We start from the raw sequence: 57032 nt of genomic DNA on the forward strand, positions 1-57032 counted from the left end.
TTATTTATTTATTTATTTAATCCTCACCCAAGGGGTGAGGATATTTTTCCCATGGCTTTTTAGAGAGAGTGGAAGGGAGGGGGGAGAGGGAGAGAGAGAAACATCTACGTGAGAGACACATCACTTGGCTGCCTCCCGCATGGGCCCCTACCTACCAGGGCGGGGACTGAACCCGCAACCGAAGGACTTGCCCTTGACTGGGAATCGGACCTGCGACCCTTCGGTCCATGGGCTGACGCTGTAACCACTGAGCAAACCCGGCCAGGGCAAGAAATCGCTTCTTCCCAGGAACCAGGCAGCACCGGACAGGAGTCCAGGCTGCAGGCATTGTCACCGAGCGGACAGTGTTTCAGGGAAAGCATCTCTGTGTTCGTTCACCTGTGACATGAGGAGCCGGCTGTGGGGCGTAAGGAGAGGAGAGATAAGAGGTTTTAAGGATTAGCTTCGGTGACTAGACAAAGGAGGACACTCATCCGGGGACAGCCGGTGCTTACAACACAGCGCGACCCTGCCCTGCGCAGGGGGAGGCCCCGCCTGGTGGCAGCACCTCTTTAGAAGAGCTTCTGGGCCCTTACAGCCAAAGGCTTCAGGTTTGATTCCCACTTGGGCGTGGGGGAGACAACCCATCAATGTTTCTCTCTCTCTCTCCCTCCTCCTCTCTTTCTAAAATCAATAAGAACGTATTCTCCGAAGAGGATTAAAAAAAAAAAAAAAAGAGTTCGGGGGTGAGAAACAGCGCCCCCCAAAGGCAGGGTTATTTTAGAGCAGTGGTTCTCAACCTTGGCTGCACATGAGAATCACCTGGGAATCTTTTTAAAATCCTGATTTCTGGGCCTCATCCTCCGGAAATTCCGTTTCTTTGTTACTAATGTTGCGGCCCCCACCCATTAACAAAGAAACAGAATTTCCGGAGGATGAGGCCCAGAAATCAGGATTTTAAAAAGATTCCCAGGTGACTCTCATGCGCAGCCAAGGTTGAGAGCCACTGTTTCAGAGGCTCAGTTTCTGGAGTCCGAGGACCTGGACTGCTTCCGAGTCCGGTGGCTTTGAACAAGTGACTTCCCTCTCCGAGCCTCCCTTTCCGCATTTACAAACTGGAGATCACCGTTAACAACACATCACCTCTAAATGCAACAGACAATAAGCCCTGACCGGTTTGGCTCAGTGGATAAAGCTTCAGCCTGCGGACTGAAGGGTACGGGGTTTGATTCTGGTCAAGGGCATGTACCTTGGTTGCGGGCACATCCCTAGTGGGGGGGGGGGGTGTGCAGGAGGCAGCTGATGGATGTTTCTCTCTCATCGATGTTTCTGACTCTCTATCCCTCTCCCTTCCTCTCTGTAAAAAATCAATCAAATATATTTTTAAAAAAAGTTTAAATGCAACAGATAATAAGACGGACCTTCCAGGGCCATTGAAAGCTTCGGTTTCCTGGAGACAATTAGCTTAAGGCACTACAACTAATATAACATTGTATGTCAGCTATCACTGAATTCCTTTTTAAATTTTAAATGTTGACAGCTCGTTAGCTGCTTTCTGACGAGCAGGGCCACGATCAGCTCACACGATGCCATACTCACCACACAGCAGTTCCCAGCTAGCGTCTGGCGCAAACCGTAAATGAGTAACGTTTTCTCGAAGGTACAGGAAGCGAGGCACATGCGTTAAGTCACGTGCACAGTGACAGGTAAGTGACGCTCCAAGGTGCTATCAGTACTGTGTGCGGATCACAGTCTCAGAAGTCAGACTTCTTGAGTCCGACCTAGTTCCCGCCCGTCAGGGGTCACATACATTCCAGGGGCTCTCCGTGGCCTGTGTCCTCTCCTCCCACCTGGCAACCTTGGGGGATGGGAGGAGAAGAGAGCTCTGTTATGATTTCTCCTTCCAAGGGCTGTGGCGAGGGAAACCAAGGACAATGACTGGAACACAGGAACGGCCAATTAAAGGTCGGCTGATGTTACTGGATAAAACAGCTTCATATTTCCGGGCTGGTCTTGAACCCGGTCTAACCTTTTTTTTTTCCTCTTTCAGAATTGAATGTCCATTTACATCCTCCAGCTCCAGGTGGGAATACATTCCTTTAATTGTTAGTACCGCTCTGTGCCTGTGAAACAGGATCATCTTCCTGAAAGTTCCTTGCATTTCCCGGCTGTTTAACTCTTTCCTTTGCTTTTCTTCTGGCACAAAAGGCCCTCCCTGGTCATGGCAGCCAAATCCTGTATTTCGAGATCCATTTCAGCCAGCCCTCCCAGATGACCTCCCCCACCCTTTTTCTATGTTGCTACCATCAGCATTTGTGGGTCTTGTTGTTTGTTTGGTTGTTACTTTTAACAACCTATTCTATGTAGAGGTATAACCCACACACCATACTATTCACCCATTTTAATATACCATTTACTGATTTTTAATAAATGCTCAGAGTGGTGTAAACATCACCTCGATTCAACTCTAGAATATCCTCCCCCCCAACCCAGAAGATCCCTGTGTTCATTTGCTGTCACCCCTATTCCCATTCCCACCAACCACGAATCTGTTTTCTCTTTAGCTTGGTCTTTCCTGGACATTTCAGATGCATGTGACCTTTAGTATCTGGTTGTTTTTTTTTAAGTTAAAAAGTTAACCATGGAGCTCATATGGATCCACTGTAGATAACTATGCCTCAGTGTCTCCATTCTTGGAAGAGAGGAGCCATATGCACATGTGGACAGCTGGTGCTCAGTTGTAACCTGTAGCTCTCATGAAGCTGAGAGTTTTAGGAGAGAAATGCAGATGTGGGAACACTTTATGGGGGTAGTCAAGCCAGTGAAAGGGTTACAGATATGTTGGTTGGTTTCTAAAACTATTTCAATCAGCAATTACTTGTTTGGGGGTTTGGCCAACATGGCTTAGAGCCGTGGTCAGCAAACTTCAGCTCGAGAGCCACATGCGGCTCTTTGGCTGCTTGAGTGTGGCCCTTCCTAAGCCTTTGGAGTACCCTAATTAAGTTAATATCAATGTACCTACCTATATAGTTTAAATTTAAAAAATTTGGCTCTCAAAAGAAATTTCAGTCGTTGTACTGTTGATATTTGGCTCTGTGGACTAATGAGTTTACCGACCACGGGCCTAGAGTATAAGGTGGGGGACCGTAGCCCTTCAGCTCTCTTGCTTTTTGTGTCAGAAGGAAGCTCTTTCCAGAGCAGCGGACAGCAGAGTTGCTCTGTGTGCAGGGAGCACAGGCTGAGGACCAAAGTGGGCCTGGGGAGGAGGCAATGACAGGACCCAAGTCATTGGACTGAAGTAAGGAAATCGTTGAACGCTCGCGTCTGTAAATCATGCACAACACTATGTCCCACAGCACAGGGCAAGCTATAACATAGCTTCTTATACGAATAATAGTCCATTAATCATGAGCATGGTAGTAACTAATGCTAATAAAATTGGTATAATTATATAATAAAAGCCTAAGTGACCATTAGGGTGCAACGACTGGTCGCTATGATGCGCACTAACCAACAGAGGCAGATGCTCAACGCAGGAGCTGCCCCCTGGTGGTCAGTGCGCTCCCACAGGGGGAGCAACTGCTCAGCCAGAAGCGGGGCTCATGGCTGGTGAGTGCAGCAGCAGTGGCAGGAGCCTCTCCCGCCTCCATGGTAGCACTAAGGAGCAGCAAGCCAAGTGGTAAGGAGGGAGGGATCCCAGATTGTGAGAGGGATGGCCGACTGCCGGCTTAGGCCTGATCCCCAGGGGTATTGAGCCTAAGCTGGCAGGCAGCCATCCCCCGAGGACTCCTGGACTGTGAGAGGGTGCAGGCTGGGCTGAGGGACTCCCTCCACCCCCCAGTGCCTGAATTTGGTGCCCTGGGCCTCTGGTTTTAAATATTAAATGATAAACATAACAATATAGTTAAATAGTAAAATAATAAAAGTTCTGACTTTTATTCATTTTAAAAATGAATCTTGCATCAAAATTATTTCAGGCTTATTATGGAAGACCAACCAACATTTATTAACTTTCTGTTTTGTGCCAGCTCCTATCAGTTGATAATATGGGTCTAGCGTTGAACAGGAAACCTGTGGTCATTCCTGACAAATGAGAAAGACTCTGAACAGGTCACTACACGTCAAATAAATGGAAAAAAAGGGGCACCAATACACAAGTTCAGTACAAGTGGATCTAGCATAGTGTGGACGGTCAAGGAGGTTTCATGGAGATTCACCTACAGGCTGAATGGGAGCAGGAAGGGGCGTGGCCTTGCCCGCTCCCAGAGAGGGTCACAGGTGGTCAAGGTGAGGCTGGAGGTGTTTGGGGAGCCTGATCAAGAGGGAATCATAGCCACTTCAATGCCAATTCTTGTCTTTAGAGCAATAAGGCGGTGGCAAGGTCAGGTCAGTGTTGAAGAAAGAACATTCTCGCTAACAATGAGGGGAGGAAAGGTTGGGAGTATCCAGGAATAACTTGTTGCCGTGCGTGGTCAAGGCAAAGGCACAATGCTCGCTGGTGACCAATGGCGCGCAGGGAAGCGAATCACCCTGAGCGAAGCGTAGGGGCAGCCGCCTTCTGGAGGCGGAGAGATTTCTTTTCCTAGGAGAGGGGGCAAGGGGACCATAAGAAAGACCAGCATTTCAGGTTCGCAGATGGGTGTCCAGTCTCCGGGGGACTTGCCTGCGACGGAAGCCACCTGCTCCAGGCGGCTCCCCTCTGCGGGGAGAGGTCAGGCCTCCTCTGACCCATGAACGTTCTGTGGCGCACAAGGGAGGGCGCCAGGGACTGGCCACGTGGATGGGGGGCAGCGGAACGGCCACTCCTCTCGTAAGCGGGACCCCGTTGACCATGTTCCCCTTTGTCCCAGAATATTTCAATGCTCCCTGCATCTTCCCATTTACTTACGATGACCTGACGTACTACAGCTGCGTCTCGGTGCACAGCGATTATGCCTGGTGCTCCCTGGACGACAGGTTCCAGGGCAGGTGGCGCTACTGCACGGCCAAAGGTGAGTGTCCCTCCCGTCGGCTGTCGCCCGATGCCTCGGGTCCAAGAGGCGATGGAAGGCAGCGGGCTTTGCGATCTGGGGTGTTGGACACAATGATGTCGGATTCTGGCTTCTCTACTTGCTCTCACCACTTGGAAAGCAGTGGGTGCGGGAGAGAAAGCTGGTGCTGTTAGTCTCGCAATGGTCAGCTATACGGCTTCCTTTTATTATTATTACTAGAGGCCCGGTGCACAAAAATTTGTGCACTGGGGGGGGGGGGGGAGGAGAGGTCCCTCAGCCCAGCCTGTCCCTCTTGCAGTCTGGGACCCCTCAGGGGAGGACCACCTGCTGGCTTAGGCCTGCTCCCCGGGGGGATTGGGCCTAAGGTGGCAATCAGACATCCCTCTGGCAGCCCGGCAGCCCTCGGGGGATGTCCACTTGCCAGCAGGGAGCAGGCCTAAGCTGCAGTCGGATATCCTTAGCGCTGCTGAGGAGGCAGGAGAGGCTCCCACCACCACCGCTGTACTGGCAGTCATCAGCCTGGCTTGTGGCTGAGCAGAGCTCCTCCCATGTGAGAGCGCCCTGACCACCAGGGGGCAGCTCCTGCATTGAGCATCTTCCCCCTGGTGGTCAGTGTGTGTCATAGTGACCAGTCATTCCCAGTCCTTCTGCTGTTAGGGTCAGTTTGCATATTACCCTGTTACTATATCTGATAGAGGCTTGGTGCATGGGTGGGGGCCGGCTGATTTGCCCTGAAGGGTGTCCTGGATCAGGGTGGGGATCCCGCTTGGGTGCCTAGCCAGCCTGGATGAGGGACTGATGGCTGTTTGCAGCTGGTCACACCCCCTTCAGGGTGGGGGTCCCCACTGGGGTGCCTGGCCAGTCTGGGTGATGGGCTGATGGCTGTTTGCAGCTGGTCAAACCCCCTTCAAGGTGGGGGTCCCCACTGGGGTGCCTGGCCAGTCTGGGTGAGGGGATGAGGGCCATTTTCAGGCTGGTGGGTGACTGAAGCTCCCAGCCTCTCCTTTTTTTCTTTTCTTTTTTTAATTCTGGGATTTATTTACCTTCTATGGCTTTAGCTCTGAGGCTCGGCTTTAGCCCTGAGACCTTGGCTGCTGAAAGCAGGTATCTGGTTTGTTTGGGTTCTATAATTGTAACACTGTTGTGGTCCTGCTTGCTCCAGCTCTGAGCAGGTTTCTGGGGATTGTTTAGCTTCTATAATTGCAACATTGTTTCTTAGAGTGCAAGCTCAGAGGCTGGCAGCGGCAGGCAGGGAACCTTGGCTTCCTCCATCACTGGAGCAAGCAAGCCTCCTGTTCGCTTCAGCTGCCTGGCTGCCAGCCGCCACCTTGGCTGGCAGTTAATTTGCATATCTCACCAATTAGCCAATGGGAAGGGTAGCGAAGTTACGGTTCATTACCATGTTTCTCTATTATTAGATAGGATTTCTTAATCCGCACCTGAGGATATTTTTTTCCATCGATTTGTTAAAAAGAGAAACACGTGTTTTTTTTTTGAAAAAAATTTTTTTATTGATTTCAGGGAGAGGGAGAGAGAGATAGTAACATCAATGATGAGAGAGACTAATTGATTGGCTGCCTCCTGCATGCCCCCTACTGGGGATCGATTCTGCAACCCGGGCATGCACCCTTGACTGGAATCAAACCCTGGACCCTTCAGTCCACAGGCTGATGCTCTATCCTCTGAACCAAACCAGCTAGGGCTTTCCATTGATTTTTTTTTTTTTTTTTGAGAAAGTGGAGGGGAGAGAGAGAGAAACACTGATGTGAGAGACACACATCCATGGGTTGCCTCCCGCACACAGCCTGGAACCGAGGCCTGTGCCCTTGATCAGGAATTGAACCCGTGAGCCTTTGGTCTGCAGGCTCTAACCCCTGAACACTGGTCCAGGCAACCTTGAGACTCTCTATGTTCATGTTTCTCCTCCTGCTTCTCCCTCTCTCTGCAGACCCCCCCACGTGCGCCTTCCCCTTCCGCTTCAGGAGTAGGCTCTTTCAGACGTGCACCAAGATAGGCTATATTTTTAATCGGACGTGGTGCTCGCTGACCAGTAATTACGATGCAGATGGAAAATGGAAGCAGTGTTCTCCTTACAAGTACGTTGGCTGGGGAAGGATGGAGTGGGGGGGGGGGAGAGTGTCTTAGACACCTCTTAAAGTGGGGAACGCTCTGGATTGATGGAGAGGGAAGTTGAGGTCTAGATGATCTGCTGATGGCTCAGGCCAGGGGTCAGCAAACGTTTCTGTAAGGGCCCAATAGTAAGTCATTCCAGCTTCGAAGGCCGTATGGTCTCTCACATACTCAACTCTGCCTTGTGGCACAAAAGCAGCCATAGCGTTAAAAACAAACAAACAAACAAACAAACAAACAAAAAGAACAGCAACAAAAAACCCTGGCCAGAGGGCTCAGTGGTTAGAGTGTTGGCCAAAGGGTCTTGGGTTCAAGTCTGGTCAAGGGCACGTACCTGGGTTGCAGGTTCCCTGCAGGAGGCAACCAATCAATATGCGTCTCTCCTTCAGTGTTTCTCTCTCTCCTCTTTCCCTTTCCCCACTCCCTTCTACGCCCTAAAATCAATGGAAAAAAAAATAGCCTCCAGTGAGGATTCACCAAAAAAAACTGAAAGAAAACAAATAAACATGACTGTGTGCCAATAAAACTATCAACAGACCCTGACATTTAAATCTCATGTCATTTTCAGGTATCACAAAATATTTCTTGTCTTTTGATTTCTGTTTTTGTCCACCATTTGAAAATGAGAAAACCATTATTTCATGGGCCATATAAAAACGGATGGGGTGTGGGTTGCATTTGGCCTCTGGGCTCCAGTTGGCTGGCCCCTGACTTGAATGATCTGTCCTTGACCCCACACATTGCCCCTCCCCCTTGCATTTTCCCTTTTCTCTCTCCCTTTCCCCCCCTCCCCCTTACTTCCCCAATTTTTTTAAAAATAAAAAGAGATTTAAGAATATATTTTCTTATTGACTTCAAAGAGGAAGGGAGAGGGAGAGAGAGATAGAAACATCAATGATGAGAGAGAATCATGGATCGGCTGCCTCCTGCACATCCCACACTGGGGACTGAGCTTGCAACCTGGGCGTGTGCTCTGACCAGGAATCGAACCGTGACCTTCTGGTTCATAGGTCAACACTCAACCACTGAGCCATGCTGGCTGGGCAATAGAAAGAGATTTAAGATGGAGTGCATGGCCATATAAAATTAAACTTAGTATTAATTAGAAGAAGGTGATATATGGGACAATGCTCATAGTCGGGGCTTGGAAGGGATGAGTGGACGCAGGACGGAGCCTTCCCTGAAACTAACGCACTAGAACAGAACACAGAGCCTCTGTACCTGCTGCAGGTGAGCAGGATTTGGGTGACCTTGACTCTCTTTGTCCATAAACAGCCCTTCCCTCCACCCAGCAATTTCCGTTCTATGATATATATCATAGAAAACCTTGGACAACTGCACAAATATGTATGTAAGACGATGGCCATCACAGTGACCAAAAAAGTTAGTACAGCCATCTATACTAATAAAAGAATAATATGCTAATTAGACCAGGTCTACCGGACATCTTCTGGTCGTCCTCCCTTTCTTCCAGACAAAGCCACGGTGACTGTGGCCCGAGGCAGAGGCAGTTAGGGGCGATCAGGCCAGCAGGGGAGGGCAGTTACGGGTGATCACGCAGGCAGGCAGGTGAGCAGTTAGGAGCCAGCGGTCCCGGATGGGATTGCGAGAGGGATGTCCAACTGCCAGTTTAGGCCCAATCCCCTTTGCCCTGTGGCTTGATTTTCATGATGGAGAATTTTCCACGTGAAGACATAAATCTACACCACCTTTCAGCATGCTTTCCTAAAACTTCAAACTATGGATCTACTCTTCCCCAAGTAAAGCATAATTGGATGGCTTTTAGTATTTTGCTATGACCTTGACCAAATGGGTACCTTCTACATTGATTTTTGAGTAAGTGTGTGAGGGTGTTTTTGTGGTATTATCAGATTATCTGAGTGAAGTCACTGGGTCAGTGGATGCTTACATGTTAAGTGTGTGTGTGTTAAACGTTTTTATTCTAAATTATCCTCAGTAAACATATGAATCTGCCCATTTTTAAAAACTTCCTTAACACTGAAAATCATCAATTTAATAAATTTGCTCCAAGTATAGACTACATAGCTTATGTTAAAGTAATCAATTAAAATAATCAAGTAGCCTGGCCAACGTGGCTCAGTGGTTGAGCATTGACCTATGAACCAGGAGGTCACGGTTTAATTACCAGTCAGGGTTACGGGCTCGATCCCCAGTAGGGGGCATGCAGGAGGCAGCCGATCAATGAGTCTTTCTCATTATTGATGTTTCTATCTCTCTCTCCAGCTCCCATCCTCTCAGAAATCAGTAAAAATATATTTTAAAAAATAACTAAGGACTGAAATAATCAATAATGGCATACTGTGCTTGAGAGTGAGAGAGAAATACTTCCACCTATCCTTGGGCCACTGACCTTTAACGCCCTTCCACCCTCCCCCATTCCACGTGCCCATGTTAGTTCTTGGGGGTAGACCAGATCTCCCATTGGGGAGAGGTTATCCTGGAAGATGGAGACGGATCCTGACCCTCACCTCTGCTTTTCTTCCACAGTTTATAGTAAGTCTTGGTGTTCACGAACGGACAGAAGTTATAGGATTCATCAGCTGCCTCTCAAAATGGATCTTTTCCCGGATCATTCTGACCAATAAAGATTTGATCCCTCTCCCACGTGGATGACTCCCTCTCTGAAACCAGGCACAGCTGAAGCTCGGTGGTAACCAGTGCCTCCCTGGCCCTGGGGGAGGGGGACCAGCAGGGCATCAGTGGGGAAGAACTTGCATTCAAATCAAGGTCCTGAGGAATCGCTGACAGTATTGTCTTTGGCAAGTTAACTTCTCAGAGAAACTCCAGCTTCCCCTCACACAATTCTTGAAATGTTTAATTAAGTACAATGTACCCTTTTAATTGTTGGAGGTAAAATTCATGACGTTCAATGAACTACTTTAAAGATAGCAATACAGTGGCACTGAGGACAGTTGCAAAGTTGTGCGAACATCACCTTTACTTCCAAAAGGTTCTCATCACGCCCTGGCTGGGTAGAGCAGTTGGTTAGAGCATCGTCCTGATATGCCAAGGTTGTGGGTTTGATTCCCAGTCAGGGCACATAGCTAGGTTGCGGGTTCAATGTCGGGTCAATAGGGGCACATATGGGAGGCAACCAATCGATGTCTCTCTCTCTCTCTCTCTCTCCTCCTTCCCCTCCCTCCCTCTCTCTAAAAAACCAATACCCTTGGGTGAGGATTAAAAAAAGACTCTATACTAATAAAAAGAGTAATATGCAAATTGACCAAATGACCAAACAGCAGGACGACCATCCTGACGGCCTTCCGGTCAACCATGCTATGACACCCACTGGTGCCAAGCCAGCCAAGGCAGCTGCAATGCGATTGGTTGGGGGCCTGGCCATCACCCCATGATCACCCTGCAGAGGGAGGCTCAGGCCACAGGCCATCTGGGCGATTGATCAGTTGAGGGGCTCCACGATCGCCCCAAAGAGGGAGGCCCAGGCTATCCTGTGGTGGTGCTGCAGCAGTTGGGCGGAGCTTCCCTCTTGGAAGCAATCGATTGTGGGGCTCCTGTACTGTGAGAGGGCACAGGCCAGGTTGAGGGACTCCCCCGTGCCCCGAGTGCATGGATTTCATGCACCGGGCCTCTAGTAAATAAATAAAATGATAACACTAGAATAAACTCTGTTTCATGGACTCACAACTGTAAACCTACTTTTGCCCACCCTGTAGATAACATACACACAACACACACGTTACAGACACTCAAGATTTTCACATACAACACAGAAAACACCACATGTTGTCCATACACAACTAACACACAAGAAGACACACATCCAGTGTGTCCACAGACTACACACACGGCCATATGCATAACACATACAATACCACAGACAACATACACTCATGTACAGAAAAAATATATGACAGTACACACCCACACACATGCGTATGTACAACACCCATACCTCACAGTTGCAGGACATATACGCACAACACACACATATACAACAGACACACCTCCCACACACAAAACACATCCACACACTCTATACGCACAAAATCCATAATATGTTCACGTCATCATCACACAGCTCACGCTCATGCACAAAAGACTTGCACGTACCACCCACACAATGCAGCCATATGCAAAGCACACACACACACACACATACACACCCCACAACACGACACTTACATCCTTGGAAAGCCCTGAGGGCCCCGCCTGGGCAGGAGCCTGGGAAGGGCCCCTGCACCTTCCCCTCCCCTGTTGCGCTCTCCTCTTTCCCCGGCTGTGGGTGATGAAAAAGGGTTAAATACATGTGATTTAGTCAGCCGAGGGGCCGACCAAGCCCTGGCCCTGACCTACCAGCCAACCAGGAGGGGGCTGGAGTCCAGTGGTTACGGAGCCGCAGCCCCTCCTGCCCAGCAAGTACCTGTGCGGTCACTAACAACAGATCCCTGGTCATCTGCGACCTCTGGAGGTCAACACGGGGCCCTCAGAGTGTGCGGTCTGAACCTGGGGCACCTGGGCCCGAAGTGACCCCCTCAGGCTGGCCATCAGCTGTGAGTGACCCCGAGCCTGGACCTTCTCCCCTCCTCCCTCCCTCACTTTTCGTCCTTCCTCTCTCCATTCACTCACAGTGATGGACACCTGCTCTGTGCCAGGCACATCCGGGCTCTGGCAAGACCAAGCGCCTGTCCTCATGGAGCTTACACTTGGGTGGGGGAGACAGACTTAGCAGCTAAGCAAGGGAGACACACGGTGTGACAATGGGGCCCAGGCGAAGGGGAACCGTGAGGCAGTGAGAGGGACAGGGAGGCGGGAGGGGAAGGTGTGCAGCCTTAGCTGGGGTGGTCAGGGGAGGCCTTCCTGAGGAGGTGGCATTTGTGTGTAGACAGAGGGAGGCAGGGCATGAGCCATGCAGGCGGCAAAGGGAAGAGTCCCAGGGCAGGGAGCAGGCTGAGCTTGGCATGTCAGAGGCCCGAGGAGGCCAAGTGCCCAGGGAGGTTCATCAGGGGGGAGTGGAACACAAGGGTTGGAGGTGACAGGCTTGGGCAGGGCGCAGAGCCCTGGGGGCCATGGTGAGGTGCCGGGAGCCACAGAGGCTCTGGGCAGAGGAGCGATAGGACTAGACAAGTTTCAGGGTCCCCTGGCCCTTGTCTACAGAGTGGAAGCAGGGGAGAGGGAGGAGGCTGTAGAGAGAGTGCTTGTCCGGGTCCTTGGAGAGGCAGACGCCGAGGTGGGGTTAAATGGGATTATACACCAAGGACTTCATTAGGGGAGATGCTCCTGTGAGAACAAGTAGAGAAGGAACCGGGAAGGCTGGGAGAGCCAGGGGCTGAGACCCTGAGGGAGAGAGAGGGAGGAGGCTGGGTGGAAGCGTGTGGACCACCACGTGGTCTCAGGGACATTGCCGAGGCTGTCAGAAGTCCCGCGTCTCCCAGAAAGGAGCCTGCCTCAGTTTCCCCAACGCACTCAGGCATTGGCAGGGCGCAGCCCACAGGAGGGCTGGGAGTGGATTTCGGGGGACAGCTGCTGGGCTTGTGGCTAAGTAAACTCCAGCCATTGGAGGTTGCAGGGCGCCCTCTGGTGGTGACCGAGCACAATGACCCATCAAGAGATGATGGGGTGGCCAGGATGGCAGCGGTGGGTGAGGAGAAGTGAGGGGACCACGGAGATGTTCTGAGTATCAAACTCACAGGATTTGCTGCTGGTGGACATGAAGCAACAGAGAACGAGAGGAGTCAAGAACAAGCCCAAGGGTTTTAGCCTGAGCTACTCAAAGGCTACAGAATCCATGAACTGAGGTGAGAAGATTCGGGGAAGGGGTCTGTGCAGGGGCGGGAAGCAGGCCCACTTTTACATGATCACGTAGCAGGGAGATAGAGACAAAGGGTTACATGCATCGATTTTTCTCCTCTTTCCCCTCCTCTTTCCTTCCTATTTCAGTCATTAAACCAAAAAGATCTATTTTGTTCTCTCTCTGCTGATCCACGTGTGGGAAGCGTGGTGGCAGACAGCCATGGCTCTCAGAGCTCACAGCTACTCGGGGCGAGGAGAGCGAGCCTCAGGCAGGGAAACACCGTGTCCTAAGTGCTGCTGGGGCAGGAGAGGATTTGGGGAGCCCAAAGGCAGCCCCCCTCACCAGTCAGCGGGATGTGGGAAGGCTCATGGTGAGAGGTGGTGTCTACCATGAGGTCTGAAGGCCCAGTAAGTTCGTGAGGGAGAGCAGTCTCGGGGAGGAGCCTTCCAGAGAAGGAAGAGGATAGGGGGTGGTTTTGAGGCAAGAGGGAACATGAATTGAAGTAGGATTTTGCTCCTGGATTGAGAGTAGGTGGTGTGGAGGGGTGAGTGGTGGGGCTGGAGGAGTCTGCAAGGGTGAGTGAGGGCAGCTGAGCCTGAGTTAAGAACCAGTGAGATCTTCCCCTGGGACTCCCCTGTGCCCTCCTTTGAGCACACCCTCACTTTCCCTTCTCCTCTCCTTCCCCCACAGGCACGCATCTCCTCAACTGCAAGGGACCCCACGAGCCTTGCAACCAGGAGAACAACGGGCAGCAGCAGCGCATCCTGGGTTAATCCCCTGAACCTGTCCCCAAAGCTCCCTTTTCTCTGACTCTCCGAGCTGACAGCCGCCCCACCGTGGCTCACTTCTTTCCCGTGAAGTTTCTAGAGCCAAAGCAGTCCCCTCTAGTCTCTCCTGTTGCTCCCACCCTTGGCCCTTCCTTGTGTCACAGTCCCGGATTTATTTAGGAAACGTACCCTCACAACCACCTGGACTCCTGTCGTGAAATCTTTCCCGCACGAAGTCAGGAGCCCACACACTACAGCTCCAACCAATTGAGCTCAACACATTTGTAATTCACCCGCGTTTCTACATCCCCTGAGCTCATTGTTGAATTCCTGGTTCTCTCCCAAGAATTCAAACTCGGATTACCCAATAGTGTGCTCCGAATGACTTCACGGTTGCTCAATATCCTCAACCGTGTGGTCATCTATTTGTTACGATATTTACTTCTCTCTGGCAGCAGGCAGCTCCTCCACACACGGGAGCGGTTAATGATTGCCCTGTCTTTACTATAAAAGGCGATCTGGCCACAGCTGCCACCGCCTCTCCCCGCGGGTGGCTACGGCTGGAGCTCTCACAGCAGGTACAGAGAGCTCGCGGTGATGTCAGACGGGTATGTGTGGTTTGAAGGGATCCCTTTCCCTGTGGTGGACTGCACCCCTGAACACCTGAGAGCAATGCAGGATTTCGTGTTTAAGGATGAAGATGTCTTAACAGTGTCTTTCCCCAAATCAGGTAAGGAAGCCGGACCAGACACCGAGGCTGGCTGGGCCTATGTCCCTCCGCCGTTCACTAAGGGCATGGAGAGCTTCTCTTTGCCAGACAATGACAAGGCTGTGGGGGCATAGGGCTGTGCCCGGATGCCAGCGATATCCAGAGACGAGGAGGTGGCCAGGCTGTTACACAGGAAGATGAGTGTTTGGAGGGGGTCATGGAAGGCCTTAGGGGAACCCATAGGAACACATCCTAGAGCAGATTTGGGTGCTTGTATGGAGAAGTGGAGGCGATGAACAGTGACGTCCTTACAGGAAAAAATAGAAGGAAAGGGGCCCTGGCTGGTGTTGCTCAGTGGTGAGAGCATCAGCTCCAGCACCGAAGGGTCTCAGGTTTGATTCCTGGTCAAGGGCACATATCTTGGTTGCAGGTTTGATCCTGGCCCCAGTTGGAGCAAGTGCCAGAGGCAACTCTCTCACATCAATGTTTCTCTCTGTCTCTCTCTCTCTCTCTCTCTCTCTCTCTCTCTCTCTCTCTCTCTTCTCCTTCTCCTCCTCTTTCTTCCTCCTCTTCTTCTTCTTCCCTTCTTCTTCTTCTTCTTCTTCCTCTTCTTCTTCTTCTTCTTCTTCTTCTTCTTCTTCTTCTTCTTCTTCTTCTTCTTCTTCTTCTTCTTCTCCTCGTCCCCCCCCTCCTCCTCCTCCTCCTCCTCCTCCTCCTCCTCGTCCCCCTCCTCCTCCTCCTCCTCCTCCTTCTCCTTCTCCTTCTCCTTTTTCTTCTTCTCTCTAAATTCAATCAATAAATAAAATTTTAAAACAGAAAGTGGTTAAGAGGGTGCAGTTTATCACACTGTTTTTAAAAGTCAGATTGTAAGAATGGGTAACCATCCTTTTTCCTTCTTTATCCAGGAACGAACTGGTTGGTTGAAATCCTCTGCCTGATATACTCCAAGGGAGACCCCACGTGGGTCCAATCTGTGCCTATCTGGGAACGCTCTCCCTGGGTAGAGAACACGCATGGGTATCAAATCCTAAAGGATAAGGAAGGCCCACGCCTCATCACCTCCCATGTCCCCATCCACCTCTTCCCCAAGTCTATCTTCCAGTCCAAGACCAAGGTCAGTGCACAATGGTCCAGCTATGTTTGATTCCTGCTTTTCCACCTCCCACGTGCCTGGGAACCACCTGGAGACCTGGCGGAGTGGCCATGCCACCCAGTAGGTCTGGGGTGGGGCCGAGAGTGCACATTTGGCGAGGCCACGGTCCGTACTTGCGCCAGAGGTAAACCAGAGGCAAAGCGAAATGGTGATGCCAGGATCTCAGAGAACCACGTTTTAAACCCAAGCGGAATTTATAACTGCGTTCCATACTAGACGACTCCCCCTTTTGTTGCTCTAAAAAGTAATTAGCTGATCTTAATTAAATAACTGCCTCCTGCCACTCAGGTAGAAGCAGCAGACACTGAGTTCGGCTGCTAGAGAGGCAGGAAATTCATAATTCAAGGCTAAGTCTGGGTTGAATGCTCGGGCATCATGATGGTTTTACTAACCGCTGTGTCTTCCTATGTCTAGCTGTCTATTGGGTGTAGCAGCCACACGACTCTCTCATGGGCTAACCGATGATCCCCAGAAGGGATGTGGAAATCCAGGACCTGGCATAGCTCAGATGACTTTTAGAAACACCCCTTCCTGGAAGGTGCTCATTGGTTTGTGACCTAAAAATATGTTTTATGCTGAAATTCGATGGCGAAGCTTAGCATAATGTTCTCTTCTCTCGGAGAGTTCACAATGTGTGACAGCACCATGAAGCTTTTTAAAAAAAATTTTATTTTTCAATTACAGTTGCTAGTCAATAGTTTCAGGTGCACAGCATAATGGTTAGACATTTGTGTAACTTATGCAGTGGTCCCCACTAAGTCTAGTACCCACCTGGCACCAGACACATTACCACAATATCACTGACAATATTCCCTTTGCTCTACTTTACATGCTCAAAGAAAGCTAAAACACTAATTTGAAAAGGCATATGTATCCCTGTGTTCATTGCAGCATTATTTACAACTAGAGACCCAGTGCATGAAATCGTGCACTCAGGGGCAGGATCCTTCAGCCTGGCCTGCACCCTCTTGCAGTCCGGAAGCCCTCGGGGGATGTCTGACTACCAGCTTAGGACATCCTTAGCACTGCCATGGAGGCAGGAGAGGCTCTTGCCACCGCCGCTGCACTCGCCAGCAGTGAACCTGGCTTCTGGCTGAGAGGCACTCCCCCTGTGGGAGCACACTGATCACCAGGGGGCAGCTCCTGCGTTGAGTGTCTGCCACCTGGTGGTCAGTGCACATCATAGCAACCGGTCGTTCCGCTGTTCGCTTGATTTGCATATTAGCCTTTTATTATATAGGATAGCCAAGACATGGAGCAACCCAAGCGTCCTTCAATAGGCAATTGGAGAAGGAAAATAAAGTGTTTTTTTTCTTTTTAACTTGTCACTTCTCAAGCTTGTTTATGACACACCTATTATTATAAATGGTGTTAAGCATATTCATATTGTGATTTCTCGGTGTTTGTTAAATCCCCGTGTGGGGAAGCTGAGGCCTAGAGAGTGCTGGGGCCTGGAATCACGTCACAAAGAAAGTTGGTGCTGAATCCGGATTCTTGCACCTGTGTGCCTGTCTGTGTGCCAACCTGGAGTATCAGCTTGTTGAATCCTTGCCTATGCACACAGCTGCGTAACTGCCTCTCAGATCCAGATGTGGCATATTTTTACTCCCCCCCCAAATTCCCTCACGCGCTTCCCAGTCAATGCTCACCCACAGCGGCGACCACCTGCTGACTCTAACTCTATAGATTCGTTCGCTCATCCTCCAACGTCACTTACATACACTTAGACCATACAAACATCTGCTGAGTATTGGTGAATGTAGCACGATTTCTTAGTCCTTCCTCCTGTTAGTAATCTTTAAACTATAGAAAGTAAATATAATCCTGCTCACCTTCCAAAGCCACTGGTTGCTTCCCAATGTGCGTAGACATAATGTCCCAGAAGGAAGGGACGATGCTTTCTTTTTCCATTGTTATATTCTTGATATTATCCCGGGAACTTTAAAATATGTATTTGACTAACGAATGCAATAGCTAACTTATTAAAAGAATCCATTGAGCCTTAGCCAGTGTGGCTCAGTGATTGAGCATCAGTCAACCTATGAACCAGGAGGTCACAGTTTGATTCCTGGGCAGGGCACGTGCCCAGGTTGCAGGCTCGATCCCCAGTAGGGGGCGTGCAGGAGGCAGCTGATCAATGATTCTCTCTCATCATTAATGTTTCTATTTCTCCCTCTCCCTTCCTATCTGGAAACAATAAAAATATATTTTTTTAAAAGAACCCATTGAGCCTTAGCTAGTTGCTCAGTGGTTAGAGCCAATCACTGAAGGTGTGCAGATTCAATTCCAGTCAAGGGCATGTACCTCCGTTGCAGGCTTGATCCCTGTCCATGGTCGGGGCATGTGTGGGAGGCAACCAATCGACGTGACTCTCACACATCAACATTTCTCTCTGTCTCTCCCCTTCCCTCCCACTCTCTCTAAAAATCAATGGAAAAACAACCTCAAGTGAGGATTAGCAAAAAAATAAAATAAAGAACCCATTGACATTTAATAGGCATTTCCTAGGAACTGGCTTTTTGTTCTCTGTTTTTGTGAAGATGAGGAAGGATGGGAAACTTCCATCATCCCACCTTTCTCTTCCAGGTGATTTATCTCATCCGAAATCCCAGAGATATTCTCGTGTCTGGTTACTTTTTCTGGATTATTTCCAAGTTCGTGAAGAGACCAGAGTCCCTGGAACAGTATTTCGAGTGGTTCACCCAAGGACACGGTGAGTGAAAATATGTAAAATATGGCAGCTGGGGGTTTGTCAGGATCCTTTGTCAGACCCTATCACATAGCCCACCTGCTGCTCCACATCCCACTCCCCCGGGGGACAGGGCCCATCACCATTGGAACCCAAGGCTTCTAAATCCACGCCTCTCTCCGATCAGAGCCCCAGCCGGCCTTTCAGCTTGCCCCTCACCACACCCCAGCTGCCTGATACTAACACGGAGCACTTAGCTTCTCCTCTCCCTTCCCACGTGTGGCTTTCGAAGAGTCAGCTTTTCATTGGGCTGCTGAACAACACAAGCCTGACTTGCCGCCGTTTTCCCAGATGCATCCTTATCAAGCTCCCTTTATCTTCTTGTCCTTTTGGTCGCAAAGGTGTATGTGTCACCGTCGGATCTCCATCCTTTTCATTTCGCAGAGTCTCTAGACTTTCTCAGATCATTGAAATTTTTCACTTTCCCCCAAAACTGTATGATGAGCCCCATAGTCCAGCAGTGACATGTCTCCCTGGCTTCAGACCTGTTTCTCTAAAGCCTACAGACATCTACCTGGAGAACCACAGGAACCTCGAATTCAATATGCCCAAGATGGAACGCATTGCCCCCAGTGGCTCCTACTGCGTATTTATCTCATTAAATAAACTAGAGGCCCACTGCACGAAATTCGTGCACTTGGGGACAGGTCCCTCAGCCAGGCCTTTGCCCTCTTGCAATCTGGAAGCCCTTGGAGGATGTCCTAAGCCATCAGTTGGACATTGGACATCCTTATTGCTGCAGAGGCAGGAGAGGCTCCCGCCACCACCGCTGCACTCACCAGCCTTGAGCCTGGCTCAGGGCTTCTGGCTGAGCGGCGCTCTCTCTGCGGGAGCACACTGACCACCAGGGGGCAGCTCCTGCTTTGAGTGCCTGCCTCCTGGTGGTCAGTGTGCTTCATAGCGACCGGTTATTCTGCTGTTTGGTCGATTTGCATATTAGCCTTTTATTATATAGGATAGAACCATCCCTCATCCAAGGGCATGAGTCTGAGGTCCCCAAGTCTCATCTTTTTTCCGCTCCACTTCCCCAGGCCCCCCACCTCTTTCCTTTACCCAAATCCCACAACCTTGAGTAATATCTTCATCCTGGTCTCTGCTAAAATGCCTCTGTATTTAGAGAAATCTCCCTTTTCAACAAAATATAAAATAGCCCCCCTCCTCATCTCTATAGTAGTATTCCACCCCACCCCCCCTTAGCACTCATCACTGATGACTAGGTATTCTGACTCTTTGTTTGTTCCGCCTGTCTCCCCGACTGAAATGTGAGCTCTTGGGGTTGTTCGTTCTTGACCCCAGGTCCTCCAGTGGTGCTTGCTACACAGCAAGCAGCTGATACGCCTTCCTAAATAACGAGTATTTATTTGCGATCCCTTTCACTATTACTCCCCACCTAGATTAACGTAACAGACGTGGCGGTGCCCTCGTCTACATGCCCTTTCGTCTTTCTAGGCTATGTTGCAATCACCTGTTACGTGTGGACCAGTACACAGTCCCTGAAGTGTTTGCCCTCAGCATAAAGGTCACTTTTCAAAGCCCACAGTCGTATTTCTTTCTTTGTTTTGTCTAAAGTTTTACATATGTCTCCTTTCCCCCCAATTGACCACCCCCGCCCCCTCCCCCAGCCATTCCCACCCCAGGCAAGCCCCCACCGCCCCAGTGTCTATGCCCATTGGTTATGCCAGTATGCATGCATACAAGTCCTTTGGCTGCTCTCTAACTGCCCCCCCCCCCAACATTTGTCTCTGGATCTATTCTTGTTCATCAAATGATGTTGATCATTATATCCCACATATGAGTGAGATCATGTGCTATTGATCTTTCTCCGACTGGCTTATTTCACTTAGCATCATGCTCTCCAGTTCCCTCCATGCTGTTGCAAATTCACAGTCCTATTTCTTGTTGAGCTGATCCTGGCTGAACTCTTCAGCCCCATCTCCTGCTTTGCTTCAGGCCACTCTTTCAGACAAAAAGGCCAAGTGAAGCCCAATGGGGCAAGCCAGAGAAAACGGGGTCTTGGAGACAGGTTCAGGGGGTTAGCCTGGGAGGAGCCCATTGCTGCCCTGGGTGCAAGTCTCCTGGGGACCCTTAGAACTGATGCAGGCCTGTGGGGGAAGAAGAAGGGGAGAGGGGAAGGGAAAGGCACAGGCATGCTCCTGGGTGGGGGAGAGTGAGCCTCAATTCTTTTTTGGATGCATTTCATTTCTTCTTAGATCATGACATCTTTATATTACACTAGAGGCCTGCTGCACTCAGGTGTGTGTGTGTGTGTATAGGGGGGTCCCTCAGCCCAGCCTGCACCCTCTCGCAGTCTGGGAGCCCACAGGGAGCAGGCCTAAGCCCTCAGTCTAACATCCTTAGCACTGTTGCAGAGGGGGAAGAGGCTCCCACCACTGCCACTGCACTCGCCACCCATGAGCCTGGCTTCTGGCTGAGAGGTGCTTCCCCTGTGGGAGCGCACCGACCACCAGGGGGCAGCTCCTGCACTGAGGGTCTGCCCCCTGGTGGTCAGTGCGCATCATAGCGAGTGGTCGATTTACATTTATTTTTTTCCCTCCAGCTGGGGCCAAGGAAGTGCCCGATTGCGGCCCTCAAGGCTCCGAGGCAGGGCGTCCAGCCTTTTATTATATAGGATTTTCCAGTTGTTTGTACCTGATTTGGGGGGGATGTAACTGATTTTAAATGTTGATTGGGGATTCACCAATCTGAATGAACTCTATTCTTAATTCTAACTTTGGTTCTCTAGGAAGCATAAATGTAACCTTTAAGCAATGACTATTATCTTAATTTCTAATACCTATATATTGTCTTTACTTTTTTTCTTTTACCTCATTGGCCCGGGCTCTGGGACAATATTGAATCGCAGTGCATCCCATAGTGTATAATTCTCTCAATATACTCTTACATGCAGGTTGATAATATTTTGTTGAAGATTTTAAAAAATGTTTTTATTATTGATTTTATAGAGAGGGAGGAAGGGAAAGGGAGAGAGAGGTAGAGAAACATCGATGTGAGAGAGTAACATTGATCAGCTTCCTCTTGCATACCCCCAACCAGTCAGTGATCAAGCCCACAACCTGGGGAACTGAACCGGTGCCCTCTCAGTGCATGGGATGACACTCAACTAACTGAGCCACACCGGCCAGAGCTACACTCATTTTTAAGTGATAGATTAACTGAGTAGAATTCTCAGCTGATAATTCCCCAGTACACTTTGGGGTCAAGAAGGGGTTAGGTATGGTAGGCAGCCATTAAAAAGCATAACATAGTTAAGATATAGAGGGTGGAGTGAGAAGATTTACTTCCTGGGAAGATAATATAAAATACAGGGAAAGGCAGTTTTCAAGGAGATGTGCCTGAGAATTTCCTGCATCGGTGAAGTCTCAGGTTGAAGAACCACACCAAGCCGCACAAAGAATTATGACAAATTATTCTTCACCTGGTCTCTAGGAAAGCTGCAGTGGGAAAAAAAGGAAAGATAATCTTAAACCAGAGAAAAGGCAGATAATTTCCAAAGGAACAGTAATTACAACAGCAACAATGATAGCAAGAAGACAACCCAAAATTCTAAATGGTGAACAGATTTGGGGCAGCAAGAATGCCATTCTTGTTAGGCCACATGGCTCTGACAAGGTCTTCTTAGAGACCCTTGGAAATTGGGTACAGCCTTGGTTGGTAACTCGGTCGGTTGGAGCATCCCCCCGATACACCAAAGTTGTGGCTTCAATCCCCAGACTGGGCGCATACAAAAAGCAATGAATGAAAGCATAAATAAATGGAACAACACCTCTCTCTCCCTCCCAAACCCACTACCACTCTAAAAATCAATTCTCAGGTGATGATTAGTGAAAAAGAAAACTCAGTACAGTCCTGGCCAGGTAGCTCAGTTGGTTGGAGCATTATCCCGATTCACCAAAGTTGTGGGTTCTATCCCTGGTCCAGGCACATACAAGAATCAACCAATGAGTCCTGGCCAGTGTGGCTCAGTTGGCTGAGTGTTGTCTGTGCACCAAGAGGTTGCTGGTTCAATTCCAGGTCAAGGCACATGCCATGGTTGCAGGCCTGATGCCCAGTAGGGGGCGTGCAGGAGGCAGCCAATCAATGTTCTCTCTCCCTCTCTCTCTCAAATCAATAAAAACACACATTATATAAAAAAAGAATCAACCAATGAGTACACGAATAAGTGAAGCGACAGATCTCTCTCTCCCTCCTTTCCTCTCTCTCTCTGTCTAAAATCAATTCCAAAACATTTTTAAAATAGGAAAACTGGGTACAGAGTCTGTTCTCAATGACCCAGGCTCATACAAGGTACATGCCTGAGGTTGGATAATAATTTCCCATCTCTACACTCATTCATTCAGCAAATAGTTATGTGCCGGACATGGTGTGAGCAAGTGTGCCCACAAGACTGAACATGATAGGTGGGTCCCTGCTGTCACAGTCTGTAACCCACAGCTCTCTCTGCCTCCCCCGCACAGTGGCGTTTGGATCGTGGTTCGACCACACCCGTGGCTGGATGTCCTTGAGAGGGCAGGAGAATGTTTTGATAGTGAGTTATGAAGAGCTAAAACAGGTAACTATTGCTCCTGTGGTTAGCACACAGTCTCATCACCATCATCACTCCCTCTAGCTTCCATCGACTCCTCTGTGTCTCCAGTCCACCTTCTCAGTCAAAGTTCAGCCTTGTGAAGGGTCATTAGGAGTGAAAGAAGCTCCCTGGTCTCCATCGCCCCACTTCTGGTTGGCACCCCCAAGCGCCATGCTCTACTTCTTCATGTGTTCTTTGTTCCCTCTGATACCTTTTTATTTAATGTTTGCATTGGTTTTAGAGAAAAAGGAAGGGGGAGAAAGAGAAACATGGATTGGTTGCCTCCCACATGCACCCCAACTGGGGACTGAACCCACAACCTTGACATTTGCTCTTTCTTTTCACCTCCTCCCCTTTCTTCATCCTGGTCACATTCAACTCACCACTTCTCATTTCTGTGCTCCTCCTCACTTCCTCTCCCTCCTCCTTCTCCTTCTGCTCCTCATTATACCATTCATTCCCTCCTTCTCATCTCCTGTCTATGCCCTTTGTTTTTCATACCCTCTCTTTTGCTCTTCCTTCTTCTAGGACACAAGAAGTGTTGTACAGAAGATCTGCCGCTTCCTGGGCAAGAAATTAGAACCAGAAGAACTGAACTCACTCCTCAAGCATAGCTCCTTCCAGGTCATGAAAGAAAACAAGATGTCCAATTACACTCTCCTGCGTGGTTGGCTTATAGAGGATAAGAATGGGTCACTTATGAGAAAAGGTAAAAGCAAATGGTCCGACTTCAGAAGGTATCAGAACATGTAGAGGGCATTCTTGTGCTTCCAGCAGGACACCAGCAGCTGGGACTAAGGGAGTTTTGAACTTATCAACCTTAACTGTTCATCACCCAGAGAACTTCTCACATGCTCTTATCAGGGAGTCTCTTTTCAGAGCACTGATGTGGGCTGCAGACACCTGGAGGAAGTTGGTTAGACCCGGAATGGTCATCTGAGTTAGGCAGGTCACTCAGATTCTCCCTTCTATGAATTTGGTGTGAGGGATATCCACTCTGCTAGTGGTGCCCAGGTGAATTCTCCACACCTGCCAACCTGCCAGCTGTGATGGTCCTGGGAAGTGAGGACAGGAGTGGGGTTGGTCATGGTGCCACCCCATGGCTGAGTTAGCATGGAGAACGATTCTGAACAACGAAATGTATAAACAATGACTCAACTGGAGAGAAGAAAGACAAGTGAGGAGAGGCTTTTCTCTTCGCTGAGAGCCTGTCTTGCGATCAGACCCTGTGGGGAATGATTAATCATGTTCATATCTTTGGGCTAAAGATGAGTGAAGTATTCCACTGCATGGAAGAGGAGGAGCTCATTTCCCCAGAGCCCTATAGTTCAAGTATATCCAGGATGATCCATGGAAGAAAGAAATTAAATGCTTCAAAAGACCTCGAATAGGTGGGGCCACCACCCAGGGCAGAGGGGATGGGGGCCACCACCCCAGTGGGCCAGGAGGTCAGAACATCAAGACAAAGAGGCTGATTCTCCATCCTTACAATGGTTCTCAACCTTCCTAATGCTGTGACCCTTTAATATAGTTCCTCATGTTGTGGTGACCCCCAACCATAAAATTATTTTCATTACTACTTCATAACTGTAATTTTGCTACTGCAGGATGTATTTTCATTGTTACAAATTGAACATAATTAAAGCATAGTGATTAATCACAAAAACAATATATAATTATATATGTGTTTTCCGATGGTCTTAGGCGACCCCTGTGAAAGGGTCGTTCGATCCCCAAAGGGGTCGCGACCCACAGGTTGAGAACCGCTGTTTTAGAGAGAGGAGAAGGGAGAGAGAAACAATGATATGAGAGAGAATACTGATTGGTTGCCTTTGGTGTGTGCCCCAACTGGGGAATTGGACCCAAAACCTACGTATGTGTCTTGACTGGGAATAGAGTCCAAAACCTTTTGGTGTTTGGGTCAACACTCCAACCGACTGAGCCACACCTCTCAGAGCCCATTGTAATTTTTAAAATGTTTATTTATTGCTTTTGGAGAGAGTGGAAGGGAGAGGGAGAAACATTGATTTGTTTTTCCACTTATTTATGCATTCATTGGTTGATGTTTTTAAAAAGATTTTAAAATTGATTTTTAGAGAGAGAGGACAGGTGAGGGGGAGAGAGAGAGAGAGAGACATTGATTGGCTGCCTCCCGCATGTACCCACTGGGGACCACGCCTCCAACCCAGCTTATAAAGGGGACATGTGCCCTGACCAGAAATCAAACTGGCAACCTTTTGGTGCACAGGACGATGCCCAACCAACTGAGACACACCGGCCAGGGCCATTGCTTGATTCTTGTATGTGCCCTGACCAAGGATCCAACCCGTACCTTGGCATATCGGGACAATGCTCTAACCAACTGAGCTACCCGGCCAGGACCATACCATTGTATTTGGGAAGCAGACCACATGTTTGGTTCCGCAGGTTCACCTGCACAGAAACATTCTCTCGATCTGATGCTGCATCCAGGGTAGCCATATTGAATTTACAGAGGTTCTGGTTCCTCAAGCGCTCAATCTGGCTCACTCAAAGTCAGGTGTGATACGGAGGATAAGAATCTAGTATAATAAAAATTGTTCTAGTAATGAAGGTGATGAACGCAAGAGTAACAGCAGATGTTATAGGGTACCAATTATTTGTTAGACATTCTGTTATATGATTTCTATGCATATAAGTATATAATATATATTACTACCTTATATATGATTATATATTATTCTGTTGTATATTAATTTGATCAATTTATTAATTTAGTGAAGATATTAATATAACATCGAAGTATTAATTTATATGATATAAAAATATTATAATAATAAATTAAGAGCATGGCTTCTGATGTCAGAATCTTTTGCTTCAAATAGTCTGAGGAGGGGGGATGCCTAGCATGTTTACGGCAGAATGAGACGACTCAACATGATGGAGCTGAGTAAGCAAGTGGATGGCCATAAGAGGTGGCGTCAGCCCTAGCCAGTTTGGCTCAGTGGATAGAGCCTGGGTCTGTGGACTGAAGGGTCCCGGGTTCAATTCTGGTCAAGGGCACATGCCTGGGTTGTGGGCTCTATCCCCAGTAGGGGGCATGCAGGAGGCAGCCGATCAATGATTCTTTCTCACATTGATGTTTCTATCTCTACCTCTCTGAAATCAATAAAAATATATATTTTTAAAAAAGAGATGGAGTCAGAGAACTGAGAGGGGACCACATCACCAGAAGCCCCGTGGAAGCCATAAGCACGCTCACTGAGTGAAACCTCAAGTCCTTGGAGAAGTGGAGCAGGAAGTGACATGATCTGGAATCAGGTCATCTTGTTTCTCTAGGAATCTAGGTAGCTGATGTGCTGAGGAAAGCTTCTAGAGGAGACAGACTCAAAACAGAGAGACTAATTAGAAGTCTAATACAATAATCCAGGTGAGAAATGAGGTTGGCTGGGGCCAAGGTGGTGGCAAGAGAAGTGGTGAGAAGTGTCGCGCTTCTAGCTGCATCAGAACACAGAGCTGCATGTATCACTGATGAATTGTGTACATGGTAGGTTGGGAGAGAGGAGAAGGTAGGAAATAGTTTCCAGGAGAGGTGACCGTGTAAATGGGTAAGACTGCAGGCAGTCAAAGGCCCACCATGACCCACTGGCCTTTCTGCTATATTAGCTGCAATTTCCATGTCAAGGGGAGAGAGGGATAGGCTGAGAAGGAGATGTCTTGGGGCCTTGGGACCTCCCCCTCCATCTGATATGTGTCTCTATTTTATGTTTGCCAGGCATTTCTGGAGACTGGAAAAATCACTTCACAGTGGCCCAAGCTGAAGTCTTCGACAGGATATTCCGGGAGAAGATGGCGGGCCTCCCTCCAGAGCTGTTCCCATGGGAATAATGCTCAACGATGTCTAGAGCTCACGGAGATAAATATTTGTTCTCCTGCCTGTGTACATGTGAATGACTGCTGGCAATTGCATAAAACCTGTTACTTCATCCTGGAGCTTTGAATCATCAGATTTCTGAACGTTGACGACGTGACTGTTAAAAAATTACTAGGGTAGTCCAGTCAGTGTGGCTCAGTGGTTGAGCGACAACCTATAAACCAGGAGGTCACCGTTGATTCCCGGTCAGGGCACATGCCCAGGTTTTGGGCTCGATTCCCAGTAGCGGGCCGTGCAGGAAGCAGCTGCTCAATGATTCTCATCATTGATGTTTCTCTCGCCCCCTCTCCCTTCTGCTCTGAAATCAATAAAAAATAAAATTAAAAAAATTACCAGGATACCTATAATTCACTGCATGGCATCCCAGCTTTAAAAAAAAATATTTAATACATACAGAATGCAAGTATTACCCAAAGCTATGCCAAATTTTTTTTATAAAAATAAAAAATGAAATGACAGAAGTTAGGTATCTTCCCAATTGGTTATTATTATCATGACCTTGCAGTGTACAATTCCTCACCTCACACTATTCTCTTTACTATGTGGTGTTTGACCATAAACGATATGTAGTATCTATGGAGGCTTTTAGATCTCAGATAAATGGCACGCTGTATAACGCATTCATCAACGAACATTTGAATTCAGTATTTTATATGTGGTTTTCACCCATGTTGCTTATATAACTGGTTTAATATTTAGCCTTGAGACATATTTTCGTGATCCCTTCTCCTGGGGATGAATCTGGGTTCCTTTCCTCCCAAGTTTTCCCCTGTTTAAAACACTGCTTTGGCCGAACATGTGCTCTATCCCGGAACACGTTCGACAATGAATGGGTAAAGGCAATGTGATCTCTGCAGCAATGGAGGATTATCCAGCGTTCGGGAAAGAAATTCTGCTCATTGCGAAAACATGGATGAAGCTGGAGGCCACTGTGCTGAGTGAAATAAGCCAGACAGGAGGACAAATAGCGCATGGTTTCACTTAGGTGAGGAATCTGAAAGCCAAACGCATGGAAAGAGAGTCGAATGGTGGTTGCCAAGGGCTGGGGGAGGGATAATGGGAGTTGCTGTTCAAAAGGTACAAAGTTCCAGTTATACAAGATGAAAACTTCTAGAGACCGCTGCAGAAGTGTACCCACGCTGTACCCTTAGTTAACGATACCGTATTGTGCATTTACAGTTTGTTAAGATGGTACATCTCACCATCTCAAGTGTTTTGTGCTCACATAGGGTATTTTATTGGGTGATTGTACCGAAATTTACTTGGTTCATTACATCGTTCATGGGCACCTGGGAAGTTCCTAGTTTGGGATGATAATCCGTAATGCGCGTTTGAATGTGCCTTCTTGTGTGTCTCTTGGTGAACATTTCTGTTGGGTAGGCGCCCAGGACTGGAACTGGGGGTCCATAAAGCCCTGTGTGCGTCAGGGTTTAGTCAGTGTTCCAAAGGGGCTGTTTCAACTTAAATTCCCACCTGCCGTGGACCCAAATGCTTGCCAAATTAGCATTTCCCAGCTGTTTGGTTTTAGCTGGGAACAAATACTAGGATAATGTCACCCCCGTGCCTTCTCTCCGCTTTTCTCCCGCTTGAATGTGGAACAGCTCTCCCATCTCACCTAAGGTCTCCGCTCTGGAGCAGTGGCGTATTGGTGTCCCCTGCTGGCCAGAAGGCATCACAACAGGTATGTGGACACCCAGTCTCTCCCAGTCCTACGGGTGCCCCTGAATGAACCCCATCTTTGATCTGACCCAACTGTGTCTCTTGCAAGTTGTTCACTGTGACAACAATTTAAAAATGGCATTAGTTTAGAGTTATTTCCTGTTTATTTAGAGGAATTTCAAGTATAGCATCAAACAATGCTTAAAAAAATATTTTCACACTCAAAATTATGGGCAGATACTGTATTCATTTACTATAAAAAACAGTGGTGACCATTTAAAAAAATCTTTCTTTTTATAGCACTTGATGTTTTTAGGTGGAATAAGATACAGAGAGTTTGAATTTTCTTTTCACGAAATAAAGTCTAGGCCTGGTCTCAATAATGACAGCAATATATTATCTGAGTCCATCGACTCCTCAGCAGAAATTTGACCGAGAGTTGCACCTTAAAATCCCTTGGGAACTTTTTGTTGTTGTTAATCCTTACCCGAGGATATTTTTTTCCATTGATTTTTAGAGAGTGTAAAGAAGTGAGGGTCAAAGAGAGAGAAACATCTGTGTGAGAGACACATTGACTGGTTGCCTCCCACATCCACCCCAACTGGGGCAGGCAGTGGAACCTGCAACCCAGGTACATGACCTTGACTAGGAATCCAACCTGTGTCCCTTCAATGCTTGGCCAACGCTCTAACCACTAATCCACACCAGTCAGTGTCCCTTAGGAGCTTTAAACACACTGGCCCACTCCCAGAGACATGGCTTACCTGGCCTGGGGCATCAGAATGTTAAAACTCCAGGTGACAGCCCTAGCTGGTTTGGCTCAGTGGATAGAACATTGGCCTGTGGTCTGAAGGGTAGCAGGTTTGATTCCAGTCAAAGGCACATGCCCAGGTTGCGGGCTCAATCCCCAGTAGGGGGCATGCAGGAGGCAGCAGGTCAAGGATTCGCTCTCATCATTAATGTTTCTCTCTCTTCTTCTCCCTTCCTCTCTGAAATCAATAAAATCCTATATAATAAAAGGCTAATATGCAAATAGACTGAATGGCGGAACAACGGAATAACCGGTCGCTATGACGTGCACTGACCACAAAGGGGCATGTGTGGAACATGGCAGGCGCTGGCTGCGGTGGGATGGTGGAGCCTGTGAGCGGGGGCGCCAGACCAAGGCGGGGTGCCTGTTGCTGCCATCAGGGCAAGCCTCTGGTGGTTACTGAACATTATTTGCTCCCACGCACCACAGTCCCGCCCGGCGCTTGCACCTGCTGTCGGTGCTGGCCCCACTCGCTCTGTGCCATCAGCGGGTGTGAACAGTGGCGGCAGACCCTGATCGCCCATGAGGGCTTCTCCACCTCCCCCTGCTCCTGAGGGGTGATCGGGGCAGCTGCTGCTGCTCACACCCGCTGACAGCACCAGCCCCAATCACTCCATGCCTTCAGTGGGTGCAAGTGGGGCTGGTGCTGTCAGCGCGTGGGAGCGGCTGCTGGCAGACAGGGGACTGGGGCCACAGTGGGAGGGGCCAGGTGGGGGCTACCCACAGCCATGTGATTGATGGTGCAACAATTTATCTTATTTTATTATTATTATTATTATTATTATTATTAGTGCTATGGGTACGCAAACAAAGGGAAATTCTTGCTCTGGCACTAACCTGGAAGACCCAGATATGGGGACGTTCCAAGATCTGCCTTCAGACTGTGTATATAATGGAAACCTCATGCAGTCATAAAACCTTGGGTTTAAATAACTCTATTACTTTGTTGCTTTGACAAATGGCTTAATGTTTTATAGCCTCAGTTTTTCACTCTGTAAAATGGGGTGAATAATAGCTACCTTTAAGAATGGTGTGAGCATCATATAATACAGCATCTTCCATGGTGCCTGGTAAAAAAAAAAACAAAAACAAAAAACAAAAACACACACACACACACACACACAAAAAAAAACACACAAAAAAACAAAAAACAAAACAAAACAAAAAAACCTGCCTTCAACAAGTCACCACCCTCCTCCATCCTGAGCTGAGGGGGCAGTCTGGATGCTTTCATGGGGGATGGTCAGGGCGCAGCTGGGCTTGTGAGGAGAGGTGGGTGGAGCCTCCTAGGAGATGAGAGAATTCAGGAGAAGGTCCGAAGGGGTGCCGGTCCCGCTGGGGAAGAGCTGAGATGGAACTGAGAAGATGAGGAAGAGAGGGGTCTGGTTCCACTTACTGGCAATCCAGCCGTTTTCTACTCAGCTGGTCAGGACTAAGCCAAACTCTATCTCCGTTCGTTAAAACATTCATTCGCTGATGGTCCTTGGATGCTTGGGGGACCCCAGGGGCACCACCCTCCCTGCTCCCTGCCCAGGGTGTGAACCTGAACCTCATCTCCTGCCTCCTGCCCCCACGGACTCCCCCACCTCAGCTTCCTCTCCTGAGGTAGATGGAAACTTCAATTTCTTCCTGCCCCTCCGACAGTACCGGGGTCTGAATGGAGTTGTGGTTTCAGTGGTTTTAGCGTCAGATAAACAGGAGAGGCCTTCATTACATCCTGGTGGTCTGTCTTCCCCTCCCCCCTCCCCCCTGCGCTCCCCTCTAGAACCGTTCACATGAGTGCCCTCCTCCCCCCGCCAGGCCCCCAAATCGGATCTAATCTTTCTATTCTGGGGAGGCTGGCGGGGCCTAAGAGGATTGGAGCATTTGCTAAATGGGACCAGGACAGGGTCAGAGAACCAGCTGTGGGAGACGCGGGGGCCAGGATGGTTACCAGGGGATGGTAGAGAAAGCCAATGATGGAGAAGGGGTGAGCAGGGCTCCTACCCTACAGGGGTGGGGTGGGGGTATCAAAGGAGGGGGCAACACTCACAGGCTCTGCAGGAAACAAGGCAACCATGCACTTTATTACATTTCCAACGATCAAGCCCCAAACAATGTCCAGAAAAGTTGCAGAGTTTTAACAATTTGAGTCAGGTCCCCGGCTCAAAATTTAGAATCAACTGATAACAAAGTAATATGTCAACCAAATCCTATAAACAGGACAGATTTTTTTTAAATACCATCCAAAATGTTAGACAATAAAAAAGCACTAGAAATAAACCTTCTCGATGATTAAAAGAACACTTCACGAAGACTCCGTAAACAACCCAAAGAAGGAATATTCCACTTCGTTTGTAAAGCTCAGTGGTGTATAAAGATGTCAATTACCGCCAGAAACGTTCATGGACTTAATGCAACTCAAATTAAATGGCCTACGAGGCTGGGCTGGGTCCTTTGGGAAGTTCAGGGGCAGCATCACTACCGCAGAACATGCACGGGGAGCAGCAATTCCGCTCCGAGCCCTGAGAACCCACCGTGAGGTCACGTGCACCCTAAATAACACAGCGAGGATGCGGGGGCCGCACAGGGAACACAGCAATGCCACCTCCCCAAGTTGGATACATGGAGGTGCGTTAACGCTGCAGAAGAGTAACCAGTGGGAAGAACCAAGATGGCAGCGCAGGTAAACACCTGTACTTGCTGCCTCCCACAACCACGTCAAAACTGCAACTAAAGCCCTGACCGGTTTGGCTCAGTGGATAGAGCGCCGGCCTGCGGACTGAAGGGTCCCAGGTTCGATTCCGGTCAACGGCATGTACCTTGGTTGCGGGCACATCCCCAGTGGGGAGTGTGCAGGAGGCAGCTGATCGATGTTTCTCTCTCTCATCGATGTCTCTCTTTATCCTTCTCCCTTCCTCTCTGTAAAAAATCAATAAAATATATTTTTTAAAAAAACAACACAAAAAAAGCTACAACTAAAATACAGAACAACTATCATCCAGAACCACAGGAAAGCTGGCTGAGTGGAAGTCCTACAACTAGAGAGGTGAAGAAAGCACACTGAGACTGGTGGGAGGTGCAGAACGGGCTGGTCCGGCACCCGGGTGTGCTGCTTTTTTAATCAGGAGGGAGACGGCCTCTGTGGAGGCCGCCTGGAGGAGCCAGGAGTCCCAGCCCCACACCAGACCCCCAGCCCAGGGTCCCAGAGCTGGGGAAGGAAATCCCTATGGGCTGTAAAAACTACGGACTGTAAAAACCACTGCGGAGCCCTGACCGGTTTGGCTCAGTGGATAGAGCGTCGGCCTGCAGACTGAAGGGTCTCGGGTTCGATTCCGGTCAAGGGCATGTGCCTTGGTTGCGGGCATATCCCCAGTGGCGGGTGTGCAGGAGGCAGCTGATCGATGTTTCTCTCTCATCGATGTTTCTGACTCTCTGCCCCTCTCCCTTCCTCTCTGTAAAAAATCAATAAAATATATATATTTAAAAAAAAATCACTGTGGATTGGGACTGAGTGACACACAGGCTGCTGGAGACCCAGCTGCTCCTCTTGAAAGGCCACCCTTCCTTGCCCGCCCCTGCGGGAGCCACAATCATTGATCAGTTCTTTGATTGAGCAGCTACTGCACCCAATCCCTGTCGTGGGGGCTGGGAGATCTCAGTGGCAAGGCTGCCTTGGTCCCAAGCTCTGGGGGCTCTAACTTAGGGGGACCCTGCATTGTGTCTGCGGGGGGTCCCCATCACAGTAAATGGTCTCTCCTGTAGACCAGTCAGTGCCCAGGGGTCATCCTCTCCCTTCCCGGTCCTGGGAGCCCCACCTCTCCCACCATCCAGCTGCCTCCTCCCAGGTCCCCAGCGCCCACTCCCACTTCTCCAGTCCATCCTCCACATTTCCCGCCAGGCCCTGGAGTTGGAAGACTTCACACATCCTGGCCCTGACCGTGGTTTGGGGTTGGGCTGGTTTCCCTGTGAGGTGAAGGGGAGATGGGGTGCAGGTGGACAGTTAGCCGATTTCCCTTGTGAATGGATGACCTGGGTCTGGTCTATGTGTCACTGGTCACCCAGTCCAGCCCCTTTGAGCTGCACAGGCCCGTGTCTAAACGTCAGGCTGGAGTCCTTGCTTGTCCAGGGTCTGCTGGGGACTCAGGTCTGGAGACGGGACAACTGGCAATGCTCATCCCCAGGGGACTTTTATTAGAATCCACGGGAGAGACAATGACCTGGGTGATCGAATACAAAACCCCCCAAAACTATGAGATCTCCTTGCTGGATTCAGCTCACCGTCTGAACTGCCTCTTCCCGTGTCAGGGTGGGGTCTCCCCTCACCGGACATGATTTCTGCTTCCTGGGAGCACATTCCTGGGACCTCATCTTCTTGTGCCAGGACCCTTGTGGGGTCAGGGGTCAGGGTAAGCCTGACTCACCATCCAGCAAGCTGGAAATGACCTGAAAGGTCAAAATCAAGTAAAACATATAGATATTTTTATTTATGTCTGGCTCTTCTTTTTGAACTGCTACTTAATGATCTGTAGTGGAAAATACCACAATCCATCAACTCTTATCATCTAGCAGGTTTACACACCTTATAAATGCTGGGAAATGGGCCCTTGCCACGTGGCTTAGTTGGTTGGAGCAAGCAGGTCTTTGCAGGCTCATGGGAGAAGGTGTCAGCTACTCTGTGTCACCTCCTCCTGGAATGTTGGCACTAATTGGCCCAGAGGCTCAGAGTGTCCCCAGGGTGGGAGGGTGTGGAGACCTGGGTTTCAGAAGGTCTTTGGATGCACTTGGCCCTGAGGTCAATTACACTGAAGCCACGGTTAGCCTGGAGCAAGTTGCTTTCTTTTTCAACTAAACCCAGTGACTCAGAAAGAAATCTTGGTATTTAGCTTTGTTCTTCCCATTTTTTCCTCACCTCCCATGCCCAATCACCCATAAATCCTGTCATCTCTTCTTTCAGAGAATGGTCCTGTTGGAATCTACAAAATGCAGCTGGGAGAAATTTTAAAAGACCCAAGTCAATGATGAAATATAACATGGTCATGGATGGGAAGACTCAGTGTGTCTTCGCTGGTCAGGGCACAGACAAGAATCAACCAATGGCCCTGGCCGGTTTGGCTCAGTGGGTAGAGCATTGGCCTGTGGACTTAAAGGTCCCGGGTTGGATTCCTGTCAAGGGCACATGCCTGGGTTGTGGGTTCGATCCCCAGTAGGGGGCATGCAGGAGGCAGCTAATCAGTGATTCCCTCTCACTATTGATGTTTCTATCTCTCTCTCCCTTTTCCTTCCTCTCTGAAATCAATAAAAATGTTTTCTTTAAAAGAATCAACCAATGAATGCATAAATAAGTGAAACAACAAATCGATGTTTTTTTTTGTCTCTCTCTCAAATAAAATGTGTTGTTTTTTTTTTTTAATCTTTTAAAAAAAAAAATGCTGGGAAGACAGTGGTGGTCAGGCAAGCCATGTTCCCTGCCCTCAAGAATTTGGGAGTGTAGCAACATGTTTGGCCAATAGAGCTGTAAATGGATGGACAAGGTCACTGATGCTATTTTATGAGAATATACATTACAATACAGGAAAGTTCATGGTGGCACTATTCACAGCAGCCAAAAAGCAGACACAAACCAAAACCGCTGTCAACTGATGAAGGGCTAAACAAAACATCATGTATTCATACGATGGAATATTACTTAACCATAAAGAGGAACTAAGTACTGACCCTCACTGCAGCATGGGCGAACCTTCAAACATTACTCAAAGTGAAAGAAGCCAGGCACAAAAGGTAATATATTGTGGAATTCCATGTATAGGAAATCCCCAGAATAGGCAAATCCACAGAGTCAGAGGTAGATTGGTGGTTGCCAGAAATTGGGGGGCGGGGAAATTGGGAATAACTGGTTATAAGTATGTGTGGAGTTTCTATCTGTGGTGACAAAAATGTTCTCAAATTGATTGTGGTGATAGATACACAACTCTGTGAATAAACTATAAAACATTAAATTGTGTACCTTTTTGTTGTTGTTGTTAATCCTTACCCAAGGATATTTTTTCCATTCATTTTTAGAGTGAATGGAAGGGAGGGAGGGAGGGAGGGAGGGAGGGAAACAGGGAGGGAGGGAGAGAGGGAGGAAGAAAAAGCAACATTGATGGGAGACACGCTCAACCACTGAACCACACTGGCTGGGCTTCCTATAGACTTTTGAATCAGCTTGTCAATTTCTATGAAAATATCCTTCTGAGATTTTGATTGGGATTGCAGTTAATCTAAAGATAAGTTTGAGAAGGATGGCCATCTTAACAATCAATATTAATTCTTCCCATCCATGAACATGGTATATTTCATCATTGACTTGGGTCTTTTAAAATTTCTCCCAGCTGCATTTTGTAGATTCCAACAGGACCATTCTCTGAAAGAAGAGATGACAGGATTTATGAATGGATTGGATGCGGGAGGTGAGAAAAAAAAAACGTAAATGCCAAGATTTCCTTCTGAGTCACTGGGTTTAGATGAAAAAGAAAGCAACTTGCTCCAGGCTAACCACCACCGGTTTGGCCTCAGTATACTTGACCTCAGGGCCAAGTGCATCCAAAGACCTTCTGAAACCCAGGTCTCCACACCCTCCCACCCTGGGGACACTCTGAGCCTCAGGGCCAATTAGTGCCAACATTCCAGGAGGAGGTGACACAGAGTAGCTGACACTTTCTCCCATGAGCCTGCAAAGACCTGTTAGTTCTTCCCTCTCCTGCATGGCCATCTGCCCTTCCCTGCTCCGGTGGGCCAGGTGGGTCTGCTGTCAGAAGGACCCTTCCACCAAGTAGTCTCCTGACTGGCCTCTGTGGGTCAGGCAGCCCCTCCCTCCCTCCCGGTCCTCCCAGGCTCCTCAAGCTAATGAGTCCTGCCCTGATTCCCCAGCCAGGCTGCTGGCCTTAATCTCTCCCAGCAGGAGGTTCGGGGGAGGCAAGAAAGAAGGGGCCCCTGATGGTGAGACACAAGGTCCCAGCCACAAGGCAGGATTACCATGATTTCATGCACGTATGTGTGGGCGAGCATGTGTGTGTGAACGTGCGTGTTTGGGTGTATGGGGAAGTAGAAGAGACTCATGTGGGGACCAGGAGCTCAGGAAGATATTCATATCCAAAGAGAGAGACAGAGAGGGGGACAGAGAGAAGAAAACAGAGGGCCATAGAGACAAGGACAATCAGAAGTGCAGAACGGGAGAGGTGTCTAGATAGGGAGAAAGAAATGAAGAGAGCCTGGCCGATGTGGCTCAGTGGTTGAGTGTCGACCTATGAACCAGGAGGTCACAGTTCGATTCCTGGTCAGGGCTCATGCTTGGGTTGTGGGCTCAATCCCCAGTGTGGGACATGCAGGAGGCAGCTGATCAATTTCTCTCTCTCTCTCTCTCTCTCTCTCTCTCTCTCTCTCTCTCCCCCTTCCCTCCCTCCCTCCTCTCTGAAATCAATAAAAATAAAAAGAAATGAAGAGAAAGTTAGAGAAAGAGAACAAGAATCAGAGGAGGAAGCAGGGAAGAGAGAAAGAAACAGGAAGAGAGACTGGAGCTTAAGAGGTTGGAGAAAAAAGGATCGAGGTACCGAGGGTGGACTGGAGTTACAGGGAGAGGTGGACAGGCATAGAGAGACACAGAGGCGGAGAGAGACAGATGCACAGATGCCAAAACCAAAACACAGACAGACGGAGTCACAGAGAGAAAAATAGAAGGAGAGAAAGAGAATAAGAGAGACCAAGGCAGGAATGTAGGGTAAAACCGATGAAGATAAGGGACCGGCACAGAAATGGAGAATGAGAGAGGGACACACAGGCAAATTGGCAGAGGTATAATCTGAGGCCCAAAGAAAAGAGAAACTGAGGCACAGAGACCCCAAACAAAGACCATTGACTTGGAGGGAAGGAGGGCGGGAGAGAGAGAACAAGCAAGTGTGAGAAGTTGATGTCTGGAGATGAAGACACAGGAACGTCAGAGACGAGAGTGATGGGGGCTGAGGCCAAAAAAGGGAAACAGAGGCAGAACAAGAGCGCAATGGAGCAGAGCAGAGATGAATTCATCGGCAGACAGGCTGCTGGGAGAGAAGGGGTGACCCAGGAGAGGGCCCCAGAAAGCCCTGCTTCCTCATTTTTCAAATGGCCTCTCGGGAATCCCAGCATTTTCCTCCTCTTTCACCAGTAAGTCCTAAGGAAGAACTTGCCCGAGGAGTGGGGGCTCCTGGTCACAGGCAGGAGCTGGGCCCCCCTTTCCCTTCAGCCCTAATTGCCAAGATGTCATGGTGGGGAGAGGAGGGGATTAGGCAGATGGGTGCCCCTCCCCCTCCCAGCCAATGTCACCTCCCGGGGCCCAGTCCCCCACCCAGGCCAGGATTACCCTCCAAGATCCAGGCCACATGGCCAATGACATCACTGCCAGCCGGGGCTTAAAGTCTCCCCATGTGAGGGGACCCGTCTCCTTCAGCCTCTGCCATCTGACAACTGTCCTGGACGTGGGCCCTGTCCCTCCATCCTGAAGGTGAGTGTCTGCGGGAGCAACTGAGGGGATGGGGACAGAAGCCGGCAGAAGTCGGGCTCATTGTATTCCAGACTGTTTCCATGTCTGATGGCAGAATCCCACGTGGAACAGAGGTTCCACCTGACGGAGGGGGACCCTGCTGGGTTGTGACTGCAGCAGGAGAGAATGAGGGTGGATGGGACGGGGGGGGGGGGCATGGCTTGGGGACACTGGAGGAGTCAGGGGCAATGACACCACTGAGCTCTCTCGGTTCCCAGGGCTGGGGCCTCTCGCCCAATTGACGGCACCTAGCGCACCTCCCTGTGGCATTTTCTTTAAAACTCCTCACCGCCTGAAACTTCCTCATCCTTTGTGCGTTTTTCCACTGACCACCTGTCTCCCCACGGAACCTGGGTTCCCTCCCATGCCTGGCATGTGCTGGGGATGCCTAAGTATTTGTTGAATAGATGGATGAGTGACAAGTAGAACTGAGGCCACACAGAGGGCCAAGGTTTCGGGGCTACAGGAGGGAGGGAGGGGAGACTGAGAGAATGAATGCCCAAGGGGCCTTGGGAAGGGGACGATTTGGGGGTCACAGTGCTGGTGAACTGCTTACGTGGGGACCTCACTGCGCCCAGAGGCTCTGGCTTTCCCAGGTTCCGTCTCGGGTGGTGGCCCATGCGCCTCCAGTCCTGGTCCCACGGATGGAGGAGCTCACGGGCCATGGAGATCTGAAGAAGGAGCACCTGGAATGAGGCTGAGCTGGGGGAGCCCTGCCGTGGCTGACGTGGAGCTCTTGAGTCTGGGAGGGAAGCCTGCCCTTTCTCGCTGTGCAGCCTTGGGCCCTTCACGTGCCCTCTCTGGGCCTCAGTCAGATGAGCCACGGCAAGCCCGTGTCACTGGCCTCATCCTGCTTTTAGGGGAATCCCAGGTAGATTTGAGGGTCAAGGGCAGGGCTCTCTGGGTTCTGTTCCTGGCTGTGCCAGACACACCTTGTGTGACCGTGAGAATGGGCAGAACCACACTTAGCCTCAGTTCTCTCACTGGAGAATTGGACGCCCGAGCTCCGTGGGGTGGTGGTGAGTGTCCTAAGAGGCCGTGTAGGTTGGCGATCGGGAGGGCGCAGGCTCAGGGGACAGGCGCTGGCTCTGCGGCCGAGGTGCGAGACGGGACTGGGACTCGCTTCTAAGCCTCATTTTCTCCCTCTTCGACGTGGATGATAGCGATGTTTGCACTGGATTATTGTTCCCAAGATCTTGTTCTGAGGCCCTGGCTGCAGTGTCCGAGCAGTTGGGCACCCCAACTGGAGGTTGCCCGGTTGTGGCTGCCGGACCTTGGGGTGGGGGCCCTTCCTCCCCAACCTCAGCCTCAGTTTCCCTGACTGTAGAATGGGATAATCTCCCTCCCCACCTGTCAGAGCACCCACCCAGGTAGGAGCCTGGACCCAGTGGCTGCTGAACCCCAGGAGCCCCCAGCACCTGCAGGTGGGTCCCCAGGGCAGGGACAACGGTCTACCTCTTCCTACTCTTTGGGATCCTGAAACATCGTGGCCTTGAAGTTCACCCGGCAGGCTGGTCACAGGGCTGCTGCCTGGCTCGTGTAAGTTCTAACAAAAGGCAAACGTTGTTGTCTGAGCTCCGTCAGGCCAGACACAGCCTCCGGCCGAGTGGCAGCCGAGGGAAGCAGCCCTGACATCCTGAGAGCTTCGGCTGCCTCATTGCCAAACCCAGAGTCTTCAATGCGTGTCCACTACTATTCTTGGTGTTATTATTTTTTTGAATATTTTATGTATTGACTAGAGAGAGAAGAAGGGAGAGAGAAAGAGAGAGGAACATGGATTTTGTTATATATATATATAGATTGATTTCAAAGAAGAAGGAAGAGAGAGAGAGAGATAGAAACATCAATGTTGAGAGAGAATCATTGAATGGCTGGCTGCCTCCTGAACGCCCCCCACATTGGAGATTGAGCCCGAAACCCAGGCATGTGCCCTTGATTGGAATTGAACCCTGACCTCTTGGTTCATAGGTCCATGCTCAGCCACTGAACCTCGCCGGCCGGGTAGTTCCACTTAGTTATGCATTCATTGGCTGACTCTTGTATGTGCCCTGACCGGGATTCGAAGCCACAACTTGGCGTATCAGGGCGGCACTCTAACAACAGAACTACCGTGCCAGGGCTTGTTGTTATTATTCTTTGCTCAAATCTTGTCCGCTCTCTGAGGAGTGGGCAAGCCCAAGTCCTGGAGGTCATTATCATTATCAGCTGCTTGATGGGGAGCGAGGCTCACATTCCCTACCCACAGGATGGAATCCCAGGTTTTCCGGAAGGCCAGCCGCTGGCACGATAGCCCGGCAAGGATTCCAGGGTGAAGACGCTGGAAGTAGATGCTCTTGTTCTGGGCCCAGCAAATTGTCTGGAACCGGACACGTTCATGATTCTCCGTGTTTCCACTCTCTCTGGAGGTTCATCATTGCTCCCTGGAGAAGAGAGAGAGGACACAGGGAAGCCGGAGGTGGGGGGTGGTGGGGGGGGGGGGAGGGAGGGGACTGGAAGAACAGGGCCATCAGGAATTCTCCAGGAATCCCAGGGCCCCACACACAGCCTGGGCGAGTCCCGGCACCTGAGCCTGAAGATGTTCTCATCTGTAAAATGGGGACATCCTAGTAAAACAGGTTCTACCTCCATGGGTTGTGCTGAGGCGTCGGTGATATCTCCACAGAGAAGGCTTGGGTGTGAGTGATCTGTGGCTGTGTAACAAGTTACTCCCAAACCTTGAAGCTTAAGACGGTAAAGGTTTATGATGGACAGTTTCTGAGGGACAGGAGTCCAGGAGCAGTGGGACTGCCTGGTTCTGGCTCAGGTGACTCAGGCCGCAGTGTTCAGAGTCCCACCAGGGCTGCGTGTCTGAGGGCTTGACTGCGGGCTCGTTCCCATGGCTGTTGGCAGGAGGCCTCGGTTCCCGGCTGCACAGATCTCCCTACAGGTGGCTTGAGCACCCTCCAGGGAAGGAGACAGTTGTGAAGTCTCGCTGTCATTTCTGACAGCCTGTTAGTTGCACACATCAGCCCTGCTCAGTGGGAAGGACGGTTCAAGAGTGTGAAGACCAGGGTAAAGATGATTGGGTGCCACTAGGACACCAATAGAGCCTTATGATTTAACTAGAGGCCCGGTGCACAAAAGTTCATGCACTCAGGGGGGTCCCTCAGCCCAGCCTGCACCCTCTCGCAGTCCGGGACCCCTCGGGGGATGTCCACCTGCTGGTTTAGGCCCACTCCCCGGGGGATCTTTAGTCGGACATCCTTAGCGCTGCTGTGCAGGTGGGAGAGGCTCCTGCCACGGCTGCTGCACTTTCAGCCATCAGCCTGGCTTGTGGCTGAGCAGAGCTCCCCCTGTGGGAGTGCACTGACCACCAGGGGGCAGCTTTTGCATTGAGCGTCTGCCCCCTGGTGGTCAGTGCATGTCATTCATAGCGACCAGTTGTTCCTGGTCATTCTGCTGTTAGGGTCAATTTGCATATTACCCTTTTATTATATAGGATGTTACTGTTTCTGCTGTTACTATTACTAGCACTCAGGCCCCCCCTCCCCAGGACCTTCCTATCAGGTTCTACGTAACCTTAGTCCACGTTCCCCCTTGATTGCTCCTTCTAGTCATGCTGGACACCTTGTTTCTCCTCCAACAAGAAAGAACCGATCCCAGCCTCCAGGCCTTTGTGCCTGCTGTTCCCTCTGCCTGGAACAGCGTGGGTCCTGAGATCTGGCCATGGCTGGCACGGAGTCCTTCCCTTGGCAGCACCAAGGTCACCCCCTTACAGAGAGGTCTTCCCTGATCTGAATTAGATGCCTCGCCCTCACCCAGAGCTGCCATTATGATATCACCCCTGTTTAGTTTTCCTCAGAGTTCTTGAAACTCTCTGAAAGCATTTTGATTTTCTGAGGGGAAAAAAAATCAAATCTACTTCCTTGTTCACTGCCCATTTATCTGACTGGAACCTGGAAGTTCACTCCCATGAGAACAGAGAGGCTGTGTGTCTTGTTTCTTGTTGCACCCCTCATTCTCAGAGCCGGGTGAATGCACTTGCTTTTCCAATATTTATTGGGGTGCTCGCTTCGGCAGCACATATACTAAAATTGGAACGATACGGAGATTAGCATGGCCCCTGCGCAAGGATGATGTGCAAATTCGTGAAACGTTCCATATTTAAAATGTATATATTTATTGGGGGTGCTGGGAACACAGCAGGGATGGAAATATATCTCGTTCCTGCACTCGAGTAGTTGACAGAGTTGGGGGAGACAGATGGGTAAACAAACGTCTGTGTGTTCTACTTAATAAGTGCAAAGTCCTGAGGAGCAGGAGAAAAATGAGCCTGTGTGTGTGTGTGTGTGTGTGTGTGGGTGTGTGTGAGAGAGAGAGAGAGAGAGAGAGGGAAACATCCAGCTGAAGGTTTGGGGTGGCCCCTTCCTAAGAGGTTATGCTTGAGCTGAAACGAGAGGAGGAGGGGTTCGCTACTGGGGGGACTTTGAACTGGGGACAGGCATTCCTGGCTCAGGGAACAGCATGTGCCGTCCCTGGGAAGCTGCGAGGTAACCTTAACAAGGGCAATAAAGGCCTGTGGAAAGGTTCTCATGGTTTTTTTCTTTATTTGCTTTTGTTTTGGTTTTGGTTTTTTTTAAGTTTATGGTTGCTTTTGTTTTTGAAAAGGTTACATGTATATATTGGTTAAAAAGTAATCCAGCCCTGGCTGGTGGCTCAGTGGGTTGGAGCATCGTCCTGTACACAGAAAGGTTGCAGGTTTGATTCCTGGTCAGAGCACACACCTAAGTTCCTGGTCAGGAGGCAACCAATGGATGTTTCTCTTTCACATTTCTCTCTCTCTCCTCTCTCTCTCTCTCTCTCTCTCTCTCTCTCTCTCTCTCTCTCTCTCTCTCTCTTCCTCTTTGTCTCAAATCAATAAACATATGTTTGGCTAAGGATAAAAAAAATCACAAATGATATGCTGTATACCTGAAACTAATATATTGAATGTCAACTGTAGTTCAATTTTTTTCCAAAAAAAAGAATCTTTTTTCAAGTTTTTAAAAATATAATAAAACTAGAGGTCTGGTGCATGAATTCATGCACCAGTGGGGTCCCTCAGCCTGGCCTGTGGGATCGGGCCAAAACCGGCTCTCCGACATCCCCTGAGGGGTTCCAGATTGTGAGAGGGCACAGTCCAGGCTGAGGGACCCCACAATTGGGGCTGAGGAGGGACTGCGGGAGGGCTCCAGGGTGGTCTGGCCCATCTTGTTCAGTCCCGATCAGCCGTACCCCAGGAGCAAGCTAACCTACTGGTCAGAGCATCTGCCCCCTGGTGGTCAGTGCACGTCATAGTGAGCGGTTGAGCAGCCTTAGCATATCATTAACATATTATGCTTTGATTGGTTGAACGGATGACTGGATACTTAACATATTAGGCTTTTATTATATAGGATAATAAAATCGCAAATGGTAGCATGCTATACATACTGCTCAGAACCATATTTTTGAGTATATATATTGTATATGTATATCTTATGTAACTTATGTTATATTTATTATGGTAGTATATGGTCTCTAAAATACACACACACTCATCCCTATTTTCAAATTGTAATTTAAAAATATTTCAAAATCTTTCAGACACATATGTAATACACACAGGTGAAAGGTTTATTTAAGTCATTAGGGACCAGCTACTTCTGAGGTGAATTCAAGGAACAGAGGTAAACATAGTTATGCATCCACCTAACCAATCGATACATACAATTGCACATACATACATTCATGCAAACACATACATACTCATCCCTACGTCCATCTATCTCACCTCATACACACACAGATATATTCATCCACCAATACATGCCTAAGACGTGGGCGTGGAAGAGCAACACCCGGTGCTTTAGTGTGGCCTTCCCGCAGGGTGACACGCAGCTGGTTTGGGAACCTTTGGGTTTGATTCTGGGCGCCCCACATCTCCAGAAACCTGCGTCCCACGCGACCGGGACAGCTGGTCACCTGCTCTCCCTGGTTTGCGTGAGGCTGGACATCTTTTCCGGGGTCCTAGAAGGAAAGGTTTTGGTGAGGGAAAGGGCAGGGTCAGACTTTTTAAAGGACAGAGTAGGAAGAAGAACTTTTATTTATGGTGTGTGTTCACAGCTTCAGCTCTGCCCTACACACAGTCTTGGTGACACTTTTTTTTTTTTTTAATTTAAATTGGTTTTACCAGTATTTTTTGTTGCTAGTCCTCACCTGAGGATATTTTTTCCATTGACTTTTGAAAGAGAGAGAAACATTGATGTGAGAGAGAGAGAGACACATAGATTGGTTGCCTCCCACACACGCCCCAACCAGGGCTGGGGACCAACCAACAACCCTTGGGTGCACAGGACCAACGCTCTAACCACTTTGCACACCATCCAGGACACCAGAATGTTTTAAAATTTATTTTAGAGAGAGGAAAGGAGAGAGAGAGAGAGAGAAACATGGATTGGTTGCCTCCTGCACGTTCCCCGAAACCTGGGTATGTGCCCTGATCAGAAATGGAACCCCCCCACCTATTGGTGTACAAGATGATGCTGCAACCAACTGAGCCACACCGGCCAGGGCTCAGTGAAACTTTGGGACCCTTAGCAGCAGGTCATTTTTATAGAGGGGAAACTGAGGCACAGAGGCAAAGAGACTGAGGCAGGATTTGAAGCCAAGCCTTCCTGTCATCACAAGGTAGCAGGGGAGAGTTGGAGTCCCACCCACCCCTTCTCTTGCAGGCCCACTCACCTGGTCCCCGGTGTCCGCGAAGATCATGATGGCGTATATGAACCCGGGGCCCCACTATTCCGTCAGCGCCTTGGCCCTGAGCGGCCCCAGCGTGGATCTGATGCACCAGGCTGTGTCCTATCCGAGTGAGTATAGCCCTTCTCCCCGACACCCGGGCTGGCCTCCTCTTTTGGGGCCTCTGGGGTCCCTTGCCCTCAGGAAGACGATGGGCACCCACAGGGGTGACGTCAGGCCCTACTCCATGCGGCTTGGAGGGAAGCGTATGGACATTCCTAGAATGTAGGACGGTGGTTCCTTCTGGGATGGTGTTGGGGTCAAGCCCCAGAAGGTCCAGGGGTTCCCAAAGGTGTAGACGGAGGCAGCGAAGAAGGAATGACACAGAGACAGCGTTCAGTTGATCAGTAGCCTAGCCAGGATCTCCAGCCAAATTCTGTGTAGGCTCTCTTGCCATGTTCTCTCGCTAGATTCTCCAGCCAGGTTCTATCTGCTATTGTCTTGTTACATCTGTATTTATACCAGTTGATTTTAATCCTATCAATCTCTATTCCAAAGGTTAGGGTGTTTCTTATCTCCATTCCAGGGAGTAAAGATTATGTAGCTTAAGCATGATTGTTCGTAGTTAAAGTGATTAACTACCCACCTGGCACTTAGTTAAGGGGTTTTATTCCCTCCCTAACTCCAGGGAAAAATCCCTACCTGAGGAAACAACCTTTCTTGGAGAGGTGACCTTGGTTAAAACACATAGCGCCAAGAAGGGGAGCAAACATATTAAGAACAGTATGCCATATACGCCAGGTCCCTTGAAACATATGCTGTGCAGATGTTTCTTCCCTGCAGCGACTGTGTCAAGCAGCAAGGATGGACCGGCTTCCGGCAGGGTGGGGGAGCGGGGAGCGATCTGGACCGGAGACCCAGGGTGATTCCAATCTGTTAGGGAAGTGAGCTCTCCATTTGGGGGCATTATTTGTTAGCTGGGCTTTTTTCCCCCATTAAATTGAACATTACAGACCGTGATGGGGGAGAAATGGTTGGATATCCACAACGTTATGTCTTAGTGCCTAAGGAATTTTGGAACGGAACAAAAAAATAAATCCATACACCTCCCTGCAAGGCTAAAGACAGTTCTCCTCAGGGTGAGGCATGAGCCCCAATATGACAGGCAAAAGGGGGTCAGAGGGAGGCAGAGGGAGGTCTAGATGGTCAGATGAACACCCAGGAAGGGCTTCTTGGGGTCCCACGCACCCTCAGGGCCTCACACCAGCTGAGGAAGAGAATGGGAGGCCCAGTCACCTGAGAGCTCCATTGCTCCCCCTTCCCAAGGCGCCCCAAGAAAGCAGCGGCGGGAGCGGACCACCTTCACCCGGAGCCAGCTGGAGGAGCTGGAGGCCCTGTTTGCCAAGACCCAGTACCCAGATGTGTACGCCCGCGAGGAGGTGGCCCTGAAAATCAATCTGCCGGAGTCCAGGGTTCAGGTGGGATTTCTGTTCCCTGGGCCCCTCCCAGCCCTTCCTGGGGCCCAGAGTGCGGGGAGGAAGGAGAGGTCCCAGAGTGACCGCCACCATCAGTCGTAAAGGGGCCTAAAGTCCTCACCCCCTCACTGGCCTTGTCTCTCCCACTCCTACCCCTCCCACTCCACTCCAGCCACTGGCCCCCGTTCCTCCTCTAACACGCCTGCAAGCACACTCTTGCCTCAGGACCTTTGCACTCTCTGTTCCCTCTCCCTGGAATGGCTACTCCCCATCACCTGTTCAAGATCTTTACCAGCCAATTAAGTCACTGTGTCAGTCAGTGAGACCTATACCAACGGTCAGATTTACAGTTGCAATTTTCCCCTCCCGCCAACTCTACTGCTCCCCCTTATGCTGCTCAATTGGTTCTTCGATAGTATTTATCACCTTCTAAAATACTCTGCGATTTACTGGCATACAGTTTATAACCTGTCTCTCTCAGCTAGAATGTCAGCTTCACTGATATAGAAGACGGTTAGTACATGTTTATTAACTGATTGAACGGATGAATATATATGTGTGTGTTTGGATGATTGTATGCATGTGCACGTGATTGGATGGATGTGTGTGTATGTGTGCACAGTTATATGTATATCTGTGTGACTGTATGTATGCATTGGATGGATGAATGTATTTATGTGCATATGAATGACTGGATGGGTGGACAGATGTGTGTTTGTATGAACGTATATATGTACAATTGTATGTATGAATGGTTGGATGGTTGGGTGGTTGGATGGATGGATGGATAGAGTGGCCCATATCTGACTGCAAAGTGAAGAGGTATGACTCTGGCGTGTCTCACCAATAAGCAGCATCATTTCTGAGCACCATGAGGGCCTCCTCCCAACTCACCTCCCCCCCCAACCGCACTCTCTTCTTACCCCCCAGGTTTGGTTCAAGAACCGCAGGGCTAAGTGCAGACAGCAGCGGCAGCAGCAGAAACAGCAGCAGCAGCCCCCAGGGGCGCAAGCCAAGGCTCGTCCTGCCAAGAGGAAGGCGGGCACATCCCCAAGGCCCTCCACTGATGTCTGTCCAGACCCCCTGGGCATCTCAGATTCCTACAGCCCCCCTCTGCCTGGCCCCTCAGGCTCCCCCACCGCGGGAGTGGCCACTGTGTCCATTTGGAGTCCAGCCTCAGAGTCCCCTTTGCCGGAGGCCCAGAGGGCTGGGCTAGTGGCCTCAGGGCCTTCTCTGACCTCAGCACCCTATGCCATGACCTACGCCCCAGCCTCTGCTTTCTGCTCTTCCCCCTCAGCCTATGGGTCTCCCAGCTCCTTCTTCAGTGGCCTGGATCCCTATCTTTCTCCCATGGTGCCCCAGTTGGGGGGCCCGGCTCTTAGCCCCCTTTCTGGCCCCTCCATGGCACCCTCCCTGGCCCAGTCACCCACCTCCCTGTCAGGCCAGAGCTATGGCGCCTACAGCCCTATGGACAGCTTGGAATTCAAGGACCCTACAGGCACCTGGAAATTTGCCTACAACCCCATGGATCCTCTGGACTACAAAGATCAGAGTGCCTGGAAGTTTCAGATCTTATAGAAGCGACGTCTCCACCTCTTGTTTAAGTCTCCTCCCTGAAGCTTAGGTACTTGGACGGCAGCTCTGAGAAAGCAGCAGGAGCCAGCCATCCTGCCAAAGGCTGTGGCCACTTTGACTTCTTGAGCAGCTTAACACAACACAGTCCACCCCTTTCCTCCCTGGGAGAGGGGCTCCTTCAGCAGGGCTCAGTAATTCTCTCAACCCAGCACCATCTCACTCCGATTCTAACTGGCATTTTCAAACATGAGCCCCAGACTCCAGAAACTGGCACTGAGAACTTGCCCCGAGATGAAACGAAACCAAACTCACAGTTGATTTGGGGGTAAGGTTTAGGTTGGAATCGAGATGCCCTTGAACAAACCAGTAGGGAGGTTCGATTTCCTAACTTTCCATTTTAAACTCTTCTTTAGCACATGGCTGGCGATCCTTCTAGAACTTCCAAAGATAGACTTTAAGAGGCCCCGTCATGGAAGCTTAGGCCATGTCTTTGGCGATGATAACCAACTTTACAAATGACAGTTACGTGGTAGGTACAGGGGCCTGTTTGCTATGTATCTAGTATCTATTTCCTAGTTTCTTCTTAAAGACACTTCATCGTTCGGTCATTCATTCATTCGGACGTTGGGAATGGACACATTTGGTAGGAGAATGGGAGGCAAGCTGCCGGCTCCATGTCTACTAGTATATTTTTTCCTTTTGGTTTAGGGTTGTCTAAAGGAGACGTTCACCCAAACATGGGAAGAACTGGGATAGTTTCAAGGGGTGGACCAGCCCTAGTTGTGGGTATTTCATAGAGAAAAAGAGGTGGACGGGCTTCCCGACCTATAAACACACAAAAGTAGGGGTGGGGTGAGAACCGGATTTGGAGGAAGGCCCACTTTTAAAATAGACAATTCCTCTTGAAGACTGTTCGCTTGCAGTTTCGATTGTGGGACTGGACAACAGTGCTTGGCCTGAGGATGTTTCCCTGGGGCAACGCCATATTTCTTTCAACATAATTTGACCCACAGCAAAGAGAAGAGCACTGTGAGAATTTTAGGGAAGCGTCGGGCATTTTGACACTCTTGGAAGTTTGGTGCTCTGGCCTCTTCCTCCTCATCTGACTCCTTTCATTTCTAGCTCAGGGGAGGCAGGAGCCAGGAGCCTTTCACTCGTGGGTTTCGCCAGGTACGTGGTGAAAGAGAGTGGGGTGGGAGGCCGTGGTACGCTGGGAGATGGCTGACAACGTGCTCTCCAGGGAGAGGAAGAGCCCTGATTGGTAGCGTTTGCCAATTTCTGTGGTGTAAACCCTCCCACTATGGCTGAGTTCAAGGCACGAATCTGAAGTCACTGAACTCAGAGCTGGGAAGAGATGTGTGTAATCTGTGCTCATGACCCGGTAGGAACTGGCTCCAGGCCCCCAGAGCAGGAAGAGGGACCAGGAGGCAGCCACGGTGTGAAGAGAGGCTGAGAGGCATCAGATGGTTTTTCTGGGTTCAGGCCAAGAGAGGTCCCTAAGCCTGAACCCCTGAGGGGCACAGTGTGATCACTAGAGCCCACAGAAATGTTTTACTCAACACAACACTTGGTCACCTCTGTGGGCCTGAGACCTGCTGGGCTCTGGGACATTAATCCCGGGAGAGGCTCAGGATCTAGACTGGGACACCGATAATCAGGATGGCACATGCTGGGGTGCAGGATGGGGGATCCAGACAAAATTCACAGGGGAGGGACTGGCAGAGGCGACACTGTGCTCTGGATCGGTGCCCAAGTGGAGACCAGAATGCAGTGTTAGCTATTCATTTCGTAGACACTCCCACGCTCTGTGCGGGAGGCTGGGATCTCGGGTGTAAACAGGACTGAGCTCCTCATCCACGGGGAAGGTGTGTCTGTGCAAACAATTCAAAGGCAGCCTGATAAGAGGGTCTGGGGAGGGCTTGGTGGATGGACATGGTGTTCTGAAGGAGGCTGGAGAGCAACAGGGGCTGGGGACACATGCATCCCTATCTGGGGGTCTTTCAGGACTTCTCCAGGACTTGGAAAGAGTCAGATAGATTTGTTCAGGAGGTTCCTGGGCTAGCCTTTGGTTCTCCAGTTGTCGATGTTAAAGGGTCTACTTTCCAAAACTGGGAAGAGTGACAAGGGAATTGGGGACGGAGGGAAGGGACCCCAGGCCCTCTGTCCTCCCCTTTTCCACGCCCCAGAACTCTAGATCTCCCTTCCCTGGCCCCTTTCGGAGTGAAAATGATTAAAATCTTGAATCTCACTTAAAGTCTGGGTGATTTTTTTAAATTTCTATGGAAGGGCAGGCCGAAAAGGTAGAAACAGGGGTCGCTCTGCCCATGCCCTCACCCCCCACCTTCTGTCTCTGCGGGCATGGGCCCGTCCATGGGCTTCCTCCCTCCCTCCCTTCCTCTCTTTCTAAAAATCAATGGGGGGTAGGGGGCGCAAAAATGAAGCTCTGACAACATGGATGGGCCTTGAAAACATCGTGCTAAATGTTTATCTTTCCTCCCTTTTTATTGAATTTATTGGGGTGACACTGATTAACAAAATTATACAGGTTTCAGGTGTGCGATTCTGCAACACTTCAACTGTAGACTGAATTGTGTGTTCACCACCCCAAGTCAAGTCTAAATGTTTATCTTAACCCAGTGGTTGACAAACTCATTAGTCAACAGAGCCAAATATCAACAGTACAATGATTGAAATTTCTTTTGAGAGCCAGATTTTTTAAACTTAAACTATATAGGTAGGTACATTGTTATTAACTTAATTAGGGTACTCCTAAGCTGGCCTTTGCTAAAAACGTCCTCAATCTGAGGGGTCAACCTCAGAGAATGTACCCCCACTTCTTCTAGCGCCACTTCTTCAAAATAGACTTGCCCAGGCTGAAAACTGACTTCTGTGCGTGGGCCACGAAGTTTCAATTGCACTGTACGTGCGCGCCCGCACGTGGTATTTTGTGGAAGAGCCACACTCAAGGGGCCAAGGAGCTGCATGTGGCTTGCGAGCCGTGGTTTGCCGATCACTGTCTTAACCTGATCATTTTTTTTTTTTAACTGAACTTGTACTTGAACTATTCATGGCAGCTTCATGCATAATGGCCTCAAACAGGAGACCACCCAAATGTCCGTCCACAGGCAAGTGGATAAACAAACCGAGGTGCATGCAGGCAATGGAATATTTCTCACCAATAAAAACCAATGAACCGGCCAACAGAACAACATGGTGAATAGCACAATAGTGAGGGAAAGACTTCAGGCTCAAAGCGGTCCATGCCATGTGATTCTATGTACATGAAATTCTAGAAAAGGGGAGCTGCAGTGGCAGGGAACAAACAGTGGTTGCTGGGAGCTGGGGATCAGCAGGCAGGAGTCACCACACAGGAATCTTCGGGGGCTAGAAATGTCCTATATCAGTGGTTCTCAACTTTCTGGCCCTTTAAATACAGTTCCTCATGTTGTGATCCAACCATAAAATTATTTTCGTTGCTACTTCATGACTGTAATGTTGCTACTGTTATGAATCATAATGTAAATGTCTGATATGCAGGATGGTCTTAGGCGACCCCTGTGAAAGGGTCATTCGACTGACAAAGGGGTCGCGACCCACAGGTTGAGAACCGCTGTCCTATATCTTGATTATGGGGGTGCTTCCATGACTGTCTGCAATTGCCCAAACCCTCCAAGCTTTATGCTTCAAATGGGTGGATTTTGTTTTTATTTTATTTGTAATATTTATTTTATAGATTTCAGAGAGGAAGGGAGAGGGAGAGAGATAGAAACATCAATGATGAGAGAGAAACATTGATAGACTGCCTCCTGCACATCCCCCACTGGGGATCGAGCCTGCAACCCGGGCATGTGCCCTGACTGGGAATCAAACCGTGACCTCCTGGTTTCATAGGTCAATGCTCAACCACTGAGCCACACTGGCTGGGCAAATGGGTGGATTGTATAGTATATATAGTACACCTCAGTAAATCGATGGAAAAGAAAAGAAAGAAAGCCCTAGCTGGTTTGGCTCAGTAGATAGAGCGTCAGCCTGCGGACTAAAGGGTCCCAGGTTCGATTCCAGTCAAAGGCACACGCCCAAGTTTTGGGCTCCAGTGGGGGTGTGTGCAGGAGGCAGCCGATTAATGATTCTCTCTCATCATTGATGTTTCTATCTCTCCCTCCCTTTCCTTCCTCTCTGAAACCAATGAAAATATATTTAAAAACAAAAAGGAAAAAAGAAAAATGTACTGAGCTGTTTTCCAGACACAGGTAAAAGCCAATCCTAACTCCTAATTCTCAGCACAACCCACCAGACATGCTGTTATATTCAGATGTATGTTCTTTTTTTTTTTTTTTTTTATATTTTATTGATTTTTACAGAGAGGAAGGGAGAGAGATAGAGAGCTAGAAACATCGATGAGAGAGAAACATCGATCAGCTGCCTCCTGCACATCTCCCACTGGGGATGTGCCCGCAACCCAGGTACATGCCCTTGACCGGAATCGAACCCGGGACCTTTCAGTCCGCAGGCCGACGCTCTATCCACTGAGCCAAACCGGTTCCGGCCAGATGTATGTTCTTATTATTCCCATTTCCCAGATGAGAAACTGAGGCAGAGGCAAGTCAGGTAGGTAACCTGCCCAAGCCCACAACTAGGAAGAGGTAGAACTGGGATTTCTGTGTATCTTGTTGGGATGCAGCCCTTCCTGGCAATTCTCTCCCCACCCCCCGGCCCCCCAATTTTTGGTCCTGCCTTTCACTCCTGCTTCTCCCCTCCCGGGTTCTTCCTTCCTGGGCTCACTACAGGCCTGAGTATTTCTCTGCTGTCTTTTCCTCTCTCCATCTCTCCCCTCACCCCTCTTCTTCCTCCTCCCTCGTGTCCCTCCCTGATCTCTGAGACTGTCCCTGGCTGTTCCCTCTCCCTGAACAGCACTAATTCAGCAAACGCTCTAATCCTCTTAGGAGAGGGCCCAGCCTCAGCGTACCACAGGGAATTAGCGGGGATTGGGTTCAGGCTCCAGACCCACGGGGGAGGGGCTTCGCAGAGACATCCGAGTTTTCACCATCAGATACTTTCCCACCCACTCCCACCCCCTCCAGGTGAAATCACGCCTGGGACACACAGGAAGAAAAAAAATCAAGCCCTTGACACGTGCCAGGCACTGTTAGTGAGTACTTGTCATTTCTCTCTGCCTCTTCAGACACCTCATGAGGGAGGGGCCATCTCCCTGTCCCCTATTTTATGGGTCCGGAGGTGTTCAGTGACTTTCCCAAGACAAACCAGAATCCAGTCCCAGCTTTCTGGGTGTCTCAGGCCCAGAGGTGGGAATGGAATGACCTTGTGGCCACCATCCTTGAGGGCAACTCCTGTTTGGTGACTTCAAAGATGCAGCTCTCAGTACACTCACAATATGGAGTTGATGAGAGGGAAACCCAGATGGGGGACAGGAGGGGAAAATGCCTTCCAAGGAGGAACAGTAGAAGGCAGAGGAAGAAAGGGCAAGCAGATGTCAGGAGTTGTTTGTTGTGAGGTTGTGTATTTAATTCATTGGCCAGCTATACAATTGTTCATCTTGTATTATTTTTTTTAAATTTTATTGATTTTGTACAGAGAGAAAAGGAGAAGAATAGAGAGTTGGAAAGATTGATCAGCTGCCTCCTGCATACTCCCTACTGGGGATGTGCCAGCAACCAAGTTACATGCCCTTGACTGGAATCGAACCTGGGACCCTTCAGTCTGCAGGCCGATGCTCTATCCACTGAGCCAAACTCGTCAGGGCAATCTTGTATTATTTTTGAAAATATTTTTAGAGGGAGAGAGAGAGAGAGAGAGAGAGAGAGAGAGAGAGAGAGAGAGAGAGAGAACCCTGAGGAAGAGAAATATCAATCGCCTACCACCTGGGATCAAACCCCCAACCTGGGCATGCGCCCTGAGCAGGAATCAAACCCCACAACGCTACAACCAGCCGAAGGAAGTTGTATCTCTCACGGAACTTGTGTCTCTTCTCTAACTTGTCGAGTTTATTGGCCTACGTTTGTTCATAATATTCCAACTTCCATTTCATTTATCTATAGCATTAAATGATATCACAGATGTCAGATAAGAAGAAAGACTAAAATCAACCATTTTAAACATCATCTCAAGAAATTAGGAGAGAGGGAAGAAAAAATAAAGATGAGAACAGAAATTGAGAAAATTAAAAAAAATGTACAGTAGAAAAAACCAAGACATGTCTTGTTAAAAACTAAATAAAATCAATAGCTCCCCCCAAACCAACATTAAGAATGAAAAAGAGAATAAAGATATAATAAAAAAGATTGAAGTTTTTAAAAAAAAGAATGAAAAAGAGGACATTACTAAAGATCCTACATTAGAGACATTAAGGATGGTAAGAGAATGCTATGGACAATTATATGCCAAGAAATTTGAAAATTTAGATGACAAATTTCTAGCAAAATATAACTAACCAAAATACAATTACCCAAGCAAACACACACACAAAACAGGAAATCTATCAGCGAAGGGTAATCCATAATTAAAAATTTTCACACAAAGAACACTCCATGGCCATTTGGCTTCCTCAAAGACTTTCACATAACAATTAAAAAAGAAATTACAGCCCTAGCCAGTTTGGCTCAGTGGATAGAGTGTCGGCCTGCACACTGAAGGGTCCCGGGTTCGATTCTGGTCAAGGGCACATGCCTGGGTTGCGGGCTCGATCCCCAGTAGGGGACGTGCAGGAGGCAGCCGATCAATGATTCTCTTTCATCGTTGATGTTTCCATCTCTCTCTCCCTCCCCTTCTCTCTGAAATCAAATAAAAAATATATTTTAAAAAAAGAAGAAGGCTGCCAAAGCCGGTTTGGCTCAGCGGATAGAGCGTCGGCCTGCGGACTGAAGGGTCCCAGGTTCGATTCTGGTCAGGGGCATGTACCTGGGTTTCGGGCACTTCCCCAGTGGGGGATGTGCAGGAGGCAGCTGATCAATGTTTCTCTCTCATCGATGTTTCTAACTCTCTATCTCTCTCCCTTCCTCTCTGTAAAAAATCAATAAAATATATTTTAAAAAAAAAAGAAGAAGGAAATTAACTTTGATGTAAAACACCTGGCAACAACATTAAAATAAAGGAAAATTAGTGCTGGCCCGAGTGGTTTCGTTAGTTGGGCATCGTCCAGTGCTTTGAAAGGTTGCCACTTCCATTCCTGGTCAGGGTACATACAAGAAGCAACCAAAGGAAAATGGTTCCTTTTCCCGCCTCTCACAAGTGTTCCACGCTGAGCCTCCTGCATCTCACCGGTTCCAGTTCTGATGGCCCTACCCCGGCACTGGTTCCCATGGAGTTTTCAACTGTGGGTTTCTCTCTGGTGGCATATTTCATGCAGGAACGAGAAGAGGCCTTTGGGGAAGTGGGCACTGATGGACTGGGCTCATCGGAAACCACTTGTGGCTGCAGATGTTGCTGTGAGACACTGTGATGTCAGCCCTGGCATTCTGGAGGTGCTCCAGTTCTGTCATTACGTGTGCTTACCTACTTTCCTCCCTGAAGTTTCAACGGAGTTCGTTTTCTTTGCTATCCTGGAAAGAAAAAGAAAAAAGCTAATAAAGCCATGTCCAGTTAAAGAAACACAACAATAATGTAATGCATATTTAATGAAATTTTAAGTAAATAATAAAGTGACTATACAAAAAAAAGAAGAAGCAACCAATGAATAAATGCATAAACAAGTGAAACAACAACTTGATATGCCTCTCTTGCTCCCTTTCTCTCTCTAAAGTCAATAAATAAAAATAAAAAAGAAATGAGGGTCCTGGACAGTGTGACTCAGTTCATCGAAGAGTCTGCCTGTGCAACAAAGAATCTGGGGTTTGGTTCCTGATCAAGGGCACGTACCTCGGTTACAGGTCTGAGCCTCGGCCTGGTCAGGGTGGGTGTGGGAGGCAACCAATGGATGTGTCTTTCTCACATCCAAGGTTTTTTTTTTTTCTCTCTCTCTCTCTCTCCTTCCCTCTCCCTCCACCCCTCCCTTTCACTCCCTAAAAAGCAATGCAAAAACAATCTTCAGGTGAGGGTTAACAAAGAAAGAAAGAGAAGAAAAAAAGAAAGAAAGAAAGAAGGAAAGGAAGGACGGAAGAAAGAAAGAAAGAAAGAAAGAAAGAAAGAAAGAAAGAAAGAAAGAAAGAAAAAGAAATGAGGAAGAGAGTGAATTCCTTAATTTAATGAAGGGTATCTGCAGAATAATCCTGTAGGAAATATTATGTTTGATGTTGAAAGATTTTCTTCTGTTACTGGGAATGAGACAATCATCTAGTTCTCACCACTTCTTTCAACACTATAGTAAAGGTCCATTCAATCCTATATAACAAAAGGGTAATAAGCAAATTGTCCCCTCGAACCCGGAATTCCCCCCTCCAGCTGGCCCCACCCCCGATGTACTCCCCACACCCTGCTCTGGGTGGACCAGCTGCCAACCTCCCTCATCCCCTCCCCCTAGCCAGCCCAGCCTGATCGGCCCAATGTGGGTGGGTCGGCTGAACCCCACCAGTGCACAAATTCTTGCACCCGGCCTCTAGTAAGGAAATAAAGATGCAATCAAGAAAGAAAAGGAAATAAAGGGTGTATGAATTAGAAAGAAAGATAAAGAACTGCCACTATCATTTTTTTACAAATGACATCTCTGTTTAGGTAGAAAACCCAAAAGAATTTATAGATGCATAATTATTTAACAGTAATGAGAAAATTTGACACGGTTACTGGATATAAGTCAATAGAACAAGAACAGATTTTTTTTTTTATTATACTCCAGCCACAAACAGGAAACAAATTTGAAAAAACTGACACAATCAATAATAATATCAAATACTTTAGGAGGGAAAAAAAGTCTAACAAAATCTGTGTGTAATCTCTACATAGATATAATCTCTACAATATAACAGAGGGTCAGGGGAGATTTACAGTAGATTATAATGTCCTGGCCAGGTGGCTCAGTTGCTGGGAGCCTCGTCCAGTACACCAAAAAGTTTCGGGTTTAATTCTGGATCAGGGCACATACCTAGTTTTTTAGTTTGATACCTAGTTGGGTGGGTATGGGAAATAAATAAAATAAAGTGGACCATAATGAATGGAAAATGTGTTCATTTCCACTAGTTATGAGGAAAATACAGGCTCACAATGATCTTCATCTACATACCCATCCACATGGCTAAAATTAAAAGACAGACACTGCTAAGTTTTGGTGAGGATATGAAGTAAAATAACTTTGGAAATCTATTAAGCATTATCTACTAAATCTAAGCAAATGCCTCCTCCATGGCCTAGAAATTCCACTCATAGGGATATACCAACAGAAATGTACATATATTTGTGTGTGTCAGAAGACAGGCACAAGAATGCTCATAGCATCATTGTTTGTAATGATCCAAGCCAGAACCAATCTAGACTCACACCAATGAGACTGGATACAGTAATGGTGCTATATCATGTAATGGCAAACTACACCGACATCAGAACACA

The 57032-nt window shown here is 48.9% G+C and overlaps 3 protein-coding genes and 1 non-coding gene across 4 annotated transcripts; all 4 read left to right on the plus strand.

Annotated features, from left to right (window-relative positions):
• Positions 1-4614: 4614 nt before the first annotated feature.
• LOC118657481 (binder of sperm protein homolog 2-like) lies at positions 4615-13646 on the plus strand. Its single transcript, XM_036311527.1, has 4 exons — positions 4615-4690; positions 4830-4970; positions 6919-7074; positions 13564-13646. The coding sequence occupies exons 1-4, from the start codon at positions 4615-4617 to the stop codon at positions 13644-13646; spliced, it is 456 nt and encodes a 151-aa protein (XP_036167420.1).
• A 545-nt stretch (positions 13647-14191) lies between these two features.
• SULT2A1 (sulfotransferase family 2A member 1) lies at positions 14192-26971 on the plus strand. The gene is made up of 6 exons (XM_036311570.1): positions 14192-14370; positions 15255-15463; positions 18089-18215; positions 22727-22821; positions 23365-23545; positions 26591-26971. Exons 1-6 carry the CDS (start codon positions 14238-14240, stop codon positions 26701-26703), a joined length of 858 nt encoding a protein of 285 aa, XP_036167463.1. The 5' UTR covers positions 14192-14237; the 3' UTR covers positions 26704-26971.
• Positions 26972-37505: 10534 nt separating this feature from the next.
• Positions 37506-47543, plus strand: CRX (cone-rod homeobox). The gene is given in 5 exon segments (XM_036311568.1): positions 37506-37560; positions 37563-37710; positions 44482-44621; positions 45817-45968; positions 46896-47543. Coding segments are annotated over 5 exon segments (1143 nt in total).
• On the plus strand, positions 41799-41902 carry LOC118657509. Its single transcript, XR_004968026.1, has one exon. It is a non-coding gene; the product is annotated as a U6 spliceosomal RNA (small nuclear RNA).
• Positions 47544-57032: the final 9489 nt, after the last annotated feature.

This window comes from Myotis myotis, unplaced genomic scaffold, assembly GCF_014108235.1.
Source record: "Myotis myotis isolate mMyoMyo1 unplaced genomic scaffold, mMyoMyo1.p scaffold_m19_p_56, whole genome shotgun sequence".
In the NCBI taxonomy this organism is placed as follows: Eukaryota; Metazoa; Chordata; class Mammalia; order Chiroptera; family Vespertilionidae; genus Myotis; species Myotis myotis.

What these genes read in the sequence shown, in the direction of transcription:
- SULT2A1 (XM_036311570.1), top strand. Translation starts at nt 14,238, where the DNA reads ATGTCAGACGGGTATGTGTGGTTTGAAGGGATCCCTTTCCCTGTGGTG. An exon ending in TCTTCCAGTCCAAGACCAAG is followed by an intron (nt 15,464 to 18,088) that starts GTCAGTGCACAA and finishes TTTCTCTTCCAG; the next exon opens with GTGATTTATCTCATCCGAAA. An exon ending in TGGGTCACTTATGAGAAAAG is followed by an intron (nt 23,546 to 26,590) that starts GTAAAAGCAAAT and finishes TATGTTTGCCAG; the next exon opens with GCATTTCTGGAGACTGGAAA.
- LOC118657481 (XM_036311527.1), top strand. Translation starts at nt 4,615, where the DNA reads ATGGGTGTCCAGTCTCCGGGGGACTTGCCTGCGACGGAAGCCACCTGC. An exon ending in GCTCCCCTCTGCGGGGAGAG is followed by an intron (nt 4,691 to 4,829) that starts GTCAGGCCTCCT and finishes CCTTTGTCCCAG; the next exon opens with AATATTTCAATGCTCCCTGC. An exon ending in GCGCTACTGCACGGCCAAAG is followed by an intron (nt 4,971 to 6,918) that starts GTGAGTGTCCCT and finishes CTCTCTCTGCAG; the next exon opens with ACCCCCCCACGTGCGCCTTC.